Source organism: Eschscholzia californica, unplaced genomic scaffold (genome assembly GCF_041429995.1).
Source record: "Eschscholzia californica isolate CP2 unplaced genomic scaffold, dmEscCali1.0.p SCAF_5, whole genome shotgun sequence".
NCBI classification, from domain to species: Eukaryota; Viridiplantae; Streptophyta; class Magnoliopsida; order Ranunculales; family Papaveraceae; genus Eschscholzia; species Eschscholzia californica.
This window is the reverse complement of record NW_028238472.1, coordinates 44845415-44899112: the sequence shown is the minus strand read 5'-3', so window position 1 is coordinate 44899112 and position 53698 is coordinate 44845415. Positions and strand designations below refer to the sequence as shown.

The window sequence follows — 53698 nt, the reverse complement described above, 5'->3', positions numbered from 1 at the left end:
TAGAAGACTTAGGACTCAGTTTATCATTTCTAATAGCTCCTAAGTGAGGGTAACATAAACAGCCAAAAGTCTTCAAAAGAGTGTAATCAGGAGTTTTGTTAAAAAGTACCTCATATGGTGATTTGCTGAGAAGGAGCTTAGTTGGTAGCCTATTTATGGTAAATACAGCTGCTGAAAAGGCCTCAAACCAATAGCACTTGGGAGAATTAGATTGAAATAGCAAAGTATTTCCCATTTCAGTGATTTGCCTATTTCTCCTTTCAGCTCTCCCATTTTGCTGAGGAGTGTAGGGGCAGGAGCTTCTAAATAAGATGCCACATTCATCAAGATATTGTTTGAAATCACCTTTAGATAACTCCAAAGCACCATCACTCTGAAAATATTTGATACTAGTAGACAGAAGATTCTCATGAGTAGTCTTGAAGAGTTTGAAGTACTTCAAGCTGTCTGATTTGTACTTTAAAGGATAAATCCATAGAAATCTACTATAATCATCAAGAAATAGAATGAAGTACTTATCTCCTGTGAGACTTGGCTCAGGAGAGGGACCCCAGATGTCACAATGTATAAGATACAAAGGGGATTCAGTAAAACTTTCAGAGAGAGAGAAGGGAAGAAGCTTGCTTTTGGCTAATGAGCAGGAATGACAAAGAGTTTTAATAGGTTTATCTTGAACATGGATTAGTTTGTTCCTTGAAAGTAAATGAACAACTGAGTCTGAGGTGTGACCCAACCTTGTGTGCCAAATAGAGAATGGTGCAGCTAAGGATACCATATAAGAATGATTAGAAGTTGAATCTTCTATATCAAATATAATAGGATAAAGGTGATTTGTCATTGTGCCTTCATTGAGAACTTCATCAGACCAAAGGTCTCGAATTTGATAGCCCCATGGAGTAAATTTCATTGAGCACTGGTTATCATGTGTGAATTTTGAAATGGATAATAAATTCCTTTTTAGTTTAGGAACATAAAGGACATTAAAAAGATCAAATGTATGAGATGAAGTTATAAGTTGAGCATTACCAGTAGCATTGATTGGAATTGAGAGTCCATTACCAACCATAACCGAGTCTGATCCTTCATATTTTTGTGCATTTAGAATTGTAGAAGAATCATTTGTCATGTGAGAAGTTGCTCCTGTGTCTGCTAGCCAAACCTTCTCAGTTATAGTATGATTCACTTCATTAGAAGACCTCACCTGTGATGGTATTATAACCACCATATTTGCTTCTTCACAAGCAAATTCTTCTGAACCATAATCAAAATTAGATTCATATAACTCCTCATCAGTAGGAGTACAATTTAACACTTTATCATCTTTGAGTTCATCTGTACTCTCAAAGAGATGAATACCAGCAAAATTCCCTTTTTGAGGTCGAATTGGCTGATTGAACTTCTTATATTCACTTTTAGCATTTGGATTATATTCATTTTTAGCATTTGGATTTCGAACTGCATCATCAGGTGCATACCTATAACGACATTTAGAGGCAAGATGACCCCATCTTTTGCATATACCACATGGAATAGAGTTAAAATCAAAATCAGAAGCAGAATTATCTTGATTTTGAGTAGAAGATGAAGGATTAGGTCTATTTGATTGATTATATGATCTAACTTGATTATTAGAATAGGGAATTCTCTGTGATTGATAAGGAAAGGATGATCTATTAGGATTATGATAAGAATTTGTATTTCTAGATGGAAGATTCTTAGCAAAATAAGCTGTGGCTTCATCCTCTTGGACTTGTGATTTCATCCATTGTTCATGATGAATAATTCTCGTACGCAATTCACCAAATGAAATAGGTGTGTCTCGATTATGAATAGCAACTACAAAAGATCTATATTCTTTACCAAGTCCTTTCAAAACAATCCTACTAAGTTCCTTATATGATAATCTTTCATTAACAGCTATTAAAGAGTCAGAAAGTACCTTAATCCTTCTTAGATAATCAGTAGCAGGAGAATCACCTCTCTTGATATTTTGAATTTGCTCACGAAGAGAAGCAATCTTAGCCTCATGTTCTTCAACATAATTCTGCTCAAGAAATCTCCAAATATCTCTCGAAGTCTGAAGCCCTAACACATCAGACGAGATCGAGTGAGTAAAAGTGGCTTTCATGCACGATTTGACAAAGTTATCGGTTTTTCGCCATTGAAGAAACAGTGGATTTGGAACTTCAATGTTGTTTTCAACTATTGATTTGGCTGGAATCACGATCGAACCATCAACAAATCCATAAAGATCAGTGCTAATTAGAATAGCTTCAAACTGATCTTTCCAGATGAGAAAATTTGATCCATCAAGTTTTTCAGAGACAAAACTTGCTAGATTAGAGATTGAAGTATTTGGTGAGGTAAAATTAGGAGAAGAGACTGATTGAGATGATTGTGACGCCATTATTAAAGAAAGAGATGAAGATTTCTGTGATTTCTAAGAACAATCGATGAAGAAGAAGATCGAATGAAGAAGAAGATCGAAAAAAAAATCAAGGCTCTTATACCATGATAGAAATCAGAGAAGATGAACTTTTATTAATCTCTTTAGAAAACTAGATTGATTTGATTATTACAAGCTAATTGATTTATATAGTTCTTCACTCATTTAGTTATAGAGAGAGAGAGAGAAACTGTTCGTAACAACCTAACTAACTGAATTAGTTATGAGTTAGTTAGGTTGTTATTTAGTCTATAGGCACCTCGGCCAACTACTCTTATAAGCATATTATTACACTTCTGTAACACCTTCTTCTTCCTTAGTTATTTATCTTTCTCACACTAAGCTTACACCACTAATATACTCTAACACCGACTATCTCCGACCGACGACTTGTAGAGTGCATTTGGTGAATTTCTTTTTTTGTTTTCCATTTTTTTTTCTCTGAAATTTTTCCTTATTTCTTCGAAACACCGACCTTTTTTTGTTAAAAGAGATTTTGAATACTTTTTTTTTGTTGAAAATAGATTTTGAATAGGTAGATTATGAATTTGAATATTTCTCTCAAATATAATCAATATGAAATTCAAATATTGTAATACCCCATCTGATACTTACTCACTATGTTCTAATTTTAAATTAACATGTATTCATAAATCATAAGATTAGTTGGATTCAGATTTTATGAGCAACAAGAAATTAAAATGGTGAGTTTTTGTTTTCCATTTGAAAACTAGAGATAAGCTTACACGATTCAAATTACGATAAAAGATTTCATCGCTAAAATAAAGGAAATGGGGTACAAAATTTGAAACCGAAGTTGATGCGAAATCATGTTTTCATCAAGATTCATAGCTTTGGGATCGGTTTTCCACTTTTGACACCAAACTGCGTCGGTTATCCCATGATTTCAGTGTAGTGAAATACTAGGATTTGAACTGACTCAACCTCTAACTATCTGGTTAGGCGCATGACTAGTTGAAGTCCAAGTTAGTTCACATGGTAGGCTAGAATTAGCATGCTAAGAGCGTGGATTTAAGCAAGCATGTCAAGCTTAGGGGGCATGTTGAACTTGTTGGGCGAGGAGATTTTTGTAGGTTTCCTTGCTAGGCTAACCGGATTGCTAGCGGGATAACCTCTATGGTATATTAGAGCGGGAGCACAAAGAGAGATCACTCGTTGACGCACAATCTTTATCAGAGCAATTTAGGACTTTACCGGATTGAAAGAGAGCCAAATAAGATATAGCGAGCTCTTCGTAGAAATTAGAGAATAAAAAAGATATTTAAAGAGATAAAACATTGAATAGAAATAACGAAGAAAGTAGAGTAGTTGAGCCACGAGATAGAAAAAAATTGCTATTTCAATTAACTAACTAGTTCTTAGCAAAAAAACTTATGGTTATTACACCGGGAAGCAACCGACCGTCCAACCCCTTTTTTTTTTTAATTTCTTTCCCTCTTTATTGTTCATCATCAAAGAGGAAGATTGAGGGAAGATAAAAGTTGGAAAGAGAAAAGAAAAACAGAATCGAAATTTTAGAAATAGTATTTCAGTTGAGAGAAAGAGAAAAAACAAAAAAGAAAAGTATTAGTAATGTATGAGATGACAAATATATAATTTCCCAGAAAGCAGCCTCCGAAAGTACTTTTTCTGATTTAAACGAAATTTTCTTCAATAACAAATCTGAAATATCATATAAAGGACAATCTCATTTCGTAACTTTTATTTTCCGCAAATGACCAGAGTCTTAATTCCTACAAACCAACGAGAACAGTTTAACGTAGTCAACAATTAGTCCTAATAGGCGAAATACCTTTGTATTATCTATAGTTAAATATTCCTAATTTTAACTTTACATCCTCAACGAGCATCCACCTTAATTTTCATTATCTCTTCCTCTAAAGTCTTTGTGGTGGGATGAATCCATCTATCTATCTACCTTCAAACTTTTCTATTACACCAATCTTCTTCTAAAGTTGTTACCAACAAATATGGAGAAAAAAAAGAGAGAGAGAGAGAGAAAGAAAATCAAGGGCAGATATTTAAACAACGTGTCAATAACCCATAATTAGTTATCTGCCAAGAAGAGACGTAACCATATTTATTTTCCAATCCTTTCATAATAATAATAGGAAGAGGAATCCTTCCCCAACAAAACACCATCGGTGGCTTTTGTTTCCTTCTCTAACAATTTCAGAGTTTTAACAGAAAAAAGAAAACAATAAGATTGGTTACAATTCTGTTCTGATTAATAATAAACAGAATCAGACAGATATAGCTCTTCCTTTTACATGACAAGAACAGTAAGAGTGAAGATAGAGACTGGTTTTTAGAGAGAGAAACTATTGATATTGATATTGATATTGAGAGAGAAAGAGGAAGGATAGAGGTGTTTGAGAGGAGGAAAGGGTAGAGAGAGAAAGTGAATGCAAGTGGAAGGAGATGGATTTTTGGCCAGAGTTTTTAGGTAAGAGTTGGGGGAGAGAATTTGTAGCAGGTGGGATAGGAGGAATGGCAGGAGTTGTATCTGGATATCCATTAGATACTCTAAGGATTCATCTTCAACAACCATCTAATAAAACTTCTTCTTTTACTCTATTAAGAAATATTGTTTCTTCTCAAGGACCCTTAGCTCTTTACAGAGGCATGGGTGCTCCATTAGCCTCTGTTACTTTTCAGGTTCCCTCCCTCTCTCTCTCTCTCTCTAACCCATACAAGAAAAGGATATGTTTCTTTATTTCTTCTCAGATCTATTTTATTCCCCCATCATATTTTATTACTATTTGTTTTTCCTATCAGACTTGCTTCCATCTGATCCAACCTCTCTCTAGTAACCCTAGAAGAAATCTAACCCTTGGATTACTATTTTCCTTTATCTTGATTCACCACTAAGAATGATTAGATAATAACTCTAGTTTAAGATTAGATAAGCCTCACATAAATAAATTAAATCTCATACAAGCATGGGGTTAGGAATGAAAATTTACTGAGTAACTGTTTAATAGTGAAAGAAAAAGAAAGGGTTTTAATTGCTTCATGATTCAATTATGTTATAACATCAAAATTTATGAGTAATCAGATGGAAAGTGCAAAGACTAGTACATTATGCCAGAAATCAACCCATATGAGATCTTCTTCCATCGTTTAATGACAAATAATTAAGCTGAAAAGTTTACAACACAGAGAGTCAGATAGATAGATAGATAGATAGAGAGAGAGAGAAGCTTGTGCGACCTGCTAACTGGTCTGGCCGCTTGGTTGATTCCAGAATAGACTTGCTCCTCAAGTCTATGCAAGCGCATTCTCTACTGATGTGCCTCTGTCTCGGAAGGCTCTTGCTCTACCGAACTCGCCTGCATGACCACAAACATAACAATGCTCAATATAGTTCATTTGAGGCATCGAACTTGATTTTCAGCCTCTCTTTGCTAGTTTACCTATTCTATATGGCCATAATGTTAGAAAGTAAAGTCATCTTTGGTTGGCTCTATATCAGTTCATGACAAAGTACCAATTATACGAATCTTTACTGTTCAGGAGTTCCTCGTTCCACCTCTAACCAAAACAAATAGAGGGCAAAACATCCCTCCTTCCGCGAGTAGATGCATAATTGATTACAATAACAAGTATTTAATCATTCTAAGGAGTTGGGGGTCGAATCTCGAACCTCTCCATTCCAAGCTTAACAACACGGATGAGTTCTCACTAACATACGACAAAAACTTTAAGATAATAATTACAAATATGCACGACTATTTATACACAGCCACAAACTTAGTCGTCACCTTGCTAGTCAGCTTATTTACGAGCATGACTCGTAATATTAAAATTGATTGTTTTTCAGTAAGGACCTGCATATTTGCTAACCTAGTGTTTGTTTCTGCAGAATGCAATGGTATTCCAAGCTTATGCAATCCTATCACAAGCTTTTAATTTCTCACTCGACAGCAATGATCCTCCTTCGTACAAAAGTGTTGCAGTAGCAGGAATAGGAACGGGAGCACTGCAGAGTTTCCTCCTCAGCCCTGTTGAACTTGTAAAGATACGCCTTCAGTTACAAACAGACCGGCTCAAAACACACAGTTCAGCTAATCCGGACGGGCCAATCTGCATAGCTAAAAGCATCCTGAGGAGGGAAGGAGTAAGAGGAATATACAGAGGCTTGACCATCACAATGCTCAGAGATGCACCTGCTCATGGTGCTTACTTCTGGACTTACGAGTTCATGAGAGAGAAACTCCACCCAGGTTGCAGAAAGAACGGACAAGAAAGCCTAAGAACCATGCTAATTTCAGGAGGCATGGCAGGGGTTGCTAGTTGGGTTTGCTGCTATCCTTTGGATGTCGTGAAGTCTAGACTCCAAGCACAAACAGGAAATCTACTAGACCAGCCTCCACCTAAATATCTAGGAATTAGTGATTGTTTACGCAAAAGTGTTCGAGAAGAGGGTTATGGAGTTCTTTGGAAAGGATTAGGAGCTGCTGTTGCCCGGGCTTTTGTGGTTAATGGTACCATATTTGCTGCCTACGAGATTACCCTCAGGTGCTTGTTCAGTAATAATCATGAAACAACATACCAAACAGAGGAAAATAGACTGTAGACGAAAATCATGGCTTTCAATAATTACTGGAGATTTGAAAAACTATATCAAATCTTCCAATTGTAGACTTAGCTTAGACCTTATTCATGCAAATTCACATCATGTAGACTATTGAATTGTGCAAATTAATATCATATCAGTTGGACATTTGAAGGCATAACGGGGAAACCATGGCAATCTTTCATTCTTCACTGTATAGTTGGACTCGTGCGTAACTCCTGGATTTTTACCCGACACCAGACCAAGTACCAAGCTTGCTTATCAAGACTCTATCTCCCTATGCCTGTACTTTCTCTCCCTAAAACTGTGAAATTGAAGTTATCTAATACATCATCGATAACCACCACTACAAAGCCCAGGGCAACATGAGGTAATGGGTCGGACCGGAATTTTGCTAGTAGATGTCTAGATGAAGCCCCTGGACCCAAGAACGTTTTTCCGAATCGGACTTTCTGTTTAGGATTGACACATATGGCCATATTCAAGACACTTTTCCAACACTAATCCATTAATGTAGTTATGCACATTATCAATCAATGGGAGTGGATATTGAATATTGAACATCGAACAAGAAGTTAGCCTAACAAAAAACTCTTTTAAAAAATTATTACTACTGTGTTCAATTTCTGTAGACATTGTCAATTCAATAATTTTATCGATTGCTTTGAACAATTTGCAGTTATATAATAAAGCATATTCGATGATTCAATCACACAATCTCATTATTACATACTAACATCAAGAACAGGTTTTTCACTCAAATTCAGATTAGACAAAAACCAATACAAGAAGATCACACACATGACACAACAAGAACCCCATTAGGTATTTCAATTAAACTAAATTATGAAAGCAGATAAAAACTTGGTTTTCAATAAAAGGCAGTTTTTTTTAGCTGACCTGAGGATCAATTATCTCTCTAGTTTCAGAAGTTTCAACTGTATCTTCCTCCTCATTGAGATTAAGTCCCGCCATTGATTCAACCAACCCACAACTTGTCTCAGCTAAAACATGAGGATCATTATAATTCATAACAGCTCTAACAATGGCACGAACTCGCTTATACGGATTCGAATTCATAAAAATTTCAGAACCCACAAAAATACCATCACAACCTAATTGCATCATTAAAGCAGCATCAGCAGGAGTTATAATTCCACCAGCAGCAAAATGAACAACAGGAAGTCTACCCAATTGCTTAGTTTGAACAACAAGATCATAAGGTGCTGATATCTTCTTAGCAAATGAGAAAACTTCATCATCATCCATATTACTCAAAACCCTAATATCTCCCATTACTGATCTCACATTTCTAACTAAATCAACAATATTACCTGTTCCTATTAAATCCCCTTGAGTCCTAATTAAAGAAGCACCTTCTCTTACTCTTCTTAATGCTTCACCTAATCCTTGACACCCAGAAACAAATGGAACCCTAAAATTCCTCTTATTAATATAATGTTCATCATCAGCAGGTGTTAAATTTTCACTTTCATCAATATAATCAACACCAATTGATTCAAGAATTTGAGCTTCAACAAAATGACCAATTCTTGTTTTAACAATTATAGGAATTCTAACTGATTCTTTAATTTCTTTAATGAGAGAAGGATCTACCATACGAGTAACAGTTCCTCGTCCTTTATTAGATTCTGAGATTGAAATAGCACAAGCACCAGCTTCTTCAGCGATTTTAGCTTGATCTGAGTTAAGAACTTCAACAATTGCTCCACCTCTAAGCATTTGAGCTCGACCTAATTTACTTGAAAATGGGTTGTTTTTGGCATCAGCAATGGCGGTATTGTTGTAAACAGCAACGATACTTTCATCTGCCATTTTTGCTTGTTTATGCTCGGAAGGTGTTTGTGGTTTTGCCTAGCTGAGATGAAACTTGAATTATAGAGATAGAGAGAGGGAGTGAAATCGGAAGAGAAAGAGAGATGAGGGGGGTTGAGAGGGAGGGTTGACGAAGGTTCTGGAGAAAGCGGGAATTGTCGATCTCGACAATTTGGTCGTGGGAATCATGGATACAATTGATGGCTACAGTTCTCCCATGTCCCAACGAGCGGACTGAGATGGAACCGGTTAGTCAAAAAGTACGGTAAAATTTGCTTTTTTTTCTTTCTTTTTTTTTTGGGTTATTTCCCTAATGGCCCCCTACTTTGTGACCAGCTTCCCGCGTGGCCCCCTACTTTACGAGAAATACCCATATGGCCCCCTTCCGTTATAACACCGTCACTCTCTCTCCTCCATCATATTTTCTCTCTCTGCCAACTCACGCCACATCAACTATTACGCCACCTCATCACCTTCTCCGGCAAAGGTCGCCGGCCGGCCAATTTTCCGGCCGGCGACCTTCAAACTAAAAAAAAAAAAAAAAATTTTTTTTTTTTTTTCTCTCTCTCTTCCTCTCTCTCTCTCTAAAATTACTCCGGCGAAGGTCTCCCTTCGCCGGAGTGGTCTGTTCCTTGAAGAACAGACCGAGATCTGTTCGTGAAGAACAGATCTCGGTCTGTTCTTCAAGGAACAGACCGAGTCTGTTCAGTGAAGAACAGATCTCGGTCTGTTCTTCACTGAACAGACCGAGTCTGTTCTTGAAGAACAGACCCGGGTCTGTTCTTCAAGGAACAGACCAAGGTCTGTTCTTCAAAGAACAGATCGATCTGTTCTTCACTGAACAGACCGATCTGTTCTTTGAAGAACAGACCTTGGTCTGTTCCTTGAAGAACAGACCCGGGTCTGTTCTTCAAGAACAGACTCGGTCTGTTCCTTGAAGAACAGACCGAGATCTGTTCTTCACGAACAGATCTCGGTCTGTTCTTCAAGGAACAGACCACTCCGGCGAAGGTCTCCCTTCGCCGGAGTAATTTTAGAGAGAGAGAGGAGAGAGAGAGAAAAAAAAAGAAAATTTTTTTTTTTTTTTTTCAGTTTGAAGGTCGCCGGCCGGAAAATTGGCCGGCCGGCGACCTTTGCCGGAGAAGGTGATGAGGTGGCGTAATAGGTGATGTGGCGTGAGTTGGCAGAGAGAGAAAACATGATGGAGGAGAGAGAGTGACGGTGTTATAACGGAAGGGGCCATATGGGTATTTCTCGTAAAGTAGGGGGCCACGCGGGAAGCTGGTCACAAAGTAGGGGGCCATTAGGGAAATAACCCTTTTTTTTTACTTTACACCTCAATATTAATGGATAGTTGAGTTTACCTCCTTAGATTTAGGATTATTTCTCAAATGGCCCCCCACTTTATGACCAGTTTCCCGCGTAGCCCCTTACTTTATCGAAAATATCCAGATGGCTCCCTTGTTCGTTACCTTCACATGTCCGTTAAATTCTTTTTCTCTCTTCTAAAACTACCCTTCCGCGTTGTCATCTCTCTCGCCACCTCATCATCTTCTTCGATAAGGTCGCCGACCGACAAAATTTGCGACGACAAAAAAAAAAATTGGCTTTTATTTTCTCTGTCTGTCTTTCTCTCTCTATCTCCACTAGGGTTTGGGAAAACCCAAACCCTAGATCTGGTTTGGGGAAAACCCAAACTAGATATGTTGAAGAAGCTTACAGTTGAAGCTTTAACGAAGCTTCATCGAACTGTTGAAGCTTCAAATCTGGTTTGGGTCACATACTAAGAAAAACAGCACACCAGTCACAACCAAGGGCGAAGGCATGAGTAGACTGCCCCAGGCTGTAGCCAGGGGTAGTTTTGTTATATTCTCAAAGCGGTAGGGTCACTTTTGTAATTGCAGCCAGAGGTTTTTTCTTCTTTTGAACAAAATTTGACCAGAGAGAGAAATAGTCGTGTTCTTCATTTTCAAAGTTCTGCCAGGGAGGAATCCTAGAGAGAGGGAGAGCCTTGAATCCGATACTTGTTCGGTTTTGTTCATCATCTTTCTCTAACCTCTATCAATCTATCATCAAAATGAAATTCTTCTCAATTTCTCAGCTTCACTAACACGAAAGACTCAAAGTGAAATCTCATCTAGGATTCTTCTTCTGCTTCTATTGGTCTATAGATTGCAGATTCAAAGTTTTTAGGTAAACAATGTTTCTTCCTCTTCTTTTTTATTCTTATTAGAGCTTCTACTACTTCAATTTTGATTCTTATTAAAGCTCTACTACTTCATAGTTAATGTTTAGGTTACTAGTTTTGATAGATTGAGCTAGTAATCTAGGTTATTTTTGTAATTGATTTTTGCTTTATTCATTGTCATGTCTATCACTTTCTTGTTAGGGTACTGATTTTGATAGTTTGAGCTACTAATTTAGATTATTTTTGTAATTATTTTTAATTAATTCACTGTCCATTGCTTCATTGTTAGGGTTACTATTTTGATAGATTGAGATATTAATTTATATTATCTTGGTGATTGATTTTAATTGTGTGGATGATTATACACATTGAGAAAGAAATATCTGAAATAATCGATTCTAATTCAATAATTTATGTATTATATGGGTTGAAGGATCATATTATATGGGTTGAAGGATAGTAGGGCTCAACTCAAGTAGCATAGTTATATGTCATTTTGATGGTTTCGATGTTTTGTACATCTTTTGTTTTTTTGTTATATACCCTCTTTTATTATATGGTAAATGTGGTAATAGATACACAATGACAAATAAAAATATTTTTTTGATCTTATTTACTACTTTTTTGTGAACTTTTTAATTTAATGGACTATCGTTTTCTATAGATAAATTCTTGTTATATAATATATTGCGAAATGTTTCTTTTGATAGGTACTCTTTTGGACAAATTAACATATATAATTGCAAAAGACGATTTTCGCATTCTTAATAGGTATGCTTTTACTTTTCATTTTTCGGAATGCCATCATTAAATTTTGATTTAGGTATTTGCATATGTGGTTTGTGACAATAATGATGCAAAACTTTACTTTGACAACAAAAATTGCCTCTACGTCTTAATTTTTGCAACTATATATTTACAGTAAAAAGAAATTTGGTTACACAATTAACGATGTAATTAACCAGGGTTACACAATTTTCTTATAAACATGTTTTAACCCCTTTTTGTACTTCCAATATTTTAAGAAAAAAAATGAGGTATCTAATCACCAAGAATACTCAAGATGGGCTACCTATACAAAAGGTGGACCTGACACCATATTTGCGAAGGTGATGGGACCTGAAAGTAGAGGTTTTATCCGGTGTTATGAAAAAGACACTTCAAAAACTATTTGGGTAGAATCATGAACGACTAAATCACGTAAAAGCAATGAAGATGATCCGAATAAGAAAAAAATGGAAGAGATGAAAAAACAAACTTGATAGTACAAGACCAGATTTTGCAACAATAAAAGATCACTTGAGAAATCTTCACAGCAAAGAGGTACAAACCTATATAATTACGATATAAAATATAATTTTGTTGCGAAGCCAATACTAGAAGGGAGATTTTATAGGGCCCCCTCATTTTTGTTAAAAGGCCTCCCCTCAATGATAATTTACCAAGTAAAATGGTTCATGGGGAGGCCTTTTAACAAAATTGGGGAGGCCTTATAAAACTTCCCATACTAGAAAACCACATAATTGTTTTGCAGCAACATGTTTCTACACCTGACTTGTTGTTTGGAACTTCTCCTACCGATCCAAATTTACCCACTCATTCTAATCAGCATAAGGTAATCTTTTACATCATGCATACCTTAGTTATTCATATTTTCATTGAGTTGTTGCTCACTAGCTTTGAACCTGCATTATACGTAACATACTTAGTCGGACACCTTGTAACTAAGTTGAAAGTTTGGAACCAATCCAACACCATTGTATAACTAAACATAAATACGACTTGTGTAATATAACACCTTCTTACATAAATACGACTGTGTAACATGGACACCTTCATCATGCTTATATATTCAACTCCATTTAGATGATATATTTTTGCTGACTAATACTAACTCGGAATAATTGTATTCTTATGTAAGATTTGTATCAAAATACATTATGTGATCCGATTTGTTGGTTTTAAAACATAGGTTGCCAATTTCGTTCAAATATGACTTGTAGGCGTTTTCAATTAAATATTTATATATATCCTTTATTCATAGATTTAGTTTGTGTCTTCTTTACTTTATTTGTTTTGAAACGTAGGTTGTCAATTTCGTTGCTTATGTTTTTTTTCGATCTTTTTCAACATCTTTCTAATCGAGTTATCTGTTGTTTTCAAGTTATTAATAAAGGTATCTACTTATATCTGATCATGTGCGATTTGTGACATGGGAACTACGGGTGATAATTTGAAGACATTTAGAACAGTTGCACCCAAGTCGGAAACAGTTGGATATCTTGACTGTTCATGTAAACTTTATATTTATGAAGTAGATATATAGAATGACTAAGAAATACATCATCTTCTAGTTTAAGTAATTATTTTTAATTCATTTGAAGTAGCAGGAAATTTGAAAATGTATTGATAATTTCTTTTTTACATTCAACCTATTAGGGACGGTCCAAAATCTGTCCCAAATAATTATTGGGACAGATAACAGAACCGTCCAAAATAGTTATTTAGTGGTCAGTCGGGAAAAATTTATTGTAAAATTGTGTAGAGCCGTCCCAAATAACTTCGTCTTAAATGCATATTTGGGACAGTTTATGTCTATCTGGGGACTGGGGACATTAAAAACTGTCCCAAATGTGCATGTTTTTTGTAGTTACATTTGAAGCCCCAATTCCTTTCCTTAGGACATATTCAAAGAATTGCAAGTTCGAGGAAAATTTGGGGCAAGTCACAAAAAGCAAAATGCCTTACTTGAAAGATGGTTCTTAAGTCTTCATATTGATGCATCATTGATTCATTCTCATTAACCTTAAAACTCCCACAGAAGTTAACAAGTTTACATTAATCCGATTAATCGATCCCAACACTAGTCTTTTCTTAGGAAAACGAAAGAAAGATAGGAGCCAACAACCCTTGGTTGGAGTGGTAAGAGGTATAATCTTCCACCATCAAGGGTTCGAGGCACGCTGAACAATTCAAAAAAGAAAAGAAAGATAGGACTTTAAGCTTCAAAACTAAACTGACTTAGGTATCTAACACAGATTTAGCAGCAGGTGTCCGTCTCTCAGAGTCCGTCGCAAGCATGAGTTGGACTCCACCCGCATCCACATCGGTAGCAAAATTCAAACGAGCACCTGGATCAACATAAAACAATACCAAATTAAGTAATAACTGATTACTGATACAGAAATTTGAGTGAGTATGATTGTTTAGGTCAAACAAGCATGCATTATCTATTTTATTCAAAGATGGAAAACTAAAAGTAATTAACCTGCAAGTTATATGTATGCATCCATCCTTCTTCTCCACATAGAACTTGCAATTTGGGCATCTTCTCCACCCATTCTTCTTAGCAAGACTCGTTAGCTTGAGATCATTTCCCACATCATCCCCCCTTTGTAATTGGAAATCTTCACATCCCATTTCAGAATGCCATGGGACTCTACACTGCGCACAGAACAATCTTCTGCAGTGCGGGCATTCTGCTGATTACGTCTGTCCCGTCATTGATCAAAATAGCTGAACATTCCTTGTACGGACAATAAATCTTGTTCGATCCGAGAACCAAGGACTCACACAAGGCATCCTGCCAACGATCAAACACTCGTTGGGGTAGTATAGCTCTACATATATTGGGTTCTAATGTCGCTTTACAATTCAATTCAGGGCATGTGACCATCAATATGTTCTCTTGTATCTTGGCAGCTATGTGTCTACTTATGCATTCGGAGCAATACGTGTGCGAGCAACTGTCAATGTTATTCATGAACATGTCTTCCTTTGGTTTCACCTCCATACAAATGCCACAGAGAGATTCTCCTACCATTGCTTCCATGTTCTCATGACTAGTGTAACTACTTCCTCCTACTACAGATGATTTCGACGATGATCTTTGAGTTTGATGATGATTAGAATGATATTTAGTGGGAACTAGAAGAGAAGACACGCCTCGTGCATCTTCAAACGATAACTTTTGATCAACATTTTTCGTATCAGAGTTTGCCAATAGACTACTATCAGAAGCAAACTCTTCTTCTTCTTCTCCAGAGTAGTATGGTGCATAGCAGCATTCTTGAAAGCATACTTCTCCGTCGTATTCTTCTTCTTCGGAGTACTCTACTCCAGGGTCATTTTCTTCTCCGGAGAATTCTTCTTCTTCTTCTTCAATGTCTTCTTCTTCGATGTCTTCTTCTTCTTCTTCAGTGTCTTCTTGTTCTGCAATGTATTCTTCTCCAAAGCATTCATTTCCAGAGTATACTGAGCATTCATCTGGGGAGTATACTTCGTATAAGGAACACTGATCATCTCCAGAGTACAAGGAATCACCTCCAAAGGAGTAATCATCTTCAGACATAATTTTTTCTTTTCTTTTGAAGATATCACAATAATCTTTGTTCTAACAAATACTTGGTCTTATTGTTGTTGGACTTCACTTGGGAATAAGGATAGGCTCTACTTAAAAGATAAATGAAATCTCAATGGTCATTCTTTGCTACTCTTTCAATATTCATTTGGTGTTAATTGAGTCTTGGGAATTCCAGCCGGATTAAATTAGTGACTCTTGTTCTTAGGAAAACTTCAAATTCAACATTTAATAATAGGCAGGTGGATGATCAACCAAATCCTCCCTTCCTTTCACCTCCCCACAAAATGAGTATATGGGAAAAAAAAAGTGCACTTCATTCTCAAAACTGAAAATTCTTCTCATCCCTCTGTTTGAACCCATAGCTGCTAATCTTCTTTGCCCTCATCTTAAATATGCAAGATCTAATTCCATTTTGGGCTCCATGCAATGACCAACTCACCAATGTAGACCCAACGGAATTAAGAAGATAGATAACCAAGAAGAATATAAAATAATAAGAACTTGAAAATAATTAAAGACTTCGGTTGATGAGCGGTGGCTTTGGGATTCCAATTTTATAGGGCCTCCTAATGAAGTATTTAAGTTCATTTTATCCCTTCTCTTCAACATTTAGCACAAAAGTGTATTTATTAGATTGGTCCATATACTTGTTTACAATTGAACTGACATTGAGGGCCCCAAAATTGTAAATGGCTTTGGGCTCCATAAGTGGTAGGGCCGGCCCTGTGCTTATCACATCTTCATGATGTATCTATGCTTTGTAACGACTAACGTAGATCGTAGTTGATTCCTAAGAAAAAAAACAAATAAAATTGGGAAAGCAAGTAAATCAAATTGTAGAAACTCCTAAATTGTGTCAAAAGGTCAAAGGATCCTTTAAGGTTGCCGTCTAGGTGGAATCGTCTAGGCTACTCTGGATGTGGGCCATTGGGTTTACGTGAATGGGCTACATCGTTATATTTTGACCCGTGTGCAAATTGGCCAAAAACCAAAATTTTGTCTGTTAAGTTTAACATTTAACTATTTTCCCTCCTTTTGCCCTCTCTCTCATTTCCAGCCCATACAAAGAGGAAAGAGAAACCTCGTTCCCCTCTAACTGAAATCCATTGAAGGAAAGGGTTTCTTTGACTCCGTCTGAACTAGAGGGAATTAGGGTGGAGAGAGGAGAAAAAAAAAAAAATACGACTCATAAAAAAATGGTCGACCGACCCTTTCTCGTGGGGAAGTCATTTCCATATTGGTTGTAAAGAAGGGAAGGATATGAAGTGAAGTTACTTCAACAGAAAGGGCAAAAGAAGAAAGAAATACTCACTAAAATGTGAAAGTTAACAAATGGAATCTTAGTTTAGAGGGTCATTTAGAAGCTTGTCAACATATAGGGCATTTTGTTAAGGTGGTCAAGTATTTGGGGCCAACATGGAGTTAACCCAATTAGTCATCTTTGAATGATCTTTTCTAGATAGCAGACCTAGTAATGATAGAAGGTTTAATTTGACATTGACCCCCGTTTATATATAGTGATATTAGGACTTCACAGCCAAAATCAAAAGTGTTCTGGCGTTAACCCCCAATTGGCTTTTCCGTCATTTTCTCGTTAAATGGTGGGCGTGTGAAACACACGCGTGATTCGTGACGAAAATACCCCCATCCAATCCGACGGTGAACACTCTTTCTCGTGATCAACGGTTGTGAAATAACCTAGACTTATTAAATATATCAAATCAAAATCTCCACCTCTTACTTTCTTCTCCAGCGGAAGGTCGCCGGCCAAAATCAATGTTTATGTCTCCTTTGTCTAATAATGTTAGCATGGTGTTATAGCTCACAATGCTCCATCTGAGTTCACGGCAGCAAAATCTAGAATAACGGGCACACGATCAAGGAGAAGGAGGCCAAGCAGTAGTAACTGCATTAGAATTGGCACACAATCAAAGGTTGGATGATGGTTTAGGAGATCATAAACAGGTGATAGCAACTAGATTGGAGGACTCTGGACAACCTGGGCTAGATTAGCTGAAGCCAGAGAACTTACGCATCCTTACTCTGTTGTTGTGTTTCTTTTAATTCTAGAGCTTGTTGTGAATTAGCTAATGGTGTGTGCCAATAGAGCTAGAATTATTCAACTTGAAGAACCATAAGAGAACATAATTCCTTGTCTAACTACTAAAGCAATCCAATGCTCTTACTAATAGGTAGGAGCTTTTTGAAATGAAGTTTAGTTACGCAATGATAGTGTTCATACGATGGATATCCATTAAATGAAAAATGGGTTCTCGAGCGATCATGGTTCCTGTATATAGATTGATCTAATAATATATCATTCATTCCCATCAACCTTCAAAAACTCCCACAAACTTTTAGTAACATTAATCCCACTAATTAATCCTAGAACTAGTCGTTTCTTAGAAAGACAAACGAAAAAAAAGGTCTCCGTGCTCCAAAATGAACTGATTTAGGTTTTCAACAAAGATGTAACAGTAGTACTAGTTTCTCAAATTCCATTGCAAGCATGACTCAAAGTCCACCTGCTTCCACATCCATAGCAAAATTGAAACCCGCACCTGCAATATAATCATAACAAGATACAAGTAAATACTAACAATCATTCAGGTTTTCTAAGCATGCATTACCCGATTCATTCGAAGATCAACAACTAACCTGCAAGTTATATGTAAGCATCCTTCCTTCTTTTCCACATAGAAACTGCAATTTTGACATCTTCTCCACTTGTTCTTCGAAGCGAGACTTATCAGCTTTAGATCGTCCGCTCTACTTCTTTCGTCATTCCCGTATCTTTTGAACTCATCGCATCCCATTTCAGAATGCCATGGGACTTTACACTGAGCACAAAACAATTTTCTGCAGTGTGGGCACTCTGCCTCTCTAATCACTTCATTCCCATCATCCAAAATCATAGCAGAACATTCTTTGTACGGACAGTAAATCTTGTTCGACCCGAGAACCAAGGACTCACACAAGGCATCCTCCCAACGATCGAACACTCGTTGGGGTAGTATGGCTCTACAGATATTAGGTTCCAATGTGGCTTTACAATTCAATTCAGGACATGTAACCATCAATATATTCTCTTGTATCTTAGCAGCAATGTGTCGGCTTATGCATTCGGAGCAATACGTATGGGAACAATTGTCGATGTTATTCATGAACAGGTCTTCACTTGATTTCACCTCCATACAAATTCCACAAATAGTTTGAGAAGATTCTCCAACAATTGCTTTCATTTTCTCCCTACTGATGTCATTGTCTATTACTTTAGATGAAGATGCTTGTGAGGATGAAGAACCAACAAGTTGAGTTATAGTTTGATGATGAGAGTGAGAGTTGGTTGAGAATTGAATGGAAGACAGTATAGCCTCTTGAAAGGAAAGTTTTTGAGCATATTTCTCATCTGATATTGGGCACATAGCATTGTCATTAATAACTTCTTCTTCTTCTTCTTCATCGCCATCATTCGATAGCAATGCGAAGTAGAAATCGTCAACCGAAACTTGTATAAGACTGTTACTAGAACTCTCTGCCATAATCTTTATCTTCTAAATGAGATGTCTGACATTCTCTTCCTTGTAGTGAGAAGATCTTATACTCCAATTGTTGGTTGGGAATTGGGGTGGAAACTCTTCTCCTTAAAAGCTACTTAAATGAAATCCCAATGGTCGTTTGATGTGATTTAAGTTTTGGGGAATATATACCAGCCTGGATCAATTGACTCTTTGTTATCAGGGAACTATGAAGTAGTAGTACAAGTTTGGCACATAAAACAATGGAAGTGCACTTCACTCTCAAAACTCATTTCTTCTGTCTCTTTATCTTCCTTCACTGCTCTAAAGTTCTATCCAAGAGCACATGCAAAGATATAACTTCCCTCCATTTTTAACTATAATACATTTCATAATCGGTACAAAAAAAAAAAATTCAAACACTTACTCGTTAAAAGAGGAAAGAAAAAGAAAATTTATATGTTTAAAAATCACGATATCAACTTTTTCTACATAACGGTGCACATTTTTACAACTTCGAAAAAAACGGGGCAGGTTACCTAGGGTGGCCCCGACCGTCGGGTATCCCTGGTTCTAGTCAGGGGTCTGAAAAGTATTATTAGGCCTTTAAACAATCCACTACATTAAGCTAGCTCTACGCTCCACCACGATATGCCCCATGTCAACTTTTGTTGTTCTTGGTTAATTCGTGTTGGAACCCTCTTTCTCTATAATTTTGTATTTGCTCCTTAACTTTGCCCCAGTTTCATATTTGACCCTTTAACTTTGCCTCCTATTTTTGAACAAATTTTGTTTTCAGCCTTTTTTTTTTCAAATAACACATATTGACTTCAAACCCTGACTCCGCCCTTGCAGATTACCATCATTTTGAACGACGAAACTAAACGACAACAGAAGGGTTAAACACATGAACCAAGTGATGATCTTTATTTTTATCTTTTTTATTATGTAATTAGTTAATTCTAAATCTTCTGTGAATTTGTAAAGTGTAAGGTTGTTTTACTCGGTAAACTATTAAATTGTTTATTCGAATTAGAAAAGTACTAATTTTTGTTATGTATAGACATCGTGTCCGGGCCCGATTGATCGACGTCCGACCATTAAAACAGTCACTGACGGACTCTTTGTTGGAAAAAAAATCTGAAAGGTTTGTTTGTTTTGTCCAACTATCCGAGCAAACAATTACGAGTTGTGTATGTTATGCTCATACCGAATAAGTGTATGTTTACCACTCGTCCCAAAATTCTTGAATGCTTGGAAGATTCTGAGCATAGACCTTATTTAGTTTGTTGTGGTACGTACTTTCGATGATTCTGATTCACGAATTCCAATAAGACACGTAAAATTTATTTCAACAACATGTCTAATTTTGGTTGTTCAATATTACTCTTACGCACCGTTTCATTTGTGTGAAAACATTGGATGTGAGAATGCATTTTTTTAATTGGGAGAGAAAGTAAAAAATTTAACATATGAAATCATGTTTTAAGTGTTTAAATAAGGAGTAGGACTCTCATCAAAAAAAAAAAGGAGTAGGAAAAAATGGGTGCCTTTACAAAACAAAGTTTAGTTTAGAATTTAAGGAGTGCCTTTATAAAGTAAGATATAAGTTGGGCTTTTTAGGGGTTCCTTCCGAATTTGGTCTAGTTATCTTGTCGGAAATGATAAAGAAGATGGTACTTTTTGGAGCAAAGTTTCCCAACACTTCAAGGAGCGTACAAATCATGTGTTGCAAAGGGTTTAAAATGTCTTTGGAGCGAGATTAACAAGCAATGCTCAAAATTTTATGGTTATATGACCACGTTGCAAGGAAATTCAAAAAGCATAAAAAACAATGATGATCGGATAATTACTTTTAATATTTCATTGTTTAGACTAAATCATTATCAACTTTTAAAATTTTATTTTGGAGGTGAAGCCGAACTTGACTCCAATGCAACTTGCTCTTCATAAGAGATTAGTGCAAGAATATTGTGCGTGCGAATTCAACAACTAATAAACATTATTTTTCTTATAGTAATATATTTTCTTAAAATTTTATTAGGTGTTCTAATTATGTATTAACTTTGATGAATTTTAATTGCAACAATCTCGAGCCAATATTTAAAAAAAATTAGATTGGGAGCTCGACAATGGAATAGAAAAATTTAGGCCCCTAAAATGGGGAGTTCAGTCCCATCACATCAGGTTTGCTCTGACTAATTTACAACTAAACTAAAGGGCTGAAAGAGAATTTTTTTACGAAAATCAATTTTCCAACCCAATTTTCCTGTGCATCAAACGGACCCTTATTCGTTTGGAACTTGCCACAATACCATAACATTTCCGTTTATGGTAAACCCATTACCCATCCAACTTTTTTTATCAAAAAGCAAAAACTCAAAAACTGAATTTTGGGTTTCGATTTTGGCGGTCTTTTTTTTTTGGTTCTTCTTCAACATTCAAATTATGCTCCTCGAGCAACAGTAACAACAGAGATTGATAGACTGTTCAATCCACATCTCCTTCCCAATCATGGCGTCTGATTCTCCTCGGATGCGAATCGATCAGGTCTACTTATTACAATCTCCTTTTGTTTCTCTGCAAACCCTAGATCCCAATTTCATCACTTGCCCCTTCTTTTGTTCACACTTTTTTTCTTCCTACAGTCTTACGAATTTTGAAAAAAAAAATCATCTTTTGGGTACTTCATAGATGTGCTGATTAACTAAAAAGAATTGATCTTTTCTTAATTTCACCATTTCAGTTATAGGTTTAAGTAGGGCGAAATAGTTGTTGATTCCTCATTTTGACTGGGTAATTGCGTGTGTATACAGTTTTATTCTTCCAGGAAAAGGAAACCGGTATCGCCTGGATTGAAGTCTGAGAAAAGGGAAAAAGATGCAACAGTTGCAGTTGGTGGATCACCTGGTGCCAAAGGTTCATTAGAAAATTACTTGGTGAAATCTCAAGATGAGGGTTTTAGGGATTCTGGTGTTTCGTTGAGGCAAGAAAGAATCAAGAGAAACTTGGTTCTAGACATCAATTCATCTTCTAAAAGAGAAAATAAAAGTGACAAATTGTTAACTCAGCAACAATTTCAAAGTGTTGAAGGGTTAGAAGGAAAGTTAGGTGGGCCTTTTGGAGTGGGAGAAATTGCAAACCGAGCTTCTGCCAGGGATGTGGTTTGCACTGCACCTGTTGTGGAGAACTCTGAACTCAAGCAATTTGCAGCTCACTTTCTACCATTATATTGCAGGTATACATGCTTTTACAGGATTTTGTTTTGAATTACACTAACTCCCCTTTTTTGCTCTTTTATTGATGTTTTGGCGTAGTGGGTTAGGATTGTCACATGTTAAAGGAATCTACAGATACTTTTTATCCCTATAAACTCTATTGCACCTGAATCTTCGGTCTTGCTTGGCAGCGATCTTTCATCAAACATAAAACCTTCATCTGGGTCGAAGTTGAACGTGCAAAAAAGGAGTGGCAGCCCATCATTCATAGATGTGGAGGATAAGAAAGGCAAGAAGAAACAATGTATCGCCAACCAGGATCAATCTCAGTTAGAATGTGAAATTGCTTCTCCAATCGGGAACTATCGTGAGAATGTGAAGTCCAGGATTAGTACCAAAACTGGAGAAGCAGTTTTTGGTCATTCAGAGGAGCTTGATGTAAGTGTTCAAAGAAACCAATTTTCGACTTTCTTGATTTGATATTAGTACGAACTAATCTGTTTTCATGTCATTTAGGGAGCAAGTGGTAATAATCCAGTTGAGCCTTTTGCAAACTTGAGAAAATGCGACCAGTTCACCAAACCAAGCTTAGGTATGATTGAATGCTGCACACCTGATGTGTTAAGAAATAAGTCACTTGACACACCTAAGTCGATTCAGGGAAGCTCTATCTTTTCTCCTGGAGAAGCATTCTGGAATGAAGCAATCCAACTTGCTGATGGTATGTTTCTCCCAATTGATAAGTTTTCTGTGGAAGCTGCCCAAAAGCTTAAAGTTTTGAAGGGTCTGTCTGAGCATAAAAACTCATCGAATTTGAGGATTGGGAAGAGTGAATATCTATTGAAGGAAGGATTTACTGAAGTTGAGAATATAGTCAAGAATTTAGAATCAAGGACTTCTCTCGGGTTGCATAGCAAAAAGTGTAATGAGAACTCTGTACCTGTTTCAGATAAAGAGGCATCCCCGATGCCCATTAGGCATTTTGACTTCTCTCAAGAGGAAAAGAATCTGGAACCGAATTCTTCTCATCAATTTTACATTGATAATACAAAAGATACCAATATTGAAAGTGGTGGACAGTCTTCTACTGTCTCTGTTGACTGTGATGGCTTGCAGACTACTCATACTCTAACTCGTTGCAGTAAAATTCAGACAGAAAAACGGAATCCCTCAGAGGGGAAAATTGAATCTTCCATTCTTATGTCCTTAAATAAGAATCTTGGTTTTCCAACTTCTGATGGTCGAGTAAAACAGCAGGCTCTACAGATGGATTTTGCCTCAGTTGCAGCCGATAGGAAAGAGGGTTTGCAGACTCAAGAAAATAGAGGTGACAAATCTAGTCAACTGGTTGAAGATATTAGGAGTCCCTCTATTGCAGTGAATAAATACTCCGAATCCGGTACTCCATCAAGTCATATGCCCACAAAAGACCATTTGGAGCTTAGCAGTTGGCTTCCTTCCGAACTGTGCAGCATATACAGGAAAAAAGGCATTTCAAAACTGTATCCATGGCAGGTAAATGTCAAACTTTGGGGAAGACTGGAGCAGTCTTGCTTATCCTTTTAGACCAAAACTAATAAAATAAATTAAAGCTAAAGAAGTATCTTGCTTTACTATAGTTTAAGCAGCTTCTGTTGCTTATTTAGCGTCTTACGGTTCTACTTATACAATGTAGTTCTGTAGTTCACGTCATCATTTTCTACTGAATCCCCTTATTATTTGCTTCATTATCATTTTCTTCAGTTAGGTACTCTTGCTTTTCATTGATCTGCTCCGCAACTCACCATGTGGATGCCTTCAACATTAGCCAATATCGTAACTTGATTTCAGTTTTGGCTACTGTTATAGCTCATAAGAAATAATCTGTGTCAAACCTGTTCGTTTCTGAATTCAGTTTTAGTTATAACTGCATCTATGCATCTATTTATGTGTTAGGCATATATTTTGTTTTGAAGATGCAAAAATAACTCATGTTGTCTGTCATCTAGGTTGAGTGCCTTAAGGTTGACGGCGTTTTGCAGAAAAGGAATCTTGTCTATTGTGCTTCTACAAGGTAACATTATAAAGAGCAAAAAATTCCATACTGTACAGAATGGTACATGCAATGCAATCGTGCTGTACCTGGTCATTGAGTTCGTTGAATTGGTGATTTAATCTCTTTAACATGGCGATATTACTCTATGTTGTCAGAGGTTAAAACCAAGGGAGGTAGAAGAATCTAAATTTGGTGGGGATGGGGCAAGGCTGGGCGATGAGGGGTAGATGGGGTGCCCATATTATATAGACAGATCGAGTTATAAAATGTCTTCCACTCAAGGAATAAAATGTCGACATATTTCGGTCGAAATGACCGAAACATGTCCTAAATTCACATCATCGAAACGAAATTTCCACCGAAATCTGATACGAAATTTCGAAACTGAGATTTAGGTTTAGGGTTTCGAAAGATTCTAAAATCAGAAACTCATATAATACCTTAGTCGTTTATCTTTTACCTATCTGTTAATTTGTTTCATCTTTCTTGACTACTTCTCAAATATTTTGTTCTTCAAGAGATTCTTCTCTTCTTTAGGTGATCTTTAACTTTAGATTTCGATTTTAGGAATTTAGTTTGGGATTTGAAAGAAAATCTAAAGAGAGAGGAAGAGGGAACAGTCGAAACCGACTGAGAAGTCTTAGAAATAGGGATTAAGGGTTGTATTTAAGGGGAAAACAATTTTTACTACAAAACAAGTATGTTATGTTTTATTTTTTGTTAGCCCCCTAACTATTACTATTATAGCAGATTGGATCCTAAGCTAACTGTTTTAGGTTTACCTCTGAAAAATAATTCAATGTACCCCCTAAACTAACTGTTTAATTGCAGATAAGCACCTAACTTAACTGTTTTAGTACTAATAGAGTTAAATAACTCAATTTACCCCCTAAACTAATTGTTTTATTGTAGATTAGTACTGAACTTAATTGTTTTAAAACTGTTTTATCATTCCGGAAATTTGTAAAATTTCCACACAGAGCGAAACGTTTCCACGAAACGTGTCCACTTTTGGACCGACCGAAATTTCCATCGAAACCGACATTTCATTCCTTGCTTCCACTAATACATTGTAGAATATCGCTATTTGTTGTAAACTTATACATAATAAATTAGTCAATCAGCTCAACTGATAAATGATATTTTAAGGGATAACACATATACTTTTTTGAATGACCAAACATCAAACTTCATTATCGCTAACTGGAAAGGCATTATGTGAGAAAGGCTGGAAGCCCAAGATAACAATAGATCCTTTCTTTTCCTTCTCCCTAAATACTTATGAAGTTACAAGAAGGTTTGGAACTTGAAGTATGCAGTGCCAAGTGACTACCAAGTACCAACACATTCTTTTAGAGCATCATATTTGATAATGTCCATATCATACCTGATACCCATTTTAATTATCTATGCATAACAAAATGGAGAAATTATCAACAACGAGAAACTTGTAGTTTATTTTGCAATTTCAATATTTTGGCCATTTATGTAATGTATAAGTTTTCTGGTTGGATCACAGTGCAGGAAAGAGTTTCGTCGCTGAAATCTTAATGTTACGGCGGGTCATGACAATTGGAAAGATTGCAATTCTTGTCCTTCCTTATGTATCGATTTGTGTAGAAAAGGTACTATACATGTCTAGAATAAAATGAAGTTTTTGCATCTGCTACTTTTTTTTTTTTTTTTTTTTTTCTGAAGCTAAATCTTATCTGTGCAGGCAGAACATTTGGAGGTTCTTCTGGAGCCTCTTGGTAAGCATGTCCGTAGTTTTTATGGTAATCAAGGAGGTGCAACCCTGCCCAAAGATACTTCTGTAGCTGTATGCACAATAGAGAAAGCAAATTTTTTAATCAACAGATTGTTGGAAGAAGGACGCCTTTCTGAAGTTGGAATTATTGTGATAGATGAACTGCATATGGTAACCTGATTCTTTTCTAATTCCCTCTAACTCTTTCAACTGTGTTCTTCTTCAGTTTGTATGAATGGTTGTCAAGGAAAAGAGCAAACACATTCAAGTATTCATCTGCTACCTGTTATATTGTGCAACCATTATTGTCCAACTTTTAGGAACTATTTTGTTTCTAACTGCTTTCTTCATCCATATTTTTGGTGTGATCTGATACTTGGGAAAATCATTATACCTATGAGGAAAGACATGGCATCTTGTGTTTCTGTGGGAGTTTCTCTGGTTGTAACATGAAAATATTGAGTTAATCTCTTTTTAGCATCTGTAGCCTTTTCCCTCTTCTGAAAAAGTTCCGTTGAAAGGAAATATTTTTGTGCTCTCTTACTTTTTCATTTTTGTCAACATGAACATTTTTGCTGTTTCCTTGTGTAGGTTGATGTCAAAAAATCCACTATTAATTTTTGTTTAATTTCAAAATGGATTGTAATAATGAGAACATAAAATTTATTTATACAAAGACAATATACCAGCTCCTAATGCAGCAACACCATCCATGTAGATGGCATACTATTTCTTAAATACTGATGAAGTGATACAACAGCATAACTCCTTAAACACGTTTATTAAAAAGTCGCTGAACAATGAATATCGTGGCACAGTATTATAAGTTTAGGTAATTAAGTAATTTATGTTCAAGGCTCAGCAGTGCTGTTAAATTTGTGGTTCTGTCTGTCACTATTGAGGTTTTAAGATGGGGGATATCAATACAACTTCAATATTTTGGTAGACTGAAATGTGAAATGATTTTAGTATATGATATATAGTTATGTATTAGACTGGGATATATTGAATAGCACTGTAATGCACGTGGAAGCTTTGAATGTACTAATTCTATAACCAAGAACCATCCACTAGATTGTACTAAATAAGCAAAAAGAAAATATGCAATTAAGGTTAAGTTGATCGACATAAAATAATAAATCCAGAACTGGGCTTTTATAATATGTACATTCACGACAGTCTCTAAGGCACTGGATCTTCAAAAACAGGGTAATCTTGTAGGAAGTTAGTCTTGTCTGGTTGACACGAAGCAGCCTCAGGGCAACGTCAAATAGTTATGGCACGTGAGCCCCCATAAGTTTTATTTACTTGTATTTTATATTTTAATTTCTTTTACAATTTTCTTTTGTTGCACTATCTTTTTTCTTTTTGTTGCTATCTAATATGCGGAAGGCTCAATTTAGACAGACTTTGTTCTTAAACTATTATATATTTCTGAATGGTGCCACTTGCCACTTGCCACATCCTATTTTGTTTACAAAACTACATTCTTATCACAATCTGATTTCATAGGTTGGTGATCAGCATCGGGGGTATCTCTTGGAACTTATGTTGACTAAGCTTCGGTATGCAGTAGGTGAAGGAAATGTAGGATCATCTAGTGGAGAAAGCTCTGGTTCAAGTAGTGGCAAAGCTGATCCTGTCCATGGTCTGCAAATTGTTGGAATGAGCGCCACCATGCCAAATGTAGGAGCTGTAGCTGATTGGCTTCAAGTAAGTGAAGTTCAAAATTTTTTGTCATCTTTGCGCTTTTACTAATAGCCACGACCTATCCTTAGTATATCTAGGGGAAGCAGAACTGTGTTTTTTTGAGAATGCAAGACATTTCTAGTTACAGTATCATTCCCCCTGTAACTACAGTAGTATTCACTATCGAGTCTTCCTGGTTTACTGATTGTTGGATAAGTGAGACCATGCCAACTAGAAGTATGGCTTGTTAGCTTCAAGTTTGAAAGAATTGGATTTTGCACATTGACTTCCTTCTCGCCTTGCTAAGCTTCCACGATTTCACACATTTACTTACTCTAATCTTCACTAGTGAATATTAAATGATAATGGAGCTGCCAAAAGGTACTTTCTCAAGGTAGGACTTCAAGTTTGCTTCCTCTTTTCTTTAAAATAGCTAATAACTTATCTATTGGTAATTTGATCAGTTGTCTGAGTTTCATTATCTGTACCATATTTGATCATTAAAATCTATGTACGGGGGTAGGTAATTGGCGCCAACTTGTGGAAATATGCCACTCTTGTTGGTTGGCCTGCTTCACATATATTTGATTTTAGTTCACCAATTTGTTTTACTAACTCCGTCTGCAGGCAGCACTGTTTCAGACGGAATTCCGCCCGGTTCCACTAGAAGAATTCATTAAAGTTGGGAATTCTATTTATGACAAAAAGATGAACCTTGTTCGCACAATTCGGAAAGCTGCTGATCTTGGTGGTAAAGACCCAGATCACATGGTCGAGCTATGCAATGAGGTCTGTATGCTTCAGTCTACATATTTTAGGAGTTTCCCAGTAAAGCTGTGGGAGTAGAATCTCCTGCACTATATTGTGGGCCTTGTGACACAATTTTGACTAGTGAAACAATTATTGGTGAAGGTGGTTCAAGAAGCTCATTCAGTGCTTATATTTTGCTCAAGTCGTAAAGGATGTGAATCAACTGCAAGGCATGTTGCTAAATTCCTGACGCAGATTGACGTTAATACACACGACGATCTTAGTGAATTCAGTGATATTTCTTCCGCTATTGATGCCTTAAGAAGGTGTCCTGTTGGACTAGATCCTGTGTTAGAAGAAACTCTGCCTTCTGGAGTTGCCTATCATCATGCTGGCCTCACGGTAGACTTCTCTCAGCTAAATCTTCATGTTAACCTATTACTTGTGTTCATTATATAAATTGTTACTGTTCTTGTTTTTTCTTGATAAGGTGTGATTAAGTTTTCTAATATTGGAACAGGTTGAGGAAAGAGAGATTGTTGAAACCTGCTACCGTAAGGGCTTAATACGTGTCTTAACTGCCACATCTACTTTAGCTGCTGGGGTTAACCTACCTGCTAGAAGAGTTATATTTCGCCAACCAAGGATTGGTCGTGACTTTATTGATGGGACACGATACAAACAGATGTCTGGTCGTGCTGGTCGTACTGGAATTGACACGAAAGGAGAAAGTGTATGTTTTCAGACTTAGTGCATGTTTTACTTGTTCTTTAGTAGTTATATTTCTCTCTTAGGGAGATACAACGTTTTGTTTTTTAATAGTCCCTTTTTCTTTCTTATTAACTGTTCTTTTGAATTTCCTTTGAAGCTCCCTTGGGTGTTATCATTTGTAGTTGGTTAATCATTTTATTTTCTTGCTGCACCTTTTGTAGGTTCTACTTTGCAAACCAGATGAGGTTAAAAGGGTTGCATCTATCCTTAACAATAGTTGCTCCCCATTGCATTCATGTCTCTCCGAGGATAAAAATGGAATGACTCATGCAATTTTGGAGGTTGTTTCTGGTGGAATTGTTCAAACTGCTCAGGACATTAATCGATATGTTAGGTGCACTCTTCTTAATTCAACCAGGCCATTTCAAGATGTTGTGAAATCAGCTCAGGATTCTCTTCGGTGGCTATGCCAAATGAAGTTTCTTGAATGGAATGAAGAAACCAAGTTGTACAACACCACCCCTCTTGGACGCGCATCTTTTGGAAGTTCTCTTAGCCCTGAAGAATCACTTGTAAGGATTCACTATGAGGTTATGGGCATAGCTCATCATTACTATATTCAATTGGCAGGTGTATATTTATCAATTTATGCTCTTATAGGTTGTTTTGGATGATCTTTCAAGAGCAAGAGAAGGATTTGTGCTTGCATCAGACTTGCATTTAGTTTACCTGGTCACGCCCATTAACGTTGATGTTGAGCCAGACTGGGAGTTGTTCTATGAGAGGTTCATGCAGCTGCCAGCTCTTGAGCAGGTAAGTCAACAAATGGTTGGATATTACAAACAAGTCAAACTTACGTATACATATAGCTTTAGCAGTAAACTTCCTTTAATATGGATACATATACTTCCTAATTCCTATTATCTGTAACAGTGCAATACACACTTCTTTAGTCCTCTGATCCAACATATAGATAATTTCTCCTATTTATTATCACAGAGTTAGTCTGATAGTGCTTTTAAACTATATACTATCTGCATATGTCTCTAAAAAATTATTGGTGAAAGAAAATCCCGAGACTTTCAGCTAATGCATTTTGTAACTTGTTGTTCTCCTCTTCTTGTCTTCACTATTACTGTAGCAAAAGTTAATAGTTTCAAGCGTTTAGTCTTACTGTTACTATCAACAAATTTATTAAGACCTCATTAGCCATCTAAATTATATGTACAACAAAATTGATACAATTTACAGTAGTAGGTTTCATTCAAATTTGAAAAATATCCTCTCTCTTTATTAAAATCAAACTTGTTAATGCAGTTGTTAAAATTAGCTGGTGATTCTAACGCGTTAGGTACTGTCATATAGTTTCAATTGATCAATTTTGTGAGGCGTTTTGTGTTATTGTTGATCACCAACATCTTTTTTCTATTGGTGCAGAGGGTTGGCAATCGAGTTGGAGTGGAAGAACCTTTTCTGATGCGAATGGCTCACGGTGGACCCGTCTCATTTAAATCAAGAGATAATAAGAAAGGCATGCAGGGAAAATCTCAAGATCGAACTGTTGTCAACAGCAACAATATACTTTCAGATGAGCAAACCCTTCGTGTCTGTAGACGCTTTTATGTGGCACTAATTTTGTCCCGACTTGTTCAGGTGCTTCTCTTATTATGCGAGAAAGAAACATTTGCTGTTCCTCTTTTCCCTTCTTCATAATCATACACGCAGTAAACAACCCTACTTACAAGAACTTCTGCCTTTCTTTATTTACAAAAGTAGCCGCTATAATTGCTTGGCGGAATTCACTTAGGTTGGACGGAATTGTGTTTTTCTTGGGGTTGTTTTTCTGTCCGTATGACGATCTAATTTTTTCTTCTCAAATACAGGAGGTACCTGTAAGTGAAGTTTGCGAAGCTTATAAAGTAGCTAGAGGCATGGTTCAGGCCTTACAAGAGAACGCTGGAAGGTTTGCTTCAATGGTTTCTTTGTTTTGCGAGAGACTCGGTTGGCATGATCTTGAAGGTTTGGTTGCAAAGTTCCAGAATCGGGTTTCATTCGGAGTTCGAGCAGAGATTGTAGAATTAACTAATATCCCTCATGTTAAGGTAAGTGTACTGTTCCACTTTCCCTGAGAACGTGCTTCTAGCTATATTGGCATAGCGATAAGGAACACATAAATATCTTATGTTGTTGTCTAGTACTTATATGAGAGTAATCATGTTAGGGATAATTCTTGTATTTCAGGGTTCTCGGGCTAGAGCACTTTACAAAGCTGGGCTCCGAACTCCTCAAGCCATTGCTGAGGCATCCATTCCTGAGATTGCGAAAGCTCTTTTTGAATTTTCATCATGGACTGCACAAGGTGAATATTCTTAAAAATAGGTTTAGTGTCTCCCATTTATTTTGTCTGTGACTAGCTGGGTATAATGTATGATGTCAGATATTGAAAATTTCCAACTGCAGATGACATGTTTTGAGTAACTGGCCAATACCATGTTCCTAATGCTATAGTTTCCCGTGGAATCCTAACTCCATAGGTGAACCCTTTAATGTGATTCAACTTGACCTTTTTGGGTTGAAAAACGTCCAATTGTATTTGTTGCCAGTAGATTGCTCTTTGTCTTTTGGACGCCTCCTTTCCGTATGAATGAAAATTAGAATTGGTCCTAAAAGAAAATTAGAAAGAGGAATGCAGGGTTTTGTGGGACCAAACTTGAGTTGGTATAATAGCATTTTGTTTTAGCCCTTTTGGCATAACTTATGTATTCTAAGTTTCTAACTCCTAATGCCAGTTGCAGTCCTGTTTTTTTTTCCTCTGCTCTAGAAAAAGCAGAAGCTTTTCCAGCTCCTGAGTTCTGACACTTCAATTGGCATAAATCCTATTTCATGCAGTCGGTAAATGGTCACAAACCATTGATGCCTTTATCTTGGTGTCCCGGACGCCAGATAAAAGCATGGTTCTACTTGCTCTTTATTTTATCCTTCAAACCGTTTTACAAATTATGTTTCTATAACTTTGTTCATTGCTCCCCTGGCAGCGATGTTTATTGATTTTGGGAGTTTGATTGCCTGTTGACTGTCACATACAGCACAAAAACGTATGCAATTGGGAGTAGCTAAGAAGATTAAAAATGGCGCGCGCAAAATTGTCCTTGACAAAGCTGAAGAGGCAAGGCTAGCTGCTTTCACTGCTTTTAAATCACTCGGACTCGTTGTTCCTCAGTTTTCTCAACCATTGTTACCGAGTGCTGCTGGGAATTCCATTAGCGAAGAAGTTGCAATGGCCTCATCTGGTGACGGCAGTAATGGTAGCCCTGTTAATAAAGAGCCGAAGAAGAATTTCACAAACAAACTAGCTGAAGAAGAAACCCATGAAGTTTGTGATACCACTTTGCTACAAATTGAAGGAGAGAAGTCAAGAAAGAAACCAGATGTTGTCTTAGGCACTTCAGAAGAGATGAACTCAAATGCCACATTTCAGTCTATACCCAGTTCGAGCAACCTTGTAGTCCCACTTAAAGTATCACCATCACTTCCTGGAAATGAGGTAGGAATAAGATCAGGTAATGCTCATTCAGGGAAATCAGGGCTGCCTCTCTCTACACAATTTACAGATCCTTCCGCGAATAATAGGATCATTCGTGGTGCTTCTGATTATGAACAGAGAGAAGATAGTAGCAGAGGGGGTAGTCAGAACCTTTGTGAGAAGGGTCCTATCAACGCAAGTAAGGTGTCTGGTGGATTTGACTCATTCTTAGATCTTTGGGATACAATCAAAGAGTTCTATTTTGATGTTCACTTTACTAAACGATCAGAACTTAACTCTGTTGTCCCATTTGAAATTCATGGATTGTCCATCTGTTGGGAAAATTCTTCCGTGTACTATATAAATCTGTCGAAGGATCTAACTTGTTATGGCAGCTCTAATTACAACATGACACCTGAAGAGAGTTCTAGGAGTGAATTTGCTAACATGAGTGGTGGTGTTCTATCTCCAAATGATCAATGGGGGATAGCTAAACAAAGATGGAATAGAATAGTCAAGATCATGGCAAGGAGCAACATTAGAAAGATAGGCTGGAACTTGAAAGTTCAGATTCAGGTGCTAAAATATCCTGGCATTTGCATTCATCGATTTGGTAAACTGAGCATTTCCCAGAAGGATATGGACATTCAATTGGTTGATAATTCGTTCTTTTTGCTGCCCCCGGTTTATGTACAAGATTTAATCGACATGTGTATTGTAGTGTGGACACTTTGGCCCGATGAGGAAAGGAGTTCAAACCCAAATCTCGAGAAGGTAGTTTATGTGCATAAAAATACTAAATCTACATTTCTGGATTAACATAATTTACCTTTCTTTCATCCTATTTACGAGAATAAAATATTTATCGAACATAAAGCAGTGATTGTTATTGGGATTCTTAGATATGTACCATTATTCAAACTGCTCATTGAAGTTTTAATGATTCAGGAATTTAAGAAGAGGTTATCCTCTGAGGCTGCAGCTGCTGCTAACCGTGCTGGTAGGTGGAAGAATCAAATGCGACGAGCTGCTCATAACGGCTGCTGCCGGCGTGTCGCACAAATCCGAGCGCTGAGTATGGTCCTATGGAAATTAGCTGTTTCAGAAAAACTAGTTGAAGCACTTACCGGCATTGAAAACCCATTGGTAAATTTTCTTCATAATTCATATCCTAGTGTACTCTTGTCATTGTTGTCTAATATCTCTTGTGCCATTGATTGCATGCTTGGTATTTTTGGTGTTCGTTAAAGCTTATACTTGTATTTTTAGGTCAATATTCTTGCAGATATGGAACTTTGGGGTATAGGAGTTGACATGGAAGGATGTCTTCGAGCTAGGCAAATATTAGGAAAAAAGTTAAAGGAGCTTCAGAATGAAGCTTATAGGCTTGCTGGCAAGTCCTTTTCACTATATACATCTGCTGATATTGCAAACATACTGTATGACCACTTAAAGTTACCGTTACCCGAGGGTCAAACTAAAGGAAAACAGCATCCAAGCACTAATAAGCATTCCTTGGATCTATTAAGGTGTGCTAAAACGTTCGATGTTTTCTTCTTTCTCACCATTTCAACATTTTGCTTCCTTAGTATATGGCTCCTAATTTGTTAATAAATGTTAATTACATGGGTTTCTCTAAACAATGTTATTTCAATTGTCTTCGTTAAATATTTATCAGATTACCATCTTATATAGACACTGTTATCATTTCAGGCATCAACATCCTATTGTTTCAGTGATTAAAGAGCACAGATCTCTTGCAAAGCTCTTAAACAGTACGTTGGGATCAATTTGCACACTTGCGAAGTTATCTATGAGGTCCCAAAAGTACACGTTGCATGGCCATTGGCTCCAGACATCAACAGCAACAGGGCGTCTTTCGATAGAGGAGCCTAATCTTCAGGTTTTCATTTCGTTGTTCTCTGTGTAGTTGTAGATTTATGTGAAAATGTATATGTATATATCTGTTACAATATAATAGTTTATTGTTTTACAGTGTGTTCAACACGAGGTTGAATTCAAATCCAGTCATGAAGATGAAAACATAAGTGATTTAGATGCTAATCTTTACGTAATCAACGCCCGCGACTATTTCATGCCTACCCAGGTAATTCAATTCTTTCACTTAAACATCAAAATGAGTTATATTGTGACTGGCTGGCATCGCTAACTCCTGGAAATTCTTTTGTCAGGACAACTGGTTATTGTTGACAGCAGATTATTCTCAAATAGAATTGCGATTAATGGCTCATTTCTCCAAAGACTCTTCATTAATTGAATTCCTTAGCAACCCAAATGGCGATGTCTTCACAATGATAGCTTCAAGGTGGTCCGGGAAGCTCGAATCTACAATTAGCTCCCAAGACCGAGATCAGACAAAAAGGTTGATCTATGGTATCCTTTACGGAATGGGCCCTAAGACACTTGCAGAACAACTGGACTGCACTAAAGACGAAGCTGCAGAGAAAATTCAAAGCTTCAAGAGTTCCTTTCCTGGTGTTGCTTCATGGCTTCAAGAAGCTGTTGAATCTTGTCGGCAGAAGGGGTGAGACCATGATATTCATTTTCTGGAGCTGACAATATTATATGCATTGCTTCATTAGTCACAGTGGTCAAAAAATGCAGATTGTAGCTAAGTCATTTGATCCAAAATGATCACAGAATATTGTTAATACCATTCAGCTGGTCTTTCTTTAGGAAAGACTATTCCTTTTTAGTCCTAAACGGCTAAACCAGTTTCTAGTTCAATGCTTTTAGCCTCCTTCAGCACCTGTAGGTATCTTTTTCTGCAAGTACAAATTATTTTTAATCTTTATACCCTGAAATGCAGATATATCACTACTCTAAAGGGGAGAAAGCGTTTCTTATCAAAAATAAAATTGGGAAACAGCGAAGAAAAAGGGAAAGCCCAGAGACAAGCTGTGAATTCCATTTGTCAGGTTTTCTTCTTTTCTATTTTTTTTCTCAATGTGGTCAGTTGAAGCTTTACAGATACTAATTTCTGCTTTTCCAGGGTTCTGCTGCTGACATAATCAAGATTGCAATGATAAACATTCACTCAGTGATTACTGCTGAGGGACACGTACCTGATTCAGCTTCGAAGTTTGCAGCAGAGTTTCCCATGCTTAGAGGGCACTGTCGGATTGTTCTACAGGTTAAAGACATTCAATATTTTCTGCTTTGATTTTCTAATATCATTATCAACCAAAAATTATCTTCCTACAGCTATTACGTAAAGGAGATGCAGTGTTTGATCTTTCTTTGTTTGTTACTTCTAAAGTAGGTGTAGTTATTCTGCTAGTTCTATATGGATACGCAATTTGAGAATTTCCCCGAGTACTGCTCGATTTAGATCGGGGAAATCTTACGAATTTTATGGAACCATGTGCTATGGCTCGAATCCGTAGTCAATCCTATTTCTGGGGAGTGAAATAGAACATGAAACCGTAAGCTCCCAAGCAGTGGACGAGACCAGGGATCTGACCGCGTGCCTGTTTATTGGTAATTGTTGTGCAGGTGCATGATGAACTTGTATTGGAAGTAGATCCTTCTGTTCTACGAGAAGCGGGATTGTTGCTACAAAAGAGCATGGAAAGTGCTGTGACTCTACGAGGTATATAACACTTGCCAGGAATACAGTCTTCCATCTTTGATTGATTCTGTAACAAATTTTCACCTGCATCTTCTTCTCCTTGTTTCAGTTCCTCTAAATGCAAAACTAAAAGTTGGAAGAACATGGGGCTCATTGGAACCATTTCTGCAGATTAAAGAAGCAACCGACCATTCCTAGATGATTATAATTTTGTGCCGAGTTTACTGACATGTGCGATGAGCGGTGATTGATGTGAAGCTTATAAGACCTGGTAATTTGAGTTCTAAATGCCTTAGCTGAAGGTCTTAAATATGTACAGGGAGAAGTGACTCAGAATGAAAAAACCTTTTCACGAAGTAGTCTTAAATATTAATGCCTTTGCTGAAGGTCTCCGATGACATTTTCTCTCCAACTACCTTCAGAAACTCATTCCTTGAGACGTCTAAGGGTACATAAGGTTAGCTCAAGAGTAATTACATATCTATAGTTCAAGATTAAATACATATCTATAGTTGTGAAACCGTCAAGTCGTTGATTGTGTGGCAGTTTATGCAAATAAGGGTGTCCAAAAGGTGAAAAATTAATAAAATAGATATCCAAATCAAACAACTTAAGTGGAAATCTGGATCTTAACTGGCTGTGCATACTGATGCCAGGAAAATTCTGACTGTTTTTTCCTTTTGATATTTGAAAAAATTGATTGGCTTCATCTGAGATCAGAAATATGAAGGACTTGCAACTAGCAAAGACATGAGTACCTGCATACGAAAGATAACAGCATGGCCAGGTGGTAGATTTTTGAGAATCCTGGTGTTCGTAAATGGGGAAACTGGAAGAAGTTAAGATTCTTCAGAGGTATTTCAATTCATTTGTATTCTGGGCATCATCAAAGTGGAAGACGAAAGTTTGGTAAACAATTTAAGAAAGTCGGATGACAAAGGTTCAGGTTCTTTTGCCGATGACTTAGAAGTGATCTATACGATTCATCTGGCCTCATTCTGATTAGAATAGTGAAAAGAAGCTTAAAGAACTGTATAGTGAGGTATTTCTTCTCTCTTGATGTCAGGTGATCTGCTTGAAGTTGAGCTTACACATCAGAATGGCATCTCATATTCGGGTGGTCATTTAGAAGCTGTAGATGATACACATGTAACCCACAAATCTTTATCCGTTTTCTTTTGTTCTTTCTTTCACATGTACGTTTCAAGATATAATAGCATTTCAGATACGATTTTGATCAGTGTTTGTCGATTACATTCAATAGTTCAATGTAGTAAAGGAATTGATTCAATAAAAACTGAATAATTAGTCAAAAAGGAATCATTGCATTATATAGGCAAACATACTCACTTGCAATTATTTTCTTTTTATTCTCTCTATATATATATATGTTTATATATATCATATATGCATGACCAACTATATAATAAAGTCTGAAGTACCCATATGTACTATAGCTATTATCGATCTTAAAACTAAAACAAGTAACTACTATTTAAAACTCAATTATATCGTTTCTTAGTTTTTAGTAGTCCAGACAATGTGATCTTCAGGAAGGAAGTGGCAGACAGGAACGCTCCCAGGCTTAACCTTAAGAACTTTGAAGGCCAAGTGCTCCGGGTTCCAGGACGAGGTATCGGTGTGACACACGGCTACAGCCTTCACTTTCGTTCCGTCGGTCCCGACCATTGGTACGACATATGCTCTTGTGTTTTTTGTTGCATGACAGTAGAAAACTGCATAGAAATAGGTCTGGCTATGGCAGACTACTGAATTATCACTACCTATCTTTCTCACTTCTGAACTGATAACATATTGTTGCTTCTCTGGTTCTTCCTTGTTGATCTCAGTTGCTAATGCATTAACATTTGTTCCTAGCTTTGAAGTACTAAATTGAACCATTGATTCTAATGAAGTTGCACAGTATGTATCTTCATTATTTAAACTTGGTTCTTCACACTCTTTGATTGTTTGCTTGATTGCTTCAGCTTCGTCTGATTTTGGGTCGACAGAAAATCGGTTGAAGATATCAGGCAACTTGGCCGACGAGAATGGCATCGCCTTCGCGAGTTTGTTAGGTAAGAAGTTAGCCCCACTACTAGTTTTAATGAAATGCAAGTTCATTTTAGTTCCAGTATGTAAATCTTTCTCTAGGAAGAAAAGAGCAGAAGTTTGGTCATCTTTAAGTTGGTTTTCAGATGCTGCATATTTGTATAAAAATGGACCAGGATGAACTATAACCACTTTTCCTTTATGACCAGAGTTAACAATTACTCCACCTTTACCTACACTCACATTTGTTCTTCTTCCTGGTTTTCCAGTGCTTACTCCAACACCACCTTTATGTCCTACATTCACGGAGGTGCCGCCAGCTCCACCCGGTTTTCCGGTGTTGACATGTACGCCACCCTTTCCGACATTAACTGATGTACCCTTTCCTCCGGGTTTCTGATTATTGACAACAACTCCACCTTTCCCTACACCAACTGAAGTGCTTTTCCCTCCTGGCTTGTTTGTGTTCACATTCACTCCTCCTTTCCCCACACCAACATAAGTGTTCTTCTCTTCTGCGAAATCTGCAAATTCCAATAAAAATTTAATCATGAATCATGGGTCTTGAAAAAAATATCCACTAAACTTAAACATTATAGAGTTTGAAAAGAACCAGGTCTTAGAAGATCTTGAATTGCTTTTGGTATAGGAGCGTTTGGCAGAACAGTTTTCCAGTAAACTTCAGAAGGAAGAGTAGCATGAGTTGCTACCACTCCAAGCTGCAACAACATAAAACAATGTAACTTGTTAATTTCTCTCTCTATCTCTAGAAACAACCCATAATCTGTAAAACCCACTAAACAAATACAATATTCTGTTCAATCAAATAAAAAGCTCACCAAGAGAGAAGTGAAAATGGGCAGCAGATGCAACTTCATTTTTAGAAAACGTTGAATCTTATGATAGAACTAGTTCAAGTAGAAAGATTGGTTCTTGGTAAGTTGTTTTGATGAAGAGTAGAGTGAGAGTTAGGTGATATATTTATAAGGGAGTTAAGATTCATAGAAGTTCAAATATAGTAGTACTTAGTTAAGGGTATCTCCATCTCTATCTCTCATCTTCCATGATTAATATCACAACTGTCCCTGCCTTTTAAACATTCAATGCCAATTAGACTGATAACCGACTAGACAGGTGTAGAGGTGGAAGATCTGTTTAGACAGAAAAAATAGGTAGAAATTCTAGTTATGAAGAAATGGGTGAGTGATGAATGAAGTATGGGGAAAATATGAAATGTGTGTGGTTTCACACTTAGTTTTGTTTTCACTGGTAACTCATGATTTTATTGTGACCTTAGCATAAGTTGTGATTTCAAATATTTTCGCTGTCAATCCATCATAAAAAAAAAAGAACTCTTCTGAAATCCTTCTTTCCTTTGGAGTTCAATTTAGAATCTTACTCAAGAGACTTATGTGACATCATTTTGACTACATATATAAAAATACTATTTTGTGAAACCATAATGATTCAAAGAGGTGATTGTTCTACCGATTGCAACACCATTTACATCTTTTACTTAGAGAATGTGCTTCAAGTTACTTGTAGCAATGGATGTTAACGAAAAATGCTGGATAAAAATAATGAGAATATGTTGAGGATGTACCATTTAAGCATACAAGTTACTCAGAGGTGAGTTAGGAACCTCAAGACTTCTATTGTAAGAGGTCAAGTATTGGATACTATTGGATACTAAAGACTTCACAAAAAAAAAAGTATTGGATACTAAAATTTGAACCTAATATTTTGTGCTTCTAAATTATTAGTTCGTTCTCAACAAAAAAAATAAAAATTACTTCGTTCTATGTGGAGGTATATCTCAAAATACTTTCTATTACATGTTGGTTATAGTATTTTTTCGACTTGGTAGAAGTCTTTCTTTTTGGTAGGTGACATGCAACACGTTATTACTAGACCAATTTTTGGGTTTTGGGGTCAAAAAGTGAGCTCAGCTAATACTTAGGGCTCATTCCTAACTAAATCTTTTTGATTATTTTTAAGTGTTATTTCTTTTTGCCCCCTAGTTTGTGGCTAGCTTCCTTTTTGGCCGTCTATTTTTCGTAAATTCGAAATTGACTTCCTTTTGTTAAACCCGTCAGTTACCTTTAACAGTTAACTTTTTTATTGCCATGATTATCCTTCTGATTTCTCTATCATCTTTTTCTCTCTATTTAAATATGGATTAATTCTCTAAAAAATTTTAATTTTTTAGAACTAACTTGGGGCCAGGGGAGACATGAGTAGTATAAGGCAACACGACAAGGAACGTCGCGTGCCGTGCCGACCCGTCGCGTGCCAAGTGGGCTGTGGCGAGTCTGGGATTTTAAGCTCCCAAATCCGTCAACCACGACACGTTAGGAACGGAAATACGACCCGTCACCGTGGTGTTCCTAACCCGCCACGCCACGCTAACCGTTAGAAACAGATACTTAATTTACAAAATATTATTGTTATTTTGTTGAAAGTAGTTATTAATTAATAAAATTATAAAGTAAAAAATAAACATAGATTTTAAAGTTTAAACAAAGATCACAACGTTTGAGTTGAAAATTATTTAATTCTTCCTTTTGTTATATTTGGCAACAACTGGCCCATTAGCCACGATCCAGCCAGAACCGCCACGGTAACGGCTGGGCCGTTGCCCAGACTTTGTGGTCTGGGCACAACACGACACGACCCGTTGGCCACCACTAGACATGAGGTGATTTTAATGTTTTTAACATTTTTTAAAATTAATTCTATTTTGGCCCCCCAAGTTAGTTCTGAATTTCTTTTTTTGGAATTAACCCATATTTAAAATAGATATTAACGAAATCAGAATGATAATTGTGACAACAAAAAGGTTAACCATTAAAGTTAATTGACGGTGTTAACAAAAAGGTCAAACTTGAAATTACGAAAAACAGAAGGCCAAAAAAGGAGTTGGTCACAGACTAGGGCGTCAAAAAAGAAAGAACTCTTTTTAATCTAGATTCGTTCTTAAAGGATGATATTTATAGAAGGTCACAAAAGAATTTATGGAAAATGATGACCCAAAAAATGGTTATCCATTGACTATGGTTAATAAGTTAAGAAAATACCAAAGCCTTAACATGTCAACCCGCATATCAAGTCAAAAGGTAGGTTGAAAATGAAAGAGGTCTGCCACCCAAGTCCGGAACTAGGGTTGATATAATCGTCCTAGGCGCCTAACCCCTGCCTTGACTCAAATACAACCTGTTTTATCGACTTAATCACAAAATCATATCAGGGATCCTAATGGGTGATGTTCTTAAGTATTTATTAAACTTGGACTTCAGAGAGGCCTATAGAATCTACAAGATCGAAAACACCATTTATTAAACATCTTTAAGCAAGGTAACTTCTACTTATCAAATATACTGCATAACTCAAAGAGGAATCTTAATATATTACAACTACAAAATAGTAGTTTTAATCCAATACGGTGGATCTAAGCTGCCTCATCAATACCGCCTATCAACAGTCGGTTAAGAAGCCTATAAAAGGTAATGAACTCGCCTTGAGAAGGCACAATGCTCACACCACGATCACAAGTTAAGTCTCAAGCTTAACGACAAATCAAAGGTCCAATTACTAAATTCGACTTCACTCAATTATTTAACTACAAGTGCAATCCGATTGTCTAGAGTGTCGAAGATATTCTGAATTGCTTGTAGGTTTTGCCCTCCAGGTTGGGAGGATTACAGCGAGATTCAAAATAGCAGATTCAACATCTTGAGTGGTTCTAGGAAGGCAAATTTCGATATCAGCAAAAAGCAATTGGAGTTTTAATGAATGAATAAATAAAAAGTCTAATTTAATTTATAATTCAGGATTCTGTCTTAAACCTTTTTTAGATTTAATGAAGGTATTATCTAATTACTTTTAGTTTTGTGAGACTATTCTGATCAGTATAAGCTGAATCAAATTAAACGGCTAAAGTGGAAGACTATACCTCTTATCATTAATGTTGATGAAGATATATTTAACAATTTTTCTTTTTTGAATTAGCGTGTCTCAAATTCTTAATGTTTAAAGTGGAAGACTATACCTCTTACCACTTTAACCAAAGATTGTTGACATGTCTAATACTAATAGTTTACTTGACATTCTTAATGCAATTAAAAATTTTCAGCCTTTTGCTTACGTGGATGAACCAGTGAATAGGTGAAGGAAACGAGTTGTTAGCTGGTCTTAATCTTGGACTTTGTTTTCAACCAGACAACCACCCAAATTTATTTGGGTGTACTTAGCTCTGGTAGGGGGTTGAAAAATTGACAAGTCCTCATAGATTTTTTTTGTTGAAGAAATATGAGACCGCCCAGTTGTCATTATCTTCCCTACATGGATCATTATCTTCCCTACATGAAGAAATATGAGACCGCCCAGTTGTCACCCCAAGAAATCAGGTGGAAGAGTCAATATTGTAATGGTCTTGGATTAAAATATATTTCCATTATGTTCTATATCGCGCTGGACTGGGCTTACCCAACCCAGAGAAAAACCGATTGGGCTCGATTGGGGTTGGACTGGTCCAATCTGGCAAAAATAGACTGTACCGGGTTGAGTGTTGGACTCAATAAGTCCGAGTTCAAATAGTCCCGGACCGGGCTGATACGGATTAACATATCTTGGTCTTGCCCGGGCCTGGTCTTTGACTGGTCCGAACCGATTTACAACACTAGATTTCAATTTTGTGTAAATCAATGAAATTGTTGCGAGTGTAAAAATATATACAAACTCGTGTAACACAAGTAAATCTTGTACGAGTTGTAAGTCTAAAAATGTTGATAGAGGACAATTTAGTATAGGGATTCTCGGACCGTTTTCTCGGCCCTAGGATAGGGCTAGTTATATGGGTATCACGATAATCACAGATAGGTCTCCTCTTTGAATTAGATGAAAATTCGCTGGCAGAGGGAGCAAGGGAGGGTGGAGACTGGAGAGCATGGGGTGGGTTTTGAGAGGTGCCCACATAATATCCTTTAGGGCGTTGAGATCTCTTCCGGGCCAGCCCTTATCATGCTTGGAAAGGCAACACAACATGTGTTGGGTGAACACCAAAAGGGATGAAATCTTAATGAGATTATTGTAATTTGGCTCCCAATTTGTGATCAACTAGAAAAATTGGACCAATGTCTGTTTAACATCTTCATCAAAAAAAAAAAATGTCTGTTTAACATTGCAATTTGACCTCCAAGGTCAGTATTTCGTTAGTCAAACTAAATAGTTGACAATTTCTATCCTTTTTTACCCTTCCTTAAAAAAACCATTACCATCATTTTCTTTCTCTTTCTTTACAGGCTGGAAACCAGTTGTCTACGACCACTGCCGGACCATCTACTAGTTTCAAATAAATAAAAATAATTTCTTTTTTTTCCTCCATTATCTCTCTTCTCTTTCTCACCGCCACTGCCACCACAATCAGACACCATTACCTGCCACCACCACCATCAACTTCTCTCTATCTCCGTCTCTGTCTCTCTCTATTTCTCTTCCTTTCTCTCTCTGAAGCTTCAGACCCAAAATGTAATCGTGATTGACGAAAGGAAACAACAGAATCCGAACTCTAGCAATAGATTATATAGATGGTTGATTTTCTCTAATTTGATCCAGACAAATCCTACTCATAAAAATTTACACTATAGTTGGCCTTAGTTGTTTTTATTACAGTACCATGCCCAAATAATTCGGCGGTGAACGACAAGTTATATACACTGTGATAGTCGTTCACATGATAGTGTTTCATCTTCTCGAAGTGGTCATGGAAAAAAAATATAATGCTTGGAACATTTTTCCCTTCCTAGGAAAAATCCACATAATAACCAAGTCCAATTTTTGCTAAATAGGTCCTACAAGCTCGACCCCCTAAGCTTAATGTCTAGACCAGTTTTAGTTAACTTGAGGCTTGGGTTCGTTTTTATGGTAGTATCCTACATGGACAAGAGGCTAGTGATGAACTCTTATATTGTAGGATGTTTAGCAACCTTATTGCAAAGGACTAAACCGCGCAACTCACAACATATTTGCACCGCAATAGCACTTAAAACCCACCGACATGAGCTTTTTAGGTAATTATAAATTATTAATTAGTTCAAGATGAGCGACCAATCACTGAAGTAGGCTCAGACCACTAACTCCGTTTGGTACTGAACCCTGATAGGAGACAATACTGTACATTTCGTCTTTCCTAACTAATTATTACAGCCCAAAATTTTTGGGCCAAACCAAAATAAAACTTGTACAGTTAAGAACTCAACCGATTTTACATACCAGAACCTTCAACACGCATGAGAGCAACTCCAATGTGGGGGGGGCTGGGGCTCCCAACCCGGGAGCCCCGGGGCTGGGCTCCCGGTGGGGTTGGGAGCCCCATGCTCCCTAGCTCCCAAATGGGAGCCCGGGCTGGGGGGCTCCCAGCCCCAAATATGGTCGTTGGGGGTCTCCCAACGGCCATATTTGGGGCGGATACCCTTTTTAGGGGACCCACCCCACTTCTTTTTAAATTTTTTTAATTTTTTTTTTAAACTAATTTTTTTTTCAAAAAATATAAATTGTTTTAAATTTGTTTTTCCAATTATTTCTCTAATTTTTTTTTCTTTTTTTTATATTTTCAAAATTCCTTCTCTCTCTCTAACATAATATTAAATTTCAATTTTATATTTAAAATTAATAATTTATAGTTGAAAATTGAAATTCAAAGTCCGCACACGTACATTACACACGTGCATAATTTTGATATGAGAGCCCCTGTTAGGAGCCCGACGTTAGAATTGAAAAAAACCCCGGGGCTCCTAAAAATCAAGGGCTCCCAAAATTGGGAGCCTGAGCCTCACATTGGACTTGCCCTCAGGGATAACACTGAAAGAACTGTTACAAGTTAATACATTCTTTGTACTTTGATTTGGTCTCAATTAGTTTGTTATCCATGATGTTATTGAACTAGTCTTTAGCCACTTGTACTACTGTTATGTTAATGGAGAAATAATAGGAGACAAATATGAGTGGCATTAATAAATTTTGGCTATTAATAAGCTCGGTAGAAATCAACAATAGCATAACAACCAATTGTAATTGTGACTATCTTCTTCTGATCAATAAAAAAAAAAAATTAGTTTCAGTTTCACTTGTTCTTGCATCTTCTTATTTGTTATATGGTACCAGAGCTTGAGTTTTCTGCATAAGTAGTGTTTGGTTTTATGACTCAGTGAAGAAGTATTATTGATTATAACTACTTTCAATCATGAATGGAAGTAATTCAGTTTCTCCTATGTCTACAGAGAAACTTGTTGGAACCAATTATCAATACTGGCGGTTATGTATGAAGACATTTCTTCAAGGACAAGATCTGTGGGATCTTGTTTCCGGTATCGATACACTTCCCGGTGATACTCCCGAAAACGCTGAATTAAGGAGGAAATGGAAAGTAAGGTGCGGAAAGGCTTTATTCGCATTGAGAACTTCGACCGGTAAGGAATTTATTGATCATATTCGTGCATTGGATTCTCCGAAGGACATCTGGGATACTCTTGAAAGGTTATTTACCTAGAAAAATACTATGCGGCTATAATACCTTGAGAATGAGCTAGCTTCTTTAACTCAAGGTAATATGTCAATTTCTGATTACTTTCTTAAAGTTAAGAATGTATGTTCAGAAATTTAAGTTTGGATAGCGAAGAACCTATTAGTGATGCAAGGCTACGACGTTATTTGATTCGTGAATTACGACCTGACTTCATGTCGTTCATTTCATCAATACAAGGATGGGTTTTGCAACCATCAATTGTTGAGTTAGAGAACCTACTTTCAAATCTGGAAGCATTGGTTAAACAAATGCTCGGTAAGTCTTCTGCTGATGTTGAAGATGCACTCTTCACTAAAGACAAGTCAAAATCGAAAAATGTAAAGAATCATTCTTCAAATGGTGGTAAGCAGAAAACGATTGAGGGAGAGTTAGCAAAACACACTAAGTTGGTATGCTTCAGATGTGGGAGGAATGGACACATGAAGTCGGATTGCCGTGCAAAGCTTGTATCTAAAAAGTGTGGCAAACCAGGTCACATTAAGCCAAATTGTTATGCAAAAGTCGTCAAATCAGATGCAAATGTTGCACATGATGTTGAAGATAGCGATGAGCTACAGTGGGAAAATTGTTTCTCAATTGAGGTTATTAATCAATCGGACAACATGGCTTCGGTTACACATCAGAACGAAAAGAAATAAGAGGCTAATATCAATTGCATTGACTACAAGAATGATTGGATTATTGATTCGGGCTGCTCACATCATGCTACGGGTGATGCTGCAATACTTGTCGACGTACGTCCTCATTTAAACAAGAGAGTTATTGTAACAGCTGACAATTCATTACACCCGGTAGTGAAAGAAGGTGATTACAATGTGAAGGTTACAAATTCTGATGTTGATAGTCTCACTCTTGAAGATGTGTATCAAGTTCTTGGTTTAAAGAAAAATCTTTTGTCCGTTTCTCAAATCACCGACTCGGGTAAGTATGTGTTATTTGGTCCGAATGATGTTCAAATACTTGATAGTTTTAAAGGTGTTGATGCTAATGTCTACTCACTGGAAGAAAGGCGAATTCGTTATATGTTTTATCTGCAAGTGAGGCATATGTTGAGAAGACAAGTCAAAATACAACTGCATCACTTTGGCATGCTTAACTCGGGCACGTTGGCAATCAGTTATTGCAGCAAATATCAACTAATAGGTTACTTGAAGCTGTTCCTTTCTTTAAATCAACATATCTAGATGTTGTTTGTGCTGGTTGTCAATATGGTAAGTCACATCGTCTTCCGTTTCTGAAATCAACAAATCGAGCATCTTCAATGTTTCAGTTGGTGCATTCTGATCTCATGGGACCAACTAGAACACCAAGCTTTAGTAGTTTCCACTATGTGATGGTTATTGTTGATGATTTGTCTCGCTATAGTTGGGTGTATCTCTTGAAAAACAAAGGTGAAGCTTTCACACACTTTGTACAATTCAAAGAGATGGTAGAGAAGCAATTCGGGTCAGTTTTAAAGTGTTTACTCACTGATAATGGGGGTGAATTTCAGTCACATGAGTTTGCTGAATTGTGTCGAAAACATGGTATTCATCGACAACTAACATGCCTGGATACCCCGCAACATAATGGAGTCGCTGAACGTAAGTTAACACATCTTACAACAATGACTTTGTCTTGGTTGCACGATAAGAACCTTCCTCGAGAGTTATGGGCAGCAGCTATGCAGTATGCATGTCACGTGATAAACCGACTGCCTCCATGGCCAGGTACATCAAAATATCCTTTTGAGCTGCTATATACTATCAAACCTAATGTGAGTTACTTTAAAGTTTTTGGGTCTCTTTGCTATGTTCATATACCTAAGCATAATCAAACTAAGCTTGATCCAAAAGCAAGGAAGTGCATTTTTGTTGGTTATGATGCAAACAGGAAAGGATGGAGATGTATGGATCCTATCACTAAGAAGACTGTGACTTCTCGTGATGTTGTTTTCGACGAGGTTTCTAATTTTTACCCAACTGCTGGCCCGGAAGAAACTTCTGTCTTGTTGAAGCTGATCCTGAACCGATATCTACTCAAGACGATCTCAGCGATAGGGGGAGTTCAGAATCTTATTGTCATAATGATTCACCACATAGTGAAATTGTATTGCGAAGAAGTGCAAGACAAAAGAAGACACCTACTCATTCAAAAGATTATGAAGTTTGAGCTAACCAATGCATTATTACTTCTTGTTTTATGTTGGAAGACACTTTGGAAAACGAGCCTTCATCCTATATTCAAGCTCAAGGGAGGCCAGAATGGGAGAATGCAATGAAAGATGAAATTGCAGCCTTGGACAGAAATTCTACTTGGGTGCTTGTACCGAGACCGAATGACGTTGAAATTGTAACATGTAAGTGGGTTTATAAGTTAAAGAAGACAGCTAATGGAAGCGTTTCTAGACACAAAGCTCGTCTGGTTGCTCGTGGTTTCTCTCAACAATATGGTTTTGATTATGAAGAAACTTTCAGTCCCGTTGCGAAAATGGTAACGATTCGTACTATTATTTCTTTGGCAGCAAGTAGAGGATGGACTCTTTGGCAATTCGATGTAAAGAATGCTTTCCTTTACGACGAATTGGATCGTGACATTTATATGGAACAACCACTTGGTTTTATTTCAGAAGAATTTCCAGGATATGTTTGCAAATTAAAGAAAGCACTCTATGGTCTCAAACAAGCACCTCGTGCGTGGTATGGTAAGATTGCTGAATACTTCCTATTTTGTGGTTATTATCCTTCTGATTCAGATCCAAGTCCTTTTGTGAAAGTTTATGGAACTTTATATACTATGATTCTTCTTTACGTTGATGATATGATTATTACGGGTAACAATTCAGCTGAAATCAAACGTTTGAAGGATGATTTATCTATTCGTTTTGAAATGAAAAGCTTGGGTAAAGCTCATTGTTTTCTTGGTTTAGAAGTTGAAGATTTGAATGATTATTTTCTGTCACAAAGAAGTTATGCTACCAAGCTTTTATCTCGGTTTGGTATGGAAAATGCAAACTATACAACCACTCCAATGGATCCAGGTCTTAAATTACACAATGTCGAAGGTGAGTTATTAGATGATGTGACTTGTAGGTTGTCTTTTATACTTAACTGTCACTCGTCCGGATATAACTTTTTCTGTGGGAATAGTATCTCAATTTATGAATCAACCATGTGTTGGTCATATGGCTGCTGCAAAACGAATCCTTCGATATGTGAAAGGAACTTTACAGTATGGGTTGATGTATCAAAAGAATACAAAAGTCCGTTTATGCGACTTTGTAGATGCTGATTGGGCCGGCAATGTGAATGATCGACGGTCTACTTCAGGCTATTGTTTTAATATTGGTTCAACAAGTATCTCTTGGTGCAGCAAGAAGCAAGACACGGTAGCGTTATCAACCGCTGAAGCTGAATATGTTGCAGCCACATTCATGGCCGGCCCTGGGCCCAAAGCAGGCAAAGCCTTGCTTTGGGCCCCCAAATTTTAAGGGCCCCGAAATGTCTTTTTTCTACAGAAAAACTGTTGTACCCATATTACATTCTATAGGTTTTAAAGGCACTACATTACAAGAAAGGGCCACATATTTCCTAACACTACTACTCTTATGGGCCCACAACAACTAAGAGAAACATTGGCCTAAACATTAACAGCCCTCGCTTTCTTATCTCTCATAGTATTCCTCACCTCCCACATTAAAATTGTTTTATCATTATTAGTAATACTAATATAATACCTACTGGATAAAATCCTGAGATCTTGATTTATGTAAAAGCTCATAGTCATGGTTTATTTGATTAATTCAAGCAATTGTTCTACTCTCATGAACAATAATATGTAACACTAAAATCTAGAACATATCAATGTCATTATCTATGTAAACTCACAACAAACTAAATATCTAATCATGATAATGAATTAGTAATCAAGCCTTAATTTAGTGTGTGTTATTAATCAATTTAACATGTAAAAATCTAACTTATATTTTTTATTCCTTTAATTTGGGGAATGATAAGTTTCTCAAAAGAAACTAAACAAGAATGAATTAAAATATCGAACTTTCTACATGTATATAATCTTTATCACCTTTCCTCGTGAAGAATACAAAACTAAAAACATTTTTTTAGCAAAACTTTAGAACAACATTAATCAAATAATAAAAAACTTTTTTGTGATGGAAAAAAGTCTCACAAGAGTTATTATTTTGAGTTTTTTTAATAAATATGGTATACGGTTATCTAGCATATTATACACGTTATATTATCGATTGTAATAAATATGATAGGATGTTGGTCGTGTATTCAGTGTCGAAATAAAAATTATTATTTGCATATATTTTAGGGGCCAAATTTTTCGAGTTCGCTTTGGGCCACTAGAAACTCAGGACCGGCCCTGGCCCACATTAGCTTCCCAAGAGTGTATTTGGCTTACAAGACTTCTTGGAGATGTTAATCAGGTGCTCCACTTTCCTATTTCCATCTTTTGTGACAATGAAAGTGTTATTAAAATTGTTGGAAACCCTGTTCTTCATGCTCGCACAAAGCACATTGATGCTCGACATCATTTTGTTCGAGAGAAGGTACTTAATCAAGAAATTGCTTTGAAATTTATACAGACAAACGAGCAGGTCGCTGATGGTCTTACTAAGGCATTTTCTAAATCAAAGTTTGAAGAATTTAGAGGAGCTAGCTCTTGGTCTTGTTGATCGAGAGAATGCACTAAGGGGGGAGTGTTACAAGTTAGTACATTCTTTGTACTTTGATTTGGTCTCAATTAGTTTGTTATCCATTATATTATTGAACTAGTCTTTAGCCACTTATACTATTGTTATGTTAGTGGAGAAATAATAGGAGATAAGTATGAGTGGCAGTAATAAATTTTGGCTATAAATAAGTTCGGTAGAAATCAACAATAGCATAACAACCAATTGTAATTGGTGTCTATCTTCTTCTAAGCAATATTTTTTTTTTTTAATTTCAATTTCACTTGTTCTTGCATCTTCTTATTTGTTATATCTGCCACCTTAGCCTTGAAACAGGAGGTCGATGTGAGTTATAGACACCTTGAACTCTGCCATGACTTAAAGGCAAACAGAAGGGTGAATATGAGTCAACTCTGAAACATGATCCATCAAAGGGGAGGTCTGCATGAGTGAGCTCCGCACATTAATCTCTGCTTTGCCTAAGAGAGAGATCTGTTACACAGAAGGCTAGATAACACCAAATTTTCGCTTGCCATATCGAGAAAGATACGATCGTCAACTATGATAAGAAAGACTGCATTAACGGCTTTGCCACCTGACCTCCATTAAGATGCATGGCAATTACCGCTGACATGCCAAACCTATATAAACATCACAAGTTTGCCATGAAAACGAATTCAGGAGCTAAACTTAAAGTAACAAGGACGACCCTCAAGACTTTTTTTGGAAATACACTTTTCGACATCATCAATTTTTATGGTACAAGTAGAAAGGGAGAGATAGTGAGTGAAACTATCACGAAGCTGTGACCATGATGTTTCTTATAGCAAAAACTAATCTTGTTTGTGCCTCTTCTTCTCTCCTTTAGAATTGTAGATATAAAAAAATAAAATTAAAAATTCTGAAGTGATCACTAGAGATCTTTATTTGGAAGTGCCCTCTTACATGTGCTAATCATTTAATATTGAAGAACAGACATTGTAAAAAATTGGATTGTGTCTGAATATATTATCATTGAGAGAAAGTATGAGTGAAGACAAAATGGTTGATTAGAGAGAATGTGGTCACACAGGTGGGAGAAAGAGATAAAAACAAGGTGGATTTGATAAAGTATCAATTGGCCAGTGAGGATAAGATAAATGATACTGGATTCTCCACATGGAGGGAAAATGATAGGTGACCAGTAGTAATGGCATTTTCTGACTCCAACTCCATAATCCATTAGGGCATTCAACAACAACAAAAAAATCCATTAGAGAAATACCAAAATATAGAAAATATTATAGGCACCTCCTAAATTGCTAAACCCAACCCTATGTAGGAGCTTAATAAGCTGTTCAAAATCACAAAATGCATCTTAATATGTTCAAAAATACTGACAGATATGTAAACTGCGTAAAACCTAAACGATAAATTAATAACACGTTTTTCTTTGTTACGAAATAGAACCTAAAAGGTTTTCAAGGAGCTAAAGCTACAAATAGATGTCATATTAGCGAAAGAATTTGTGGTGCTTTAGGTTAAGGACACTTTCAAATAATAGTATAATAGCGACATATTGCCTACACATACTGCCATAGATTTTCTATTGCGGATCATAGCAGGCCCACTTTAGAGTCTATCGAAAAATATCTACAAAAAGTTATAAAATAAATAGAGAACGAAAGTGACAAATTTAGGGTGGTTCTTGGCGGCATTATAAAGTAAAAAGAGATGAAAGTGACACATCTAGGCTGAGGTTTTGCAGCATTGGATTATTGTTGGGGTGCCTGAAAACTTGGGTGCTTATAGTCTACGACGGATTTTTTTTTTCTATCTTACACCCCTCATCTTTACCTACACCAACCCCGACCACCACCATTTGTTTTCTCTTTCTTACACTCTGTCTTCATCTACACCAATCCTGACCACCACCATTTGTTTTTCCTCTCTCTTACACTCTGTCTTCATCTCTTTTTTCCTCCCACGTTCTCTTTCCACGCCTATTTCTTTCTCTCATATTTTCTATCTCTCTCATGTGCATCCCTCCTCTTAGTCGGTCTTCGGGTTGTTCACCCGGTCGAGAGGAACTTTAGTGAAGGGAAACCCTAACACCTTTCATACAACCTGAAATGTTTCAAAAGGTACATTTTCCATGGGAGTTTCGTAAAAAGTCTCCCGTCAAAGGTAGAAATCTTTCGTTGATGGGGTGTTGCATATATTAGAGACGAATGGATTATAGAGAGAGAGAGAGAGAGAGAGAGAGAGAGAGAGAGAGAGAGAGAGATGCGGTGTTGGTGATAATCAATGGTGGTGGTGGTAGTCAAAGGTAGTGGCAGGGATGACGAAGATCAAAAGATAACAAAGGAACATTTTAGTTTTTGAGTCTTGAAATAGTGTTACCATATTTGAATCTAAGTCAAATTAAATGTACTCAAAGTCTTCGTTCCCCTAGCTAAATGTGGATGCCCCAAAGCAATGCCCTAGACTATTATATCGCGTGTCTTATTTTGTTGATTTTTGAGAAATTCAATTTATTAAGGAGAGTTTATTTATTGTCGATAGCTAAAATTATTTTTCTAAACTACCATTTTTAATATCGAGTTATTATATTACAAACAACTTAAACGCGTAATCCAATTGAGACCTTTTATTGATGAAATAATGGTAATTTTGAAATAATTTTTGGGTTTCTAGTCAAAAAATCTATGCCTAAACACACACTTAGTCCACCCTAATATTAATATAGGATTTTAAGCCAAAATAATTATTATAATGGATATTTAGTCCAGATTGACCCACCTCTATAGAAAAAACAGGTCTCTATCATTTCTATTTAATCATAATACCCATTGTAGCCGTTTATATAAGAAAAACCCCACTTTTGAAAATCAATCTCCAAAATTCTCATTCTTCTTTTTTTTTTCAGATTTTTTTGATCTTTCAAACTTACTATCTGTTTCGCAATATACACGTTATTTAGTATCAATTACGTATATTTCTACAACAAAACACATTTAGTATAGTTAAAGGAGGTCTAGATGTCAAAGTTACAGTGTTTTTATGTTTATTGATTCTTGTTTTGTTTCATAAATAATGTGTTATTTATTGTTAAAGTTATTTCTTTTTTTTTTTTATATGTGTCATACATAACACATTATGTATCAACAATGTTTCTTCTGAAAGGG

General features: G+C 36.6%; 5 protein-coding genes, 2 long non-coding RNA genes and 1 pseudogene across 10 annotated transcripts; 3 read left to right on the top strand and 5 right to left on the bottom strand.

Moving 5' to 3' along the window:
* Positions 1–4276: 4276 nt before the first annotated feature.
* On the top strand, positions 4277–7203 carry LOC147539619 (mitochondrial arginine transporter BAC2-like). The gene is made up of 2 exons (XM_086641726.1): positions 4277–5125; positions 6333–7203. Exons 1-2 carry the CDS (start codon positions 4889–4891, stop codon positions 7044–7046), a joined length of 951 nt encoding a protein of 316 aa, XP_086497852.1. The 5' UTR covers positions 4277–4888; the 3' UTR covers positions 7047–7203.
* Positions 5444–9144, bottom strand: LOC147539618 (putative pyridoxal 5'-phosphate synthase subunit PDX1). The gene is made up of 2 exons (XM_086641725.1): positions 7947–9144; positions 5444–5799 (listed from the first exon to the last, which is right to left on the bottom strand). The coding sequence occupies exons 1-2, from the start codon at positions 8880–8882 to the stop codon at positions 5752–5754; spliced, it is 984 nt and encodes a 327-aa protein (XP_086497851.1). The 5' UTR covers positions 8883–9144; the 3' UTR covers positions 5444–5751.
* A 1696-nt stretch (positions 9145–10840) lies between these two features.
* Positions 10841–13483, top strand: LOC147539616 (uncharacterized). Its single transcript, XR_015225615.1, has 3 exons — positions 10841–11075; positions 11781–11841; positions 13235–13483. It is a non-coding gene; the product is annotated as an uncharacterized LOC147539616 (long non-coding RNA).
* Positions 12016–13483, bottom strand: LOC147539617 (uncharacterized). The gene is made up of 2 exons (XR_015225616.1): positions 12579–13483; positions 12016–12446 (listed from the first exon to the last, which is right to left on the bottom strand). It is a non-coding gene; the product is annotated as an uncharacterized LOC147539617 (long non-coding RNA).
* Positions 13484–14131: 648 nt separating this feature from the next.
* LOC147539615 (E3 ubiquitin-protein ligase RSL1-like) lies at positions 14132–14902 on the bottom strand (annotated as a pseudogene).
* Positions 14903–17924: 3022 nt separating this feature from the next.
* LOC147539614 (E3 ubiquitin-protein ligase RSL1-like) lies at positions 17925–18975 on the bottom strand. The gene is made up of 2 exons (XM_086643139.1): positions 18092–18975; positions 17925–17994 (listed from the first exon to the last, which is right to left on the bottom strand). The coding sequence occupies exons 1-2, from the start codon at positions 18973–18975 to the stop codon at positions 17925–17927; spliced, it is 954 nt and encodes a 317-aa protein (XP_086499265.1).
* A 2216-nt stretch (positions 18976–21191) lies between these two features.
* LOC147539613 (MUS308 and mammalian DNA polymerase-like protein) lies at positions 21192–37532 on the top strand. 4 transcript variants are annotated; one of them, XR_015225040.1, is made up of 28 exons: positions 21223–21501; positions 21768–22189; positions 22361–22498; positions 22582–22607; positions 22686–23684; positions 24158–24222; positions 25724–25829; positions 25922–26122; positions 27464–27664; positions 28268–28429; positions 28553–28792; positions 28911–29123; positions 29323–29673; positions 29762–29914; positions 30539–30754; positions 30985–31203; positions 31343–31460; positions 32188–33398; positions 33573–33770; positions 33894–34153; positions 34338–34527; positions 34621–34731; positions 34817–35169; positions 35455–35563; positions 35638–35778; positions 36141–36237; positions 36326–36487; positions 36937–37532. XR_015225040.1 is itself a non-coding variant. In XM_086639805.1 (26 exons), exons 1-26 carry the CDS (start codon positions 21466–21468, stop codon positions 36412–36414), a joined length of 6708 nt encoding a protein of 2235 aa, XP_086495931.1. In that variant the 5' UTR covers positions 21192–21465; the 3' UTR covers positions 36415–37532. The 4 variants fall into 4 exon arrangements, 1 of the variants encoding a protein (XP_086495931.1); XR_015225039.1 differs by having other exon boundaries at positions 21192–21501; positions 22361–22607; XR_015225038.1 differs by having other exon boundaries at positions 21192–21501; positions 22361–22607; positions 36326–36673.
* LOC147539612 (BURP domain protein RD22-like) lies at positions 37522–39669 on the bottom strand. Its single transcript, XM_086639807.1, has 3 exons — positions 39108–39669; positions 38882–38987; positions 37522–38792 (listed from the first exon to the last, which is right to left on the bottom strand). The coding sequence occupies exons 1-3, from the start codon at positions 39144–39146 to the stop codon at positions 37735–37737; spliced, it is 1203 nt and encodes a 400-aa protein (XP_086495933.1). The 5' UTR covers positions 39147–39669; the 3' UTR covers positions 37522–37734.
* Positions 39670–53698: the final 14029 nt, after the last annotated feature.

Excerpts from the sequence above, each read along its gene's own strand:
- LOC147539618 (XM_086641725.1), bottom strand. The coding sequence starts at position 8,882 with ATGGCAGATGAAAGTATCGTTGCTGTTTACAACAATACCGCCATTGCT. Across the intron at positions 5,800-7,946 it reads GAGAGATAATTGATCCTCAG|GCGAGTTCGGTAGAGCAAGA; the intron begins GTCAGCTAAAAA and ends GTGGTCATGCAG.
- LOC147539613 (XM_086639805.1), top strand. The coding sequence starts at position 21,466 with ATGGCGTCTGATTCTCCTCGGATGCGAATCGATCAG. Across the intron at positions 22,190-22,360 it reads TTTCTACCATTATATTGCAG|CGATCTTTCATCAAACATAA; the intron begins GTATACATGCTT and ends CTTGCTTGGCAG. Across the intron at positions 26,123-27,463 it reads TGATAGATGAACTGCATATG|GTTGGTGATCAGCATCGGGG; the intron begins GTAACCTGATTC and ends CTGATTTCATAG.
- LOC147539619 (XM_086641726.1), top strand. The coding sequence starts at position 4,889 with ATGGATTTTTGGCCAGAGTTTTTAGGTAAGAGTTGGGGGAGAGAATTT. Across the intron at positions 5,126-6,332 it reads TAGCCTCTGTTACTTTTCAG|AATGCAATGGTATTCCAAGC; the intron begins GTTCCCTCCCTC and ends TTGTTTCTGCAG.
- LOC147539614 (XM_086643139.1), bottom strand. The coding sequence starts at position 18,975 with ATGGCAGAGAGTTCTAGTAACAGTCTTATACAAGTTTCGGTTGACGAT. Across the intron at positions 17,995-18,091 it reads TGCTTACATATAACTTGCAG|GTGCGGGTTTCAATTTTGCT; the intron begins GTTAGTTGTTGA and ends ATTATATTGCAG.
- LOC147539612 (XM_086639807.1), bottom strand. The coding sequence starts at position 39,146 with ATGAAGTTGCATCTGCTGCCCATTTTCACTTCTCTCTTG. Across the intron at positions 38,988-39,107 it reads CCATTTTCACTTCTCTCTTG|CTTGGAGTGGTAGCAACTCA; the intron begins GTGAGCTTTTTA and ends ATGTTGTTGCAG. Across the intron at positions 38,793-38,881 it reads TCAAGATCTTCTAAGACCTG|ATTTCGCAGAAGAGAAGAAC; the intron begins GTTCTTTTCAAA and ends TGGAATTTGCAG.